Below are 72,089 nucleotides of genomic sequence, written 5' to 3'. Positions count from 1 at the left end.
GTGCAGGTCTGGGACCTCTTATCTCTTTAGATTGTGTTTACAAGATGCAGAGTCTGCACTGAAGAGCTCATTGGCAATCTCTATTTTCACCTGTACCCCTGCCAAGGTGGTGCTCAACCTTACCTGCCCAGTTGCCATTCGGTAGGTGCTGGGCACTCTGCTTCTCTTACTATTCTATTATGAAAAATCTCTGGGTTGTACCAGGTAGCGAACTTCCTGCTATTGAATTTCTATCTCAATGTACAGCTGCAACTTGTTGTTTTGGTTCCGTCCTGGAGAATCAGGGGATATTCTGCCATATTGCCTCTCTGGATTAGGGTATAAAGCTATTGATTAGCAGTGGCTTGGGCATGGGCTTGTAGGGTTTCTCCTATAATCCCATCTCCTTTGATCTGCCCTCACTGACCAGAGTAATGAAATCCAAAAACAGAGGGGGACCCTGGGTAGAAAATTTAAAGATAATCCTGGGACCTTAAGAGCTATTGTTTATGGGTCTCTGACCCAGAGTGCTGCTTTTACTGTGATTATCTTGTTCCCATTCTCTGCTTCTTTCTCTCCCGCTGTCAATTAGTTTCTCATCATTTTTATCATCTCTGCTTCCTCATGCCCCATAGGTTTGTGGGGATTTATCACCTTCAGATCTTTTAAAAAAGAAAAAAATGATTTCATGGTATCTTTGTTCAAATACTTTAAAAAGAGATATTTATCCAGTTCCCTTTTCTTTGAGGTTAGTACAGAAATTAAAACAATTGAAAGTGTGTAACCAGTTTCCATATTAACTGCCTGCTGTGTGCAAAGGACAGTTATGTGACAAAACAACTTCCATGCCTTTTGCCTGGGCTGTGGACGGGGTTGTCATGGTGACATCTTGTCTACACTTTCCATAACTCTTTTTGAAACTTTCTAGTGTAGACATCTTGAATTGTCACTTAAATCTATTATTACATTCTAGGACTTAATAACTCCCTTAAGACAAGATTATCTATCCTTATTTAAACAAAAGTCTGTGACTTTTGTTATGGAAATTTAGAGGAATGGAATCCATGCCTCAGGATATGCCTAACTAGGGGGTTGCCAAGGACTCTTTTTGCTAATTCCACCTCTGAATTATAAGATTATAAATATGATTTTCTTTGAGGCTCTTAAGAGATTCCTCTAAATGTTTTTTTTTCCTGGTTTCTCCTCAACAAACCTGTATAATTTTTAAAAATGTAGTTATGTTTATTTTTAATTACTGCATTTTGACTCATTGTACACAAATGGAGTACAACTTTTCATTTCTCTGGTTGTACACAATGTAGAGTCACACCATTCATGTAATCATACATGTACATAAGGTGATATTTGTCTCATTCCACTCTTTCCTTCCCCCACCCCCACCTCTCCCCTCTTTTTCCTCTACACAATCCAAAGTTCCTCCATTATTCTCTTACCTCCCTCTCCCACCCCTGTTATGTATCATTATCCACTTAGCAGATAAATCAATGGGCCTTTGACTTTTTGGGATTGGCTTATTTCATTTAGCATGATATTCTCCAACTCCATTTATTTATGTGCAATTTCCATAATTTTATTCTTCTTTATGGTTGACTACTATTCCATTGTGTATATATACCAGAGTTTCTTTATCCATTCATCTATTGAAGGGCATCTAGGTTGGTTCCACAATGTAGCTATTGTGATTGAGTTGCTATAAACATTGACATGGGGCCCAGGAATCCCTTTTGTTTATTTCTTATGTGGGAAGGAGGCTGAATCCATCCAGCTGGCACCCAGTCTGGGTCTCTGACCTAGGCAGCTGGTAATGGACTGATGACCATATGCTGGACTGTACTGCCACCCATGGCTAGCAATCCTGGAGGAAGAGAACCTGTAAGAAATGTCCCTGAGGTGAAAGCAGCAATATTTCTATCTGCTACTTTTGGGGAAGTCTTCAGCCTTTCCCTTTGGATTATGATTTTAGCTGTGGTTTGTATATGTTCTTTATAGTTTGTGGATGTTCACTTCTGTTCCTAACTTTCCGAGTGTTCCTTTCATGAAAGAAGTAAAACTTAGGTAAATGTTTACCCTAGCTTACAGAAATGATCCCGTTGTTCCCTTGGTTGTATTAATATAGTTTATTATATGCTTTTTTTTTTGCAAACTGAAGTGTCTTTACATTCTTGGAGTAAAACTTACACAGTCATGATTGATAGTTATTTTAATGCGCTGATAGATGTGGATTGTTAGAATTTTTAAATATTGCTTTACACATATACAACAGGGGTATTGGTTTATAGTTTTATGTCTCTGATATTTTTGCCTAATGTTGGTATGAGGCTATGCTGACTTCACAGAATGAGAGAGGCAATGTTTCCTGTTTACTGATCCAGATGCAATGAAACCTACGTTTTAACAAAATACATTTAAGAGTAAGATCAGCTTTATTTGTAATCACTGTTACTTTAATTATAACCATAATAACTGCCCCTAAACTATGAAATAAATCTCATAATGGAGATTATTCTCAGTAGAAGATACCACCACCGATATGGGTAACATTGCAGATGAACTTCAAATATGTTACACCAAATGAATGAACCAAAGAATACATATTCTAGGAGTCCAGTAAAGGATTTTCTTGAAAAGGAAAATTAAGGAAAAATTAAATGATATTTACCAGGGGCAGAAGGTGGAAGATACAATTGATTGTAATGATTAAAAAAATTATTATGGGTGATTGTGGCAGCAGTTAAATGAATATACATTTGAAGAAAAATTTAAAGTTCTGTCCTAAAAAGAATGCACATTAGTCTTTCAATTATATATTAAAGATTGAAAATGAGAAATAACAGATCATACAAAGGCATGTGTGCATACTTAAAATATCCAGCTTAGTCCCACAGGTAGTTTAATTGCTTCTTTCCTTAAAAAGTGAGACGCTTCCCTTGTGTGAGGACATCCCAAGAGAGCTCTGTGTATGCATCATTCCCTGCTGATATACACATGCATTCGTCTCTGAAGTCCAACATAAATAATTTCAGATGTTTATTTTAGAGGGAGAAGATGGCATGCAGTGTCCCTGTGGTCATCATTAATTCATCTGAATGTCATTATCTGTCAGTGCAGGTGGGTTTTCTTCCAACCTAAAGTCTTGTTGTGAGTGCACAACCATGGTCAAGAAAAATACCCCCACATTAAAAGTAAATTGATTTATTTTGAAATAATAACCACTAAGCTACTTGTGTTTAAGTTTTATTACTCACAAGCATACTACTGTGGATGATATAGGAGACATGACTTTATAATGTTTCCTTTACAAATAAGGAGGAGGTGAGACCTTTAAAGATACTGTTATGATTTGGGTGTGAGACGTCCCCCAAAAGCTCGTGCAAGAAGGCTTAGAGGTGAAATGATTGCATTAGAAGACCCTTAACCTAATCGGTGAATTAACCCCCTGAGGGGTTAATTAAATGATAACTGAAGGTGGGTAGGGTGGGGTTGGAGGAGGTGGGTCATTGGGGGTGCACCTTTGGGGTATGTTATTTTGTGTCTGGTAAGTGGAGTCTCTCTCTCTCTGCTTCCAGATCAACATGTGAGTCCCTTCCCTTCACCACACTCCTCTGCCATGAGGTTCTGCATCACCTAGAGCCCCAAGGAATGGAGCCAGCCTTCTCTGGACTCAGACTTCTGAAACCATAAGCACCCAGAATAAACTTCCTCTTCTACAACTATTCTGGTCAGGTCCTTTAGTCTCAGCAGTAAAAAAGCTGACTAAAACAGTTCCAGTAAGAAAGCATAGTAGATTCAGGACCCAAATTCATACTAGTCTTTCTTCTGTGTGTCCCTGTGTTAGAGATCTCAGAATATTTTGACCAATACCTTCCAGAGAGGTACTTCTGCAATGTGTTGTTCCATGGAAGAATTTCTGGTTTCAAACTCTCTGATCGGGACTGACGATCATGTGTTTTCCAAAAGCAAAGTAAGCTTCTATATTCGATATTCACTTTTGGTGAAAAGTGTCATCCATGGAAAAGTAGTGAAACAGCTGAAACTTCCACGAGTTGTGTAAAAACGGAAGTCGGGGTTGTGACCGTTTTTCTAATATTCATGTTAAAAATATGAAAGAAACTCAGGAGGCAAGGAATGTACCTCAACATCATAAAGACTATGTCTGATGATCTCAAAGTGAATATCCGAGTGAATGGGCAAAACCAGAAAGCATTACTTCATAACCAGGAGCAAGACAAGAATGTCGACTCTCACCACTCCTATTCAATACAGTACTCAAACATTTAGCTAGAACAGTTAGGCAAGAGAAGGATATAAAAGGAATAAAGTGGGAAAGGAGGAAGTCAAATTATCACTGTTGCTGGTGATATGCTTCTATACTTAAAATATTAAAACAAATAAACAACAAACAAAAACATCCACCAGAACTACTAGAAGTGAAAAACAAATTGAGTAATATAGCAGAACACAAAAATCAGCATACAAAAATCAATAACTTTTCTATATATTCATTATATTTCTGCCAAAATAGACATCAGGGAAAAAATTAAAGTCACAGTAGCTGGAAAAAAAAAAAAAAAAAAAAAAAAAAAAAAACAAAAACTAGGACTAAAACTAACCAAGGATATGAAAGTCCTCTGCAATGAAAATCACAAAATACTGAAAACAGAAATACTCGTTGATGGAAAGACCTCCCATGTTCTTGGATAGGCAGAATTCATTTCATCAAAATGTGCACATTACCAAAAGCAATCTACACATTCAATGCAGTTCCCATCAAAATACCGATGGAATTTTTCACAGAGCTAGAAAAATAACAAAGACCTGGAATAGCCTAAGTAATTCAGAGCTGAAAGGGCTTTGTCAGAGGCACCACAAAACCTGATCTTAGTCATGCTCCAGCGTTATACTGACCAAAACACCACAGTGCTGACATAACACACACACACACTCACATATCAGTGGAAGAGTATAGAAGACAGAGAGAGAGAGATAGTTATCTGATCCTTGACAAGCGTGCCAAAAACATACGTTGGAGAAATGAAAGCTTTTTTAATGAATGACGCTGGGAAAACCTGATATCCACATGTGAAAGAAAGAAACTAGGTCCCTGCCTCTCACCCTGCACAAAAGTCAACTCCAAGTGGTTCAAAGACTGGGAATTAAACCAGAAATGTCAAGCACTAGAAGTAAACAGGGTCAATACTCCAACACACAGTCTTTTTGCTTTCCTCAATAAGACTCATAATAAAAAAAATAAAACCAAGGATTACTAAATTGGATGGTATCAAATTCAAAAGTTTCTGCAAAGCAAAGGGACCAAGAGCATAAAGAGAGAGCCTACAGAAGGAGGGAAAACCTTTGCTAAATATTTTTTGACAAAGAATTAATATTCAGACTATATAAAGGACACAACAAATTTAATACCAAAACCCCCAAAATCCACTCGATAAATGGGCATAAAAACTAAACAGACATTTCTCAAAAGAAGGAATGTGAATAGTTAACAAAGACACTAAAAAAATTCAACATTCTTAACCATCAGGGAAATGTAAATCCAATTGCTCTGAGACTTCACCTCACCCCAGGTAGAATGGCAATCATCAAGAAAATAAATAATAAAAAATGGGGGCAAGAATGTGAGAGAAAGGAGAGCTTATGTATTGTGGAGAGTCTGCAAATTAGTACAACTACTGTGGAAATCAGTATGGAGATATTAAATACACTAGGAATGGAACTACCATGTGACCAAGCTATTCCACTCCTTGGTATTGGTCCAAAAGAACTGAAATTGGGATGCTGTAGGGATATATGAATTCCAATGTCTATAGCACCATAATTTACACTAGCAAAATTATAGAACCAGTCTAGGTGCCCATTGAGAGATGAATGGATAAAGAAAATGTGGTGTATACACACACACACACACACACACACACACACAATGGAGCTCTACTCAATCGTAAAGAAGAATAAAATGATGTTATTTGCTGGTAAGTGGATGGAACTGGAGAGCATTATGCTAAGTGAAATAAGTCAGACTCAGAAAGTCAAGGATTAGGTGGAAGCTAGAAGGAAAAAAGAAATTTAAAAAATAGGAAAGAGAAAATAGAAGGGAGATCAGGAGGATATAATAGGATTCCAGGTGAGGGAAGAAAGATGCCACAAGGGAACCAATTGGCAAAATTATGCTAAATGCATGTATAACTATATCACAATGAGGCTCCACTTTTAAAGCACCAATCAAAAATGATATATACATAAATAAACAGAAGGAAGACCAGAAAAATAGAGGAAGAGAAATGGGGAGGCTAAGAGCAGAGAGGAAAAGGAAGTACTAGAAAATATAAGGGAGTAAATGATTTTATGGGCACATATGAATGTCACCACAAACCCCATTACTATGTGTAAACATAATACACTAGTAAAAACAAAAGAGAGAAAGAACATACATTCAAAAGCTCCATATGGAAAGAAGAGGAGAAAATTATTAAAATATGAAATAGATGAAAATTTGCCAAATTGAAGTTCTCATATTGAAGAATGATAGCAATTTGGGGGAGAGTACATTTTTAAAGCTCTGTGTGGAGAAAATAGAAAAACAAGGAAAAGCACAATCTTTCTACAATGTAAGTACAATATACCTGATACCTTTCCTTCAGAAAGAAAAATAAATCAACAGTGGATTCATATCTTAAAAGAATGAAAGAAAATAAATACCAATCCAGATTTTTATACCCAGATAAACTGCCAGTCAGATATGATTGCAAAATCACCACATCATTGTCAGATATGTATAAAACTTGACAGGTGGCTTACTATCCAGAGGTGTGGCTGGAGAGCGAAAGTGTTTTGGTGGGGTCAGTGTTCCAGGGACAAGTGCAACAGGGTATAAAAATGTGCCTAAAAGATGAGAAATTGGGTGCTTTTGATTTTACTTTTCTCTGTCATGTACTACTGATTGCAGACAACAGAGAAATTAAACGTCCCACCCGTGAGTGGAACATGCTCTTACAGCAAAATCTGAGCCTTAGGTCTCTGAGAAGTGAATTCATCTTCCTGGCCAGCACATGGACAATGACTGCTAAGAGGCCATGGGTAGAGCACCAACTGCATCTTCCTACTAATCTGACTTGCATATTGGAGCTGACTTATCAGTATTAAAGCAGATTCTAATCTCTACCTCTCTGGTATCACTGTCTTGTCAGTTGACTGTAAACACAGGGAAAAAAAACACTCAAGAATTTGTTTTTCATTCCATTAAATTCGGTAGCCTGTGGATTAATCACAATAAGTAACATAATGAAAAGAAGGAAAATGAAATGAATAAAAATTATAGACAACAAAATAAACCATTTAGAATGCTTTACAACCATCAATAATACATTAAATGTTAATGGATTCAACATGGTGCACATTAAGGAATGACAACTTACTGAAATTAAGGGAGAATAAACAGTTATAGGAAATGCATCTATATGCAACTCAACATAAAAATATTCTATCCCTGCATGCAGGTTAATTGCCTCTTCACCAGATAAGTGTGATGAAGAGAAATGATTGCCCTCAAAAGGGAGAAGACCATGTTTGTAAAAGTTGCTCCTGGTTGTATTCATTAGGCTCTGAAATCATGTCATCGTCCCACATGACATTATTTTAAAGAGAGAAAATTAATGAGAGCCCCTTTGGCCACCATTTAACCAAGTGAATGCTAACACTTCGAGTACACACACTGGCCTTTCCCTAGACAGTATTTTCGGTGATTCTGCAACAGAAGGCAGGAAAAACATGCCAAAATAAAAATTATGTTGTCTCATGCTGAAAGGATTAGACTTTTACTAAAGTGTACTCAAGTATGTATGGACACATCTACTTGCTCTTAATAGACACAGCTCTCTGAAGTTATGGCAGAGAAAATTTTATCATTTCATTCTACAAATGAGGAAACTGTGCTCGGCAACAGGTAAATAACTTTCAAGGGCATCGAAAAGTCTACAGTACATGCAAGAGCTAAGCCCAGCCTTCCTAGATCCATTATAATGATCCTTCATCTCTTTGTGCCTCAGAGAACTTACAATATTTTTGACAAATATGTAAAAGAGAATATTTCCAATATCATTTACATGCCCTTCTGAGGATAAATTTCTGATTTCAGTCCCACCGTTCAGGATTTCTTTTCCCTTCTTTTCCAAGAGCAAGGTAAGCTTCTATAATCAATAAGCACTTTCAATACAATATATAATTAACACAGAAGCAAAGGATCAGTTATATCTTCAGAGAATTTTGAGATCAGAACTGCTTGTTTTAATATCTTTTTGAAACACTGACACAGTAGCAGCTGGGGATGTATCTCAATGGTAAAGTACTTGCCTACCATGTGCAAGACCATGGGTTGAGCCTCAGTAACACAATCCCCAGGATCACACACACACACACACACACACACACACACACACACACACAGCTATCTTGGGCTGGGGTCTAGAGAATTTGCCTATTATGCAGTGCAGATATATATCACATATATATGGATCTGCCATTCGAATGCACATCACTTTAACAAGCAGAGAGGGTTCAGTGATATTCATGAAATGACATGTCATGTTGATTTCCCTAAGAAGAGAGCAAAGGCCTAGATTAGCTGATGCTCTGATTGAGCAGGAGATGAACAACCCTGTTCTGCCCATCAGGTTGTCACTGAAGGGACAGCTCACCTGAACCAGGTGCAATAATACTTCCATTGACTCTGGATGAATCATGAGTCTATTTAGATCACTTCTCCATTTTCACTATCAGTTCCCCACAGACTTGCTTTTGCATTACTACTGCTCTAGAAAACCTGGCATTGCAGTGATTAAAGACACAGACTTTAGAAGAAGTTAGACATGGAATTGAATCTTGAATTAATCTCTAGTCGGTATAGAATTTGAGGAAGGTATATGATCCTGTAAACCTCCCTTTTCTTAACAGTGAGGTTAGATATCTGACCATGTGTATGTGTAAATACTATCTCTCCCCGTATTCTCTGATATGTGTCTGTGTGTCTGTCTATCATCCATGAGACAAATTTGGTTCACCATCATTAAGTTTAAGCTGTTAATAACTTCAGATCTGATTTAGGAAAAAAATCCATTTCAGACACATGATGTTGACAAAGTCATACTTCCATGCTCTTCTGTTGGTTGACTACTGATCTCTGAAGACATCTCAGCCTCTGCAATGTCTAAAACTGAAGATCCTGCAAACCTTCATTTCTTTGAAGGCTGGATGTATGAGTATGTGTATGTGAAAATACTGTTTTTCCCCCAATCTCTGATATGTGTCTGTTGTCTGTGTATCTTTATATCTATCAATCATCATGAGACATAATTGGCTCATAATCATTAAGTTTAAGCTATTAGCAGCTTCAAGAGATTTGATTTAGGAAAAAGTTCATGTCTCATATTTGATCTTAACAAATTAATACTTTTCTCTGTTCCTCTGGTTTTTCTTATACACAATCACTAAGTTGGTTTCTAATCTCTGAAGACATCACAGCCTCAACCATGTCTACCTCTGGAGATGATTTACCTGCTATACATTGCATTCATGCCCAGTATACCAGCTTAATGATGGTCCCCCAAATATCCACATTTTTATTCTTGAAACCTATGGTTATGCTCTTACATGGTAAAAAGGACTCTGCATGGTGATTAAAGTGAGGGTTTGAGAAGGTGAGATTTTCCTGGGTCATCCACAGGGGCCAATGACAATATGTTACTAATCATAGAACCAAAAAAAAAATACATATATAAAGTAGAAATAAAAATTGTAGCTCACATGATTAATGGGGGGATATGTTGGATACCACAAATAATTTAATGTTCAGACATGTCAATTGACATACGGAGGGAAAAGCAGAAATATGAGAAATGAGATAAGGGAATAGATGAATAGAACCACAGACTATCATGTACTTCCCACATCAGAAATTTCCACCCTCAATTTCTGCTCTCTAGCTGAGGATTCACAGAAAAGACAGTAAGAATGATTGTGACACAAAAAGGCATTCTTTCAACACCAGCTGAAATGCACTTTGCAAGGAAGTAATTTTTAAAAAGAGGACTTGAAGGTCCCAGTGTGCTCAAGCAGAATGGATGATACAGACTCATCTGGGAAAGGACAGAGCATGCTGGAAGTTTCTTATCATGGAGATAATGATTATATGTAAATTAAATAAAAATAAAATCACTTCAAATTCATTAACATTTAGGTTCAGAACCATTCTGATTGGATTTAAACAACCTTGGCCTGTCTGCTAATGCTTGTGTAATTGTGAGTTAATTCTTCAACCTTTTGGCTACCAAGTTATTTCATATAAATATTGGCATAATAGCTAATCAATCTAATGGTACCGATGAGAAGTTTAAAAGAATACACACATATAAATCCTGACATAGGAGATAGAAGCATAGATGTTAGACTCAAAGGTTCTTAGTTTTGAGATAGGCTTAGGTCATACTTCTGACCTTGGTCAAATCATGGGCCCCTTCCAGTGACTCAGGTTGCTCAAAAACAAATTAACAGATTGGGAAGCCAACCTGTGTAGGCACTTACTCTTCAAAAGCAAATTATTGTCTAGATAAATCATCCACTAAATTGTGTGGTCATGCCAACACGTTAGATCTAGAGAATACTGAAAATCATGATTGTTATAGTAAAGCAATGTTATCCTTTTCCATTTCTGTTCAACTGAGTTTTGCTCTTCAAAATCAAAAGTTTCCTCTTTGCTGCATGGCACCTGGCGGTTCTAGAGTAAGTGCCCTCCATGGGGAATAACACGGAGGTGAGTGAGTTCATCCTGCTGGGACTGTCCAGTGCCCCAGAGCTGCAGCTTCCCCTCTTCATCATGTTCACTCTCATCTACCTCGTCACCCTGGCTGGGAACCTGGGGATGATGACATTGATCCTGCTGGACTCCCGTCTCCACACTCCCATGTACATTTTCCTCAGCAACCTGTCTCTGGTGGACTTTTGTTCCTCCTCAGCTGTCACTCCCAAGGTCATGGCTGGGTTGCTTATGGAAGACAAGGTCATCTCCTACCACGCCTGTGCTGCTCAGATGTTCTTTTTTGCAGCCTTTGCCACCGTAGAAAATTACCTCCTGACCTTGATGGCCTACGATCGCTACATGGCAGTGTGCAAACCCCTGCATTACTCCACCATCATGACAAACACCGTGTGTGCTCGTCTGGCCCTAGGCTGCTATGCCATCGGTCTGATGAATGCTTCTGTGCAAATAGGAGACACGTTCTGCCTCTCTTTCTGTGTGTCCAATGTGGTCCATCACTACTTCTGTGATATTCCAGCTGTCATGACTCTGACTTGCTCTGACAAGCACATTGCTGAACTGATTCTTGTTCTTGTGTCAACCTTTAATGTCATTTTTGCATTTCTTGTTATCTCAATTTCCTACCTGTTCATATTTGTCACCATTTTGAAGATGCACTCAGGTGAGGATTACCGGAAGGCTCTGTCCACCTGTGCTTCTCACCTCATTGCAGTTTCCATCTTTTATGGGACTTTCACCATCATGTACTTACAGCCCAGTTCCAGTCACTCCATGGACACTGACAAGTTTGCCTCTCTGTTCTACACTGTGGTCATCCCCATGCTGAACCCTGTGGTCTACAGCCTGAGGAACATGGAGGTCCAGAGTGCATGCAAGAAGGTGGCTGAGAAGGCAAAATGTTCTCCAGGCTTAGTCCTTTAATGATGTACATCCCATAGAATAGTATTCCATTCCTCTTAGAGCAACTGCATGCAGTAATCCAAATGTTAAATGCCTTGTGGTCTACAGAAAGTCAAATCACCTAATATTATTTCTTTAGTAAAGAACAGTTCTTAGTATCCACAAATTTGAAGATATGATGATTATTTTAATGAAGTGTAGTACAGTATATGTTTTTGTTTCCACAAATAATCACTTCATCTTAATAAAATTTCATTCACTACCAGTTTATTTGGTATGATAAGGTTGTCCACATGGAAATTTCTAAATGATGAATATTTATGTTGGAATTACAAGGCAGAGGAGATTAAATAATTTTACCTTATCCTTTATGGCTTCCCAGGAAATCCACAAAGGTAGAAATATTAAATATAACTATCTCTGTTTGTGGATAACATGAATTTTAGTATGTAAATCATAAGCAATTGACTAAACATTATTGGAACTAATAAATGAAGTAAGCAAGTTTCAAGGTAGGAGAGAAGTATATGACAATTCATTGTATTTGTTTATATTAACATATAATATTATATTCAGATCATTATACTAATGACCTGAAAAGTAAAATTAAGAGACTTTCACTTCCAAAATAATAAAAATATGATGACAACACGGTGGGAGAAATTACAAAATAACTGCTGTGATGTTTTCATGTATTCTTGAGTTTTAAATTTTTTTAATAAAATTTGAAAGCAAAATAAAAATTTCTGTTTTTCTCACTCTTATTTGACCTAACACATAAATGGTTTGCTCAAAGGAATAACAGTAACAATACCTTTCATGATATGCAGTATTTTAACCATAAAATCAAATGACAAAATGCATCATTTCATGCTATTAAAAGGACTCTGAACACACAAATGCAAATATTTTATTATTTTTATCTTAATTGCTCATATTCATGAGATAATTTGATACATGTATATATATAGTGTATTTGATAAAGTCATGGTATTTACCAATTCTTTTCCTTAAATTAAAAAAAATTGATTAATATACAATGATTGTACATATGTAGATTACAATGTGATGTTTCAATTCATGTCTGCAGTGTCTAGATCAAATCAAGATAATTAACATTTTCATCTCCTTATCATTATTTTTATGTTTTGATCCTTTGAGACCTTCTAGTGCTTGGTGAGCCATTTAATAGGTTGTTGTGAACTGTAGTCACAACACTGTTCTGTAGAATAGTAGAACTTGTGACTTCTACTTAACATGTTTTGGCAATGTTTATACTCTTAAAATTATAAAACGCCATTAAAAGGCATTAAATGAAATCTAAATTCAGAAAGACATTTTTTGTTCATGACTCAAAGTCTTAAAGTTGGAAATTCTTCTCAATGGATCTTCAGGGTCAATGCCTCTCTTTCTGTCCTCAGCTGGCTTTGCAGAAATTGGAATTGATAAACTTATAATAAAATTCATAAGAGAATATTGGACTCTACCCATTAGGATTTGAGTTGGAAGAGTGAAGGGAAGCTTGACTCTCTTCCCCTTTGTGTCTGCAGCTCACGTGACCAGCTGAAGCAGGCCAGGAGTCTGAGTGGGCAGGATGATACCCTCTGGGACTAAGACCAGGAAGGCTGTACTTGTGGGCAGCAGTGAGTGGAGGACTGGCCACACCCTATCCCACAACTGGAATTTTTGGGAGACTCCTGAGGTCCAGAGTCACATCAGAGATTGGTTACTGTCAAACCCTAGGGGTGGGTCAATCCAGTCTCCCCAAAGAAGGAACCACCCAACAGAGCCCCTGAGAGCTGATTAGACCAAAGTCTTACCTCCAGAACTCTTCTCACAGAACTCAGAAGCTGTACCCTGGGAGTGCACTGAACAGGTCTGATTGGACAAAACTCCAATGGACACTATATCCTAGCCCATCTCACATACTGGTGAGAAGGGAAGCTGTGTCTTATATCAAACAGCTTCAGTTTTGGGCCACTCCAACTGACAAGTCAGAGAGCAACACAAAAATGGAATGGGGTTAAGAACCCCCACTCCTTGCTCTCTCTACCAGTACTTAGCTCAAGAAGAATTGGAAAGAAAAACTGTTGGACATTGTGCCACCCAAATGGGTTGACTATTGTGACCACCTCAGTGGAGAATTCTTTATTAAGATTTTTTCTCTTCTCTGTGTGTGTGTGAGTGTGTATATATGTGTGAGTTCTTGCTGTGCTTATTGGTTCAGAGACGTAAATACATACATTTATTTGTTTCATTTTCTCTCATTTTTGGCATTTTAAAAATGTTGTTTGTGATGGACTGACAGATCTGGCTCCATGAGAATGTTATAGACCAGACTCTAAGGGAAATGACTAAACAGACTCCATTTTGCTCTGAGACTCCATGTTATGTAGGAAATAAGCTTCTCCCATGGGAACACTCTGCCTCTGTGTCCATCATCAGTTACTTGGTGTGACATGTTTAATAATATACAATGGCAACTCCTATGTAGTACAGAATTGCTCTCTTTTGATTCCTATTGCTCCTAAACAATGTACCATGTGAATGGTGATTGTGTGGATGGTTAGTAGCCATTCTTTAGTTTGTACCTAGGTAAGGGTCATTTTGACCCATGTCCCCCTCTGTTGATGATCTCATGATATTAATGTGTAATTTCAAATCATAGCAACAGACACTTATGATTAATGTAATTTTTGGTATAAGAACCCATACAACCCTGTGGTCGGGGCTTTTCTCCCAATAGCCATTTTTTGGGGCATTGTGTGAGACAGTCAGCCAGCCGGCTTAATAAAGACTCTCAAATTTGGACTTCTCAGTGGTGATTGGTCTGTTCTTCAGTTGTGCCCCATAGCATTGTTATTGTTTCCTTGCCTTGTCTTTGAAGGGTTCAAGATTTTTGGATTTGGTTTTGTATGATTTTCATTTATTTATTTCTCTTGTTTTTTTTCTCTCTCTTCTCTTCTGCTAAAGACCAAATTCTATTTTTCTCTCTCCCTTTCTCTCAATACTTGATTCTTCTATTTTTCCCCTTCTTCTATATAAACATCACCTGCTACATCTCTTCTGTGTTCTCTCTGTTCACTTTTTGAAATTGGAAATGCCTTTCTAACTTCCTAACACATTTTCTTTTTTCCTAATTAATAGTACTTTTACCATCTTTCAGAACTAATTGGTTAATATAACTCTTCCCTCTCCATTAATGCTAATGCAATCATTACTGCTCTGGATGAATATAACTGACACCTGCTGTTTTCTTTAAAGCCAGATCTAGTTCATGGTTGTTGCTTTTATTGTTGGTAATGGCTAAACCCACCATTCCTGTTTTTTGGTGGTAATTAATGTTGAAGATGTCATGCTAGGGGTTCGGTATTTACCATAGTCGTGTATCATTTGCAATGGTTGTTTCTATTGTTTATTTCTCTCCATTATGAGGTGCTGGAAACCTACAGGGACACTAAAAGTTCACAGATTAGAGACTCTGCTGCTGCACCGCACAACTCAACCAAAAGACAGCACACTTTGCTTCGCACACAAATTAATGACAGGCGATCTTCAGCTACGCTTTAGTAAAATGAATACGAGAGACAAAATCCCAAACGAATTATTAGGCTATGTAATTCCAACTCCATTCAAGTTGGGATGATCATTAATACAGTAGAGAAATTATTAGATACCGGCTGTTGAATCCCTGATCTAGTTCCCAGTTTTTAAAAAAAATTTGGTAAGGCCGTTAAATGCTGGCCCCACCATTTCTATATGGGTGGCAAATAGCAGTATAGAGTTCATAGTAGACACCAGACATTTAACATAAAGTTGTACAGTTTTTGTCAGCATTAGTGCCTCTTCAGGCTGCCCTACCTCTAAGAGGGACAGGAAAGAATTTGGGACACTTATGGATCCCAGAGTAGAGATTCTGCAGCTGAGAAATACTCACAGCTCAATGAAGCAACAGTGAATCTCACTCCCCACACATTTCTTACTCCAGATAAAAGAAGGGAGGAGACAAAACCCCAAACCAACAAAGACCCAGGGAGGAACAACCAGAGAGGGATCTCAGGTTCCACCCCTTGACATCTACTCATATATCAAAAACAGAGAAGCTCTAGAACAAATAAAATAATTACATGCAGAAGGACAAGCATAAAAAAAGAGAGGCGACCCCACCTCCATTGATGCACAAGTTCAAGACCATGAAAACACGAGGAAACAGGCAACAAATCTACCCCCAATATCCATAATCCCCCAACAAAGGATCCAACGGATGGAGAGGTGGACAGAATCCTAGAGAAAGGTTATAAAAACTGATTACTGGGCTGGGGTTGTGGCTCAGTGGTGGCATGCTCGCCTAGCATGCGTGAGACCCTGGGATCGATCTTAGCAACACATTAAATAAATAAATAAAGGTATTGTGTCCAGCTACAATTAAAAAAACTTAAAGAAAAAAAAACTGATTACTAAAATGTTCAATGAACTAAAAGAAAATCTAAGAAAGGAATTAAAAGAGCAATTACAGGAGGTAAAAGACCACTTTCAAAAAGAACTAGAAATAGTGAAAAGAAACCAAGCAGAACTCTGAGATGAAAGACAGCATCAATCAAATCAAAATCTCTCTCTTGAAGGCAGCACTGTCAGATTAGAATGCATAGAAAACAGACCTTCAGCCCTTGAAGATAGAACTTCAGGCCTTGAAGAAAGGTTATAAGATCTTGAGTACACAGAAGGCAAAAAGAAAAATATATAGAACTTAATCTGAATATACAAGAACTCTGGGACCACATTAAAAGACCAAACCTGAGAAAATGGAGATATAAATTAAAGGCAAAGGAACAATTTCAAAGGACCACAGGCTGAAGGTCCATGCATATGGACCATGAAAACAAACAGGATTAGCTACTTTCATGTGACAAAGAAGAGTTGAAGCAAAAATTTAATCAGAAGAGACAAAAAAAGGCCACTACATGTTAGTAAAGGGAGCAATTAAACGAGAACATATAAGGATAGTAAGCATTTATGCTCCAAATGTCAACACACCCAAAAATGTAAAGAAACATATTCCATGATATTAAATCCCCCATAGACCCTGAAACAATATTGTGGGATTTTAATACCCCATTATCACCAAGAGACAGGTCATCAAAACATAAAATTAATAAAGATATCTCCAACTTAAACAATAATATAAGTCAAATTGACCTAATGGACATCTACAGAATACTCAATCCCCCTGAATTTACATTTTTCTCAGCTGTACATGGAACTTTCTCCAAATTAGATCATATTCTAGGTCACAAAGCAAATCTTAGCAAATATTTAAAAAAAGCAATATAATTGCTATGTACATGCATGGTATGGTGTGAATCTACATCAGGTAAAACCATAGAAACAAAAAGTTGCACCCCATTTGTGTACAATGAATCAAAATGCAGTCTGTAAAAATAGAAAAAATTCTGATAAAACACATGGGATTGCATCTTTTTTTTACTCTTAAAATAATTACTTTTTAAAATTTTTAAAAATTTTTACAGGCTACATTTTGATTCATTGTACACAAATGGTGTACATCATTTCATTTCTATGGTTGTAATCATACATGTACATAGGGTAATGATGTCTGTCTCATTCCACTATCTTTCATACTCCCCTCCCTCTAATTTTCCTCTACATAATCTAAAGTTCCTCCATCCTTCTCTCACCCTCCATCCCCCCATCCCAATTATATATCATCTTCTACTTATCAGGGAAAACATTTGGTTTTTGGTTTTATTGGGATTGGCTTATTTCACTGAGAATGATATTCTCCAATTCCATCATTTATTTGCAAATGCCATAATATTATTCTTCTTTATGACTGAATAATATTCCATTGTGTATATGTACCTTTGTCCATTCTGCTGTTGAAGAGTATCTAGGTTGGTTCCACAATCTAGCTATTGTGAATTGAGCTGCTATAAACATTGATGTGGCTGTGTTACTATGGTATGCTAATTTTAAGTCCTTTGAGTATAAACCAAGGAGTGGGGTAACTGGGTCAAAAGATGGGTCCATTCCACGTTTTCTGAGGATTTTACACACTGTTTTCCAGAGTGGCTGCACCAATTTTCAACTCCACCAGCAATGTTAAAGTGTGCCTTTTCCCCCACATCCATGCCAACATCTATTATTGTTTGTGTTCTTGATAATAACCATTCTAATTAGAGTAAGATGAAAACTTACAGTTGTTTTAACTTGCATTTCTCTAATTACTAGAGATGTTGAACACTTTTTCATATACTTATTAATCACCTGTATATCTTCTTCTGTAAAGTGTCTGTCTAGCTTCTTAGCCTATTTATTGATTGGGTTCTTTGTATTTAAGACCTCTACAATGAAAACTACAGAACACGAAAGAAAGAAATTGAAAAAAAAAACTTTTGAAGATGGAAAGATCTCCCATGTTCTTGGATAGGCATTATTAATATTGTAAAAATGGCCATTCTACCAAAGGCACTATACAGATTCAATGCAATTCCAATTAAAATCCCAAAGACATTCCTCGCAGAAATAGAGAAAGCAATCATGAACTTCATCTGGAAGAACAAGAGACCTCTAATAGCCAAAACAATCCTGAGCAGAAAGAGTGAAGCAGGAGGTATCACAATACCAGACCTTAAACTATACTGCAGAGCAACAGTAACAAAAATGGCATGGTATTGACACGAAAATAGACAGGAAGACCAATGTTACAGAACAGAAGACACAGAGACGAAACCACATAAATACAGTCACCTTATACTAGACAAAGGAGCCAAAAACATACAATGGAGAAAAGATAGCCTGTTCAACAAGTGGTACTGGGTAAACTGGAAATTCATATGCAATAAAATCAAATTAAAGCTCTATCTCTCACCCTAACTCAACTCAAAATGGATAAAAGACATAGGAATTAGACCAGAGACCCTGTACCTAATAGAAGACAAAGTAGGCCTGAATCTTGATCATGTTGGCTTAGGATCAGACTTCCTCAACAAGACTCCCAAAGCACAAGAAATCAAAGCAAGAATCAATAAATGGGATGGACTCAAAGTAAAAAGCTTTTTCTCAGCAAAGGATTCAATCAATAATGTTAAAAGAGAGCCTACAGATGGGAGAAAATCTTTTCCGCACGCACTTCAGATAGAGCACTTATCTCCAAAATTTATAAAGAACTTACAAAACTTTACACCAAAAATACAAAGAAGCCAATCTATCAGATCTTAATGAAATGAAACTGGAAATCAACAGCAAGCAGAATAATAGAAACCACAAAAAGACAATGTGAATGTGTTAAATATCACTGAAGAGTACACTTAAAATGGTGTAAATGGTATTTATTGTGTTTATTTTACCATAATCAAAATAAACTAATGAATTACACACGTACATATACACTCAGACACACATACAAATTCAACTTGCATTAATTCCAGTCCCACTTCATCGGGGAAGTTGTGAGGTCCAGGTGTCCAAAATCAGTTTTACTGAACTGGAATCAAAGTAGAGGCATGTGCTCCTTCCAGAAGCTTCTGGGGCAAATTGGTCCCTGTCACCTTCATCTTGATGTGGCTGCCTGTACTCCTTCGCTTCTGTCTGTGGAACTCAGAACTGTTTCCACTGTCACTTGCTCTCTCTGCTTTGCCTTTCTTCAATGTTCCTTTTCCTCTCTCTTTTTAAAATGATATGAAATTCACAAAACAGGATTTACTCCCTCTGAATGTACAATGTGATGACACTTATCACGTTCACACTGCGGTGTAGCTATCTCTATCTACTGAATTCCAAAATCTTCCATTACCGATACAATGTACTCAAAGTTACACATTTAAACATATGAGGATGTAACCCCCCTGGCCTCTGTCCAAGGTGATCACTAAACAGCTTTTGTATGGATTTACCTATTGTGAGCATTTTATATAAAAAAATCAAATAGGTGACATATTTGTCACTTCATTTTTTATGACTAAATAATATTCCATTCATGGATATACCACTTTTCTTTATCCTTTCCTCAGATAACAGGTTTCTGGATTTGTTTCCACTTTTCAGCAATGTGAATAATTCTGCTATGATCATCATGTACAAATATTTGTTTGAGAAGCTATTTCCAAATATTTGAGGACATAATTAGGAGCTTAATGTTTAAGTCATATGGCAATTTAAGTTTTTGAGGAATTTCCAAACTGTTTTCCAACTTTCCAAGCTACACCATAGTACATTACTATCAACAATACATGAGAATTGTAATTTCTCCACATTTTTAAAAAAATTATTTTTATTTTATTTTTATTTGTTCTAAATAGTTCTGACAGCAATCAACAAATATATGAAAAAAAATTCAAGATTTCTAGTAATTAGACAAATACAAATCAAAACTACTCTAAGATTTCATTTCCACCTTTTTAACAAACACATATGACTCATTTTTTAAACATAAGAGTCATGCTAGTAATTGTAAGTACTAGTTCACTGAGGTTTTAATTTAAATCTCATAGTGACTAATGATGTTTGCTTATTGGGTCTTTGTATATATCCTCTTTCTTTTGCTGTTCTCTGTGTCTTTGTTTATGTAGTGCTTTGGGTTTTTTTTTTTTTTTTTTTGTGTGTGTGTGTGTGTGTGTGTGTTGCTGTTTTGGGCTGGGACCTCTGGCCTGCTAGCCAGGTACTCAGGTTCTCTCCCACTGAGCTCCATTCCCAGCCTGGCCATTTGTATAGATGCATTAAAGACATGTTCATTCAGGTCTTTTGCCCAGTTGGTTTGCAGGTCTTTATTTTTGTTGTTACTTTGTGGAGGTCCTTTATATATTCTGGACATTAAAACCTTCGAGACATGGTCTGTAAATTGTTTCCCTGACTTTGTAGGCTGTCTTTGCCATGCTTGACACCAGCTGATGAACAAAAGCTTTACATTTTGATGAAGACCAAGTCGTCAGTTGTTTTTTCTTTTGGTTCTTATTCCTTTTAAAAATGTCCTATCAGTGCCTTGTAGTTATACATAACAGTGGGACTCGTTTTCACAGATTCACAAATGCCTATGACACGGCTTGGCTTGCTCCACTTCACTCTCAGTACTTCCCCTCTCCCTCCCTCCCCATCCCCTTCCTCTACTCTACGGGTCTTCCTTCTGTTTATTTCTTTACAATTGTTAGTTATATTTGTGTATAAAATCAGAGTGCATTGTGATATATCCTTACAGGGACAAGTTTGGTCAACTTCAGTCCCTTCTCCTCCCCTCCCCCTTGCCTCATATTCTCCATGACATTACGATATTAGGGACACAATTACCTGTTTTAACCACTTGACGTACTATAAGCATTTCTCCATCCTAGGTGGTGAAATGCTTGCCTCCAGCCAGTAAAAAGTGGATTTCTACACATTCAGGGACCTCTTAAACTTTTCCGTTTAAAACAGACAGTCCCCATCCTTCAAAAGTAAAGCCGTGATAAAATAAGGGAGAACTTTCCGTGGAACTTCAGCTACATTGCTGTGACGATCCTTCTCTGACTCAGCATGACTACATCTCCAATAGCAGAGGCCATTGTAATACACTGTTGGGGTTGGTTCTTATGGTTTCAGTTTATATCCTAGAAACCATTACTAAACCCAAAGTCATGAATTTCACCCATGTTTTCTTCTAACAGTTTTATGTTTTTTTTGGTTTCGATCCCTTATATATTTTGAGTTGATCTGGTATTTCCACTTGTCCTAATGCTATTTGTTGATGAGAATGTTTTGTCCATTGAGTAAACTTGTCACCCCTGTCAAAATTCAATTGACCACAGACACATGATATTTTCCTGGACTCTTACTTCCATTTTGTGTGTTCATTTAAGCGAGTGCCACTTTGCAATGACTATGGTGGTTGAGCCATTCATTTTGAGTTTGGAATAGGCATGTGCTCCTACTTTTGTTTTTCTGTAAGATTATTTTGGCTGTTGAGCATCCTTTGAAATTCAATATGACATTTTTATTGGCTTTTACATTTTTGGAAACACTAGCATCTTGGTAGGGATTTCATTAAATCTATGGATTACTTTGGAAAGAACTGTCATTTAAAATACTCTTAAAACTCATGAAAATTTAAAGTCTAGGGATTTTAGATTTCAGCAATTTTGTTGTATGTGCAAGATATACATGTATAACTCTTTGGTAAAATCCATTTCTGAATATTTGATTGACTTAGATGCTGCTATAAATGGAATTATTTTCTAAATTTCTTTTTAAGGTTTTTTATTGCTGGTATGCAGAAGTGCAACAAAATTTGGTTGATGATCTTAAATCCTGTGACTTTACTGATTAAGTTTACTAGGTAATATTTTTGAACACATACTTTAAGATTTTTATTATAGAATTTCATGTCATCAGAGTCTAGACATAGCTTTGCTTCTTTTCCATTAGGTATTTTTGTTTCCATTGCCTATTGGACTGACTTGAACTTCTGGTACAATTTTGAATAGAAGTGATGAAAGCAGCAATACCTGTATCTGATGTTTTGGTGAATCTTCACCCTTTCACTTTGGATTATGATCTTAGCTGTGGTTTGTATATGCAATTCCTCGCTTCCTGAGTGTTCTTTTCATGAAAGAAGAAAAACTTAGGCAAATGCTTATTCTGGATTGCAGAAATGATCTTTTTGTTCTCTTCATTATAATAATGTTTTATTACATGGCTTGCTTTTTATTATACTGAAGCACCTTTATATTATTGGGGTCAATCCAACAATCGTGATTTACAGTTATGTTAACTTATGGATTTGTCCTATGAGTGCTTTTTCACATCACTTCACTATATTAAACAGGGGTGTTGGTCTATAGTTTTACTTCATTAATGTTTTTGTCTGACTTTGCTGTGAGGTTATGCTGACTTCTCAGAATGAGTGAGGCAGTGTTTCTTACATATTTACTCAATGAAATGAAACTTATGTTCAAAGAAAAAAAAAAATCTTTAGGGAAAGGAAGAGTAAAAAACACTTTTATTTGTAACCACCAAAACTGAGAACAGCATTAATGTTTCTCAACTAGGGAATATAAAACTCAATATGCATAATGCAGATTACTGGTGTGGTTGCATGAATATATGTTTGAAGAAACTTTTAAAGCTCTACCCTAAAAAATATGCATATTGGTCTTTCAGTTATATATTAGAGATTGAAATTGAGCAATGATAGTACAATTATATGTACAGTTAAACTCTGCAGCTTCGTCCCACAGGTAGTTTAATTGTTTCTTTCCTTAAAAAGTGAGATGAAGCGCTCAGACTCCCTCGTGGGAGGGCATCCCAGGAGAGGTCTGTGTATGCCTCCTTTCCTGTTGATGTACGTGCATTCGTCTCTGAAGTCTGACAGAATTCCAGGTGTTTATTTTAGGGGGAGAAGATGGCATGCGGTGTCCCTGTGGTCATTATTAATTCCTCTGAATATTATTATCCATTAGTGCTGGCAGGTTTTCTTACAACTTGCTAAAAGCCTGCTGTGAGTGCACAATTGTAGTCAAGAAAAATACCCCAAGGTTGAAATTATATTCATTGACTTTGGAATCATAACCACTAAGCTAGTTGTGTTCAAATTTTATTATTTGCAAACATACTACTGTGGATGATGTAGGAGACATAACATTATAATGTTTCTTTTACAAATTAGTAGATGAGTCCTCCACAGAACCAGTAAGAAAGCATTGTAGTTTCGGGACCCAAATGCTTAGTAGTCTTTTCTCCATGTGTCCCTGCCTTGGGGCCCTCAGAATCTCTTGACCAACACCCATAAGAGAGCTGCTCCAACAATATGGTTTTCCATGGAAGAATTTCTGGTTTCAAACTCTCAATTCAGGGCTGACTACCGTTTGTTTGTGAGGAGCAAGGTAAGCTTCTGTAATCAGTATAAAAGTTTGGTGAAAATTGCTGTATATGAGAGATAGTGGGGCAGCGGGACCTTCCACAAATTACTTGAGCGCAGAAGTTGGGGTTGTGACCGTTTTTGTAAAATGCTGAGGTGAAGCTGAGGTATAAATATCAAAAGGTCATCAGGATAGAGTTTAGTGATATTTATAAAAGGTCAACTTGCTGCTTTCTAAAAATATTTTTAAAAGCATAGCTCAAACTCTGAATGAATAGATGGTATGTGAATTTGTTCACAACCTGGTGGTTTCTCCTTAGAGATTAAAAAGCATAAACAGAGAGTGCAGTGACCCTTTTTAAAATTGGACGGGACATAATGACTTGATAAGATCTGAACTTCATCTTAACATTTTGCCTATAATCCCATTCTCATGATTACTGGCCTGTCTACAAATATTGATGGTGATGTAGCCAAAGTTACAGGCTTTTGATCAAGATTTAACTCAGTGTAAATATTGATCTTTGAACCTTTCTCAATCTACATTTGGAATTTTAGAATATCACTTAACTTTCTAAGTTACCATTTGTCTTAATAGTAAGAAAAAATAAGAATGCCTAGCTATTCAGAGACACAAACACACACAATCACACAGACACTTATGTGTAAAGCTCCTGTCTTATGTTGTAGAACACTCTGTGTTAAAAATGTCATGTACATAACGGTTAGCGAAATAAAGACCTCATGGGCTGGACTTGTAAAGTTGCAGAGAGTAGGATGAGAATAATAGGAAATCATTGTGAGGGGAGAATGTGTGTTTTCAAATGTCTCAAATTAAAATTAAATGATTTAAAATACGGGGTCAATATACTTCAACAAATAAAATATTTTAAAGTTGGAGCTTTCCACCCAAACAAATCTGCAGGCTAAAATAACCCCCCAAATACAAATATCTGACCATTGATATCTGTGATTCAACTATAGGTTTATAGTAATGAGAAAAAACCCTCTTTCAACTCAAGAGAAAATATGAACTTCAAAGAAATTGAACAGAAGAAAGGCTTACTTGGAATGCCTAGAGCCATTGATTCTACGGGCAGTTCATGAACAGAATGTGAACAGAAGGCACATAAAATCTCGGTGGTCGTAGTAGACTAGTGAGAAAAAGCAACTTGAGGAGTGAGGATTTCAGACGGTAAACTCACCCACATCTGATGCCCCCCATGTTGGCACCCATCTTTCTCAAACCACAGAGAGGCCCTCACTGCATCCTAGTAATGATGGCATAGATAGCACTTTTTGGATTGTGCTGAACACTCAGTTTTAACTCATTTTTTCATGTATATCTCAATTTTCACAATAATGCCTTGAGGGAGGGTCACTACCACCTTCATTTTGCAGATAAAGGAAATCTAGTTCAGAGAAGTTAGCTTAGAGCAGTGATTCGTAGCTTGTAGATGTAGGGTTGACTTGCACCTCTGCCCAGAGTCCAGCCCTGCAGTGGTGCTGTGCCCTCACCCACGAGAACTGCCTCCGCAGCCCCTGCTATCTCACGATACTCACTATGCATATATCTCAGGAGATTGCTGCAAAATCCAAACCCTGAACTTGGACCAATGGAGACAATGAGTAATTGTAAATTGCAACTCACTTAAAGTTTAGTTTAGGCCTTCGGTCATGGTGACCATTATGTACGGGACCAAAGCTTTCCAATTCACACTTTTATGAACACACATACAATATTCAACCTCTGGTCTATCACAATCTCAGTGGAATTAACAACTCTCCAACTTCATAATCTTGTTGAGCAATCAGGGAATATAGGTATAGTATCCAGAATCCAGACAAGTTCCTGGAACATGAGCTACAGTGAAGAAGTCTGTGAAGACATGAAAACATGAACTGATTGATTTATTAATTCCAGCATTGTCATGTATAATTTACTAAATTTTCAAAATTTCAGCTCACACAGATATCAAATTTTAAATCATGAACATGGTCCAGGTAGACTCCTCATTCAACATGCCGGAGCTGTACAGATAATTAATACACTAAATTATATTGTGAGGCTCATGTTTTATTTATGAGAAATTTGAAGTGTGGCTACAGTGATAACATAATGCACATGGTAGATAGACATTCAGGTTTCACTGGAGTCTCTGCTATGTTGAGAGCCCCATTGTTATTCCTCTTTGCTACAGCGCATCTCCTGATTCCCAAGCATTGATGGAGAACAGGACAGAAGTGGTGGACTTCATCCTCCTAGGACTAACCAGTGCCCCAGAACTACAAGTGGCCCTCTTTATCATGATCACCCTGATCTACCTCATCAATGTGGTTGGGAACGTGGGGATGATCCTATTGATCCTCCTGGACTCCCGACTCCACACGCCCATGTACTTTTTCCTTGGTAACCTGTCTCTGGCAGACATCTGCTATTCTTCAGCTGTCACCCCCACAGTCATGGCTGGGCTCATTGTAGGAAATTGCGCAATTTCCTACAATGCCTGTGCTACTCAAGCATTCTTGTTTGGAGGATTTGCTAGTGTGGAAAATTTATTCTTGGCCGCAATGGCTTATGACCGCTATGCTGCAGTGTGTAAGCCCCTGCACTACACCACCACCATGACGACCAGTGTGTGTGTGTGTCTGGCTGCAGGCTGCTACGTCGGGGGTTTCCTGAATGCCTCCGTCCACGTAGGGGAGACGTTCACTCTCTCCTTCTGTAAGTCCAACGTGGTCCACCACTTCTGTGATATTCCAGCAGTCATGACTCTGTCATGCTCTGATAAGCATGTCAATGAGCTGGTTCTTGTTTACGTAGCCAGCTGCAACGTTCTTTTTGCCCTCCTAGTTATCTTGGTATCCTACCTATTCATATTTGTCACCATCCTAAAGATGCGCTCAGCTGCAGGATACCAGAAGGCTCTGTCCACCTGTGCCTCCCACCTCACTGCTGTCTCCATTTTCTATGGGACAATTATCTATATGTACTTACAGCCCAGCTCCAGCCACTCCATGGACACTGACAAGATCGCCTCCGTCTTTTACACTATGGTCATCCCCATGCTGAACCCCTTGGTCTACAGCCTCAGGAACAAGGAAGTGCAGAGCGCATTTAAAAAAATCATTGGAAGCACCATTTATTGAAGAGAATGTTCTTTTCTGTAATACGTTGTTTGCACTTTGTCAAAAATTGGCTTTGTGTATGCATAAGACAATTTCAGTTTTCTCTATTCTGTTCCATTGGTCTATATGTTACGCCAGGAGCATGCTGCTTTGGTACCTATGATCGAAAGTAGAGTTGTAGCTTACATATTTTGAAGTCAGTTACTGTGATGCCTGTAGCTTTTTAAATACCATCACCACAGCTGAGAATTATTTTGACTCTTCTCTGTCTTTTGTGGTTCCTTCATATTGCTAGTCTTGAAGTCTAATTATTTATGCATATTAACTATGTGTAATGGTTAAGTTGGATCATCAACTTGATTGGATTAAGAGATGCTGATGATTAAGAGCTTCTGGGTGTGTCAATGAGGGAGTGTCTAGGAATGATGGGAATGTGGGATAATGGACTGAAGTGGAGACCTTCCCAAAATATGGGCAGCATTGCCCAAAAGGATGGTAGTTAGGATGGAATATAAATTGGAAGAAGAAGGAACTAGATTCAGTTGCAAGCTCGACTCTTCTCGTATGGGTTCTTGATTGCTGCTTTGATCATCTGAGGATATTGGACTCTCACTTCTACACTCCTCCAAAGTGGACTCTCCCAGTGATTCTCCTGGTAGTGTCCAGAAACCTTGTTCTCAGACTAGAGTAGCAGTGTTGATCCCTCTTGTTCTGGGGATTCTGCCTATTGGACTGCACAGCTGTGGTTCTTCCAGCCAATCTGCAAACTGCCACTGTGGACTATCCAGCTTCTGCTCATGTAAGCCAATCTAATAAATCCTGTTTTTATAATCATTCTTTCTGTTGATTCTGTTCCCCTAGGGAACCCTGACTAATGCATTATGCAAAGTGATGGTTTCACTATGACATTTCCATAGATGCATATGTCATGCTTTGGTCTTACTCTACTGCTCTTTCACATCTTCTTGACCCATCAGTCCTCTTTCCTTTCCCTATAACCCCTCTACTGCTTTCAGATCCTCTTTTTCTCCCCTTAGCTTCCACAGTAAGAGAAAACATGTGATACTTGTCTTCTGTGTCTGACTTATTTTGTTATCATGATGATCTCTAATTCTATACATTTTTCTGCAAAAGACATGCTTTCATTCATTAGTGAATAACACTCGTGTGTGTGTGTGTGTGTGTGTGTGTGTGTGTACACATCATAATTTCTTATCTATTCCTCTTTAATGAGGCCTATCCTGATTCCATATCTTGGCGGTCGTGAAATTGCCACAGGAAACATGGATATGCATGTACCTCTTTTGTAGGGTTACTTCCCTTAGGTATATACCCAGGAGTTGTGTAGCTGTGTCATATGAAAGATCTATTTTTAATTTTCTGAGAAAGAGCTCTACAGTTTTCAATAGTTATGGTACTAATTCACTTACTCACGAAAAAAAATGTGAGGGTTTCTTTTTCTCTACGTTCTTGCTAACATTTGTTTATGTTATTATTATCATTATTTTATTTTTCATCTGTTCTATCTAGATACACATGACTATAGATTTTATTTTGACATATTATACATAGATGGAGTATAATTCATTCTAATTAGGATGCTATTATTGTGGCTATACATGATGTGGAGTTTCCCTGGTGGTGTATTCATATATGAACACGGGAAAGTTATGTCTGATCATTCTACCATCTTTCCTATAAACATTCTGACTAGGATGACATGGAATCACAAGGCAGTTTGAATTTGCATTTCATTCATGCCTAAAAACATTTGACCTGAATCTCTGGGATTAAAGACATGTGACACCACACCTGGAAAGAACAATAGATTGTTGTTTCATTTATTTTCAACTTTTAAGTAGAATTAGAACTCATGCAGTACAGGGTTTCTTCCATGCCCAGCATGGGTGAGGGAAAGGGTTTCTATCAGAGGGATGAGCTGGCTGTAGATTAATCACTAAGAAACATATTTAATGAAATAACCACAGGAGTCAATCGTGTTTTTAAATCAAAGGGGATGTGATGGATTGAGCCATGCTAAGATCTGTCTTCTAACCATGACGGAGGAGCCCACCTCCTTTTATTTATAGTTAACAGGTAAAGGGGGACCAGGAGGGGCTTGTGTGAGGAGCAGGATGGGGTGGAGTTAAGGAAGCCATTTGCTGTAGCGGGTCAACCCAGTAGAACCAGCAAATTCCCAGTGATGATCCACTGCACGGACATCACATACTTGAGGCGATCTGGAACAATTGCTCAATGGCTGCCAGGTCCTGCAAGCCAGATTTCCACGTCTGACAGCTCTCCAAGCCTGGTTTTAATTGCTGGTCGTAAATGGCTCCCCACCCATGCAGAATGATCTAGGATCCATAATCTTTCCCTTTTGTGACTGTTATTTTTTGTGTCAAATCCACTGGGAAAAGGTATATCCAGACAACTGGTAAAAATTCCACAACTGGGTGTACATCCTAAGGAAGTGAAATCAGTATGTCAAAGGAAACTTCTGCACTATCATGTCCCTCTCAGCACTATTCACAATAGCCAAGAAATGAGAACAAAGTGCCTATCAACAGAAGAAAAGATAAAGAAAATGTGGTCTACACACACACACACACACACAATGGAATATTATTATGCCATAGGAAAACATGTTTCTACAATTTGCTGCAGTAAGGATGGAACTGTAGATATCTCATTAAGTAAAATAATCAAGGCACAGAAAGAGAAATGTCCCTGGATACACTGAAATTCCAAATACATGTGAAATCCAAAACGGGTGCTCTCACAGAGTTGTGGCTAACAGATGCGAGTCAGGAGGAGGGAAAGATACAGAAAGGTCATCAGTGAGCACTAAGTTGCCATTAGATGAGAGAAAGAAATTCTGCTGTTCATAGCAGGGTGACTACACAGAGCAATGATGTGCTTCACATTCCAAGAGTCTAGAAGAATGGACTTTGGATGTTTATACCATAATGAAATGATAGAATGTGAGGAAGTGGGTTTATCCTGATTTAAACATCCCACAGTGTATATAGGTATCAAAGCATCATGTTATTCTATTAATATGTAACATCTTTATGTATCATTTAAAAGTACATGTAATTTTTAAAAAAGATTATCATACTGTACACTGTAAATTTGTGCAATGAAAATAATAATTTATGATAAAGAAATAAAAAAGAAGTTTTTCCAGTTTGAGAAAAATCACGACACAGTCTTTTGTTATACCACATTGCCTCAGAAGTACCAATCTCAGACTTGGCACATTCAAGTATTATCTTACAAGTACTGAGCTGTGGAACACACTTACTGGGTAGAGAACGTAAATCAGACATGAGTGCATGTTCTCTTGGATCAGTTTGTGTTATACAGAGCTTTCTACTGATTAAAAATTATAGTTCTCTATATTAGCACATGGCATGTAAGTTATTGTTGTTGCTGACAGATATCATCACGGTTTATTTTATATGAACATTCACAATCATTTCAATTGATTGTTTAATTTATATGTATGCAGTAATTTTCCAAAAGTGATCAGGTATTTTTAATCTTATAATTTAAGGTTTCCTAAATAGTTACTTACTTGCCATGTTACTTGCTAGTAAACGAGACCATTTCTAAACACAAACTATGAGTAGGTTCTAAACGATCTAATTGATGATGAGATTTACAAAAACAAATCATTGTGTCCAAATATGGGAAGTGCAAGAGGGAGTAGAAGTACAATATTTCAGCCAGGGACAAAGATCAAGGTGCCTCTTGGCATTTTCTAGAAGTATATCTAAATGGCTTCTATTATTGATGATACAGTTTAAACATAAATGGATCAAAGATTCAAAGTATTGGTACAATCGAAATGAAAACTTCATTATTTTAAGTATTTGTTTAACGAATAGTTGTTGATGATGGACTGTGAAGCAGACGTGCACTCAGGTTCTGAGAATGCTGCCAACAGAACAGACACACCACTGCACTCGTGCGGTTTTATTTGAGTTGGGAGAAATAAACAAGAGAGCAAATCAACATACAGTCTGTGAGGGTTGATGAGGACACTGAAGATTGAAGTAGGGAGAAGCGACGGCTCACTTGGTGACCAGAGAGGGTCTATTTCATAAAGGTGGTTAGGGAAGGACTCTCAGACAAGGCAATATTTAAAAAGACCCACGTGGAAAAAGACCATTCCACACAGTACCTGCAAAGACCTGGAGGCTGCGACCTGGTTGAGTCATGAAGAAAGAGCAAGGTTGGCAGTGAGAATGGAGTGAGGAGGGGCAAGACCTGAGGAGTGACCGAAGATGTGTAGCTCAACTGCAGGGCAAGTGAGGGAGAATCGTCAACAGAGTCAAAACACATGCAAAATAAAAATGTCTAGCTTTATGGACATTCAGTGTATTTGACATTCATATGAATTTGTTGAAAAGATTTTTATTTTCCTCCAATTTTCTGGTACTCTCGCTCTTTTGTTTTTTAAAAATTAATCTTGAGCAGGTTGGTTATATAAAATAACTCAGTCAAGATGGAAATATTAATTCATTTACTATGCAATATTTTTGATTCTCTAGGTAAAATGCCAATTTCATTCTTAGAATAAAACTCTAAGAATACTGAGTAATATTAGTAATATTAGCCAAAATAATACCTCTAATACCTCAATTAATTACCTAAATTACTCATTTTACACAAATTAACCATATTCCATTATGTCTGGCAGAAGTTTTCTATACATTTACATGTGCTCATATGGGTATACTTATAAGTAAGAACAAGATTGTTCTTGTTTTACATGTGTGCTTCTACGGGTGTGTGGCAGACAGAGTGCATATACATCAAGTGAGTTATTCAAATATCCTTAATAATGTTTTCTGATAAGCCAGAAACAAAATAAATTGGCATTCATCTCACCACTGTTAGATGTTATATTTCTGGATATGATTCCTGATTCCTACACAACAAACTGACTTTTGAAGAGGTAACTGTGTTACTTCAGGAACTTGATTATAGGCGCCTTAATATGTGATTCAACACATGGAGAAGACCTGTTATTGTGTGTCCTACAACTTTTAAAATCAAAATCTTAGGAAGAATTTTCCCTCTAAAACTACCTTTTTGAATGCACTCTTGACCTCCTTATTCCTGAGGCTGTAGACCACAGGGTTCAGCATGGGGATGACCATAGTGTAAAAGACGGAGGCAACCTTGTCTGTGTCCATGGAGTGGCTGGAGCTGGGCTGTAAGTACATGAAGATAATAGTCCCATAGAAAATGGAGACTGCAGTGAAGTGGGAGGCACAGGTGGACAGAGCCTTCTGGTATCCTGCAGCTGAGCGCATCTTTAGGATGGTGACAAATATGAATAGGTAGGATACCAAGATAACTAAGAGGGCAAAAAAGACATTGAAGCTGGCTACATAAACAAGAACCAGCTCATTGACATGTCTATCAGAGCAAGACAGAGACATGACTGCTGGAATATCACAGAAAAAGTGATGAACCACGTTGGACTTACAGAAAGAGAGACTGAACGTCTCCCCAACGTGGATGGAGGCATTCAGGAGACCACAGACATGGCAGCCTATGGCCAGACAGGCACACACACTTGTGGTCATGGTGGTGGAGTAATGGAGGGGTTTGCACACAGCTGCAAAACGGTCATAAGCCATGGATGCCAAGAGGAAATTCTCCACACTGGCAAAGGCTGCAAAAAAGAACATCTGAGCAGCACAAGCACTGTAGGAGATGACCTTGTGTCCAAGATGGAGCCCAGCCATGACCGTGGGAGTGACAGCTGAGGAGTATCCAACGTCTGCCAGAGACAGGTTGCCAAGGAAAACATACATGGGAGTGTGGAGACGAGAATCAGTGAGAATCAAAACAATCATCCCGAGGTTTCCAACAACATTAATGAAATAGATAAGCATGATCATGATAAAAAGGGCCACTCGTAGTCCTGGGGCATTGGTTAGTCCTAGGAGGATGAACTCTGTGGCTTCTGTCCTGTTCTCCATCTGTGTAATTTGGGAATCAGGAGATGATCCTTAGCAAAGAGAAATGAAGGACAATAGTATGAATAGGTGTTATGAAACTGATGTTGCCCTGAAATTGAACCATTTATACATCAGATGAATTATTTCATTAGAGCAATAATAAACGGTCCAAGCTCCACCATGTGTAAATGGAAACGTAACCACAAAATTTATTGCATTAATTATTTATGGAGTTACAAACTTTTGATTTGGAAAACTTAACCCAAGTCAAATCCTATTTGTCAAATTTTATATAATTTAAATTAATATTTGCTAAACTTTACAAATCATACATGGATATTTTGGGAAACATCTATAATAATATATGTATATAATTTTAATATATAATATGGTGTTCTATATATATAATCAGAGATCACACACACAAAATGAAGAAAGTGATGGTATCTAAATCAAAAGATTATAATGAGAACTAAATGTGAAAATACATGGAAAATAACTTCTAAATCCCAAGTGATTATGACCTTATAAGTGTCAGTTATAATAATATTATGCAATGCAATGGGGGACTGTATACATGTTGACTAAGAATTAGGTGGCAATATGCCAAGCTTCAGGGTGGGTGACCTCTGCAGTCTTGTAGTCTCCTTCTTGATTGGTATTTTCCCTCACATAGGGAAACTGAGATTTTCTATGCCTTCCAGGAAATCTTAGTTTTTCCCCTACCCATGATTGGCAGCTCTTGCACTACCAAGTGGCTGATTTTTCTTTTGCTGTTGTTCAATTTCTTCCCTGAAATCCATATTTTGGCTTACCCTGAAAGAACATCCATTTTTTATACCAAGTCTTTCTTTCTGTGGTATATTCACATTATGTGAGATGCGGGTGGAAATTTCATAGATTGTGCTTTACTACAGATCTTGCATCACAATCACTCTATAACTGTACACAATTATTAAGTTGAAATAAAAATCTAAAGAATATGTAAGTTTAAAGATGTTCCTTTGAATCTTTTCTGTATAGGAGCAATGCTTTAATTCTTTTTATTTGAATACAAAGTCTTTAGAAGGTAACCACACAATGCTAACTGGTATTCCACACCATCTTCTTCTTAACCTTCAGCAACCTCACAACATGAACTAAAACCCTTGAAGGCACTGTGCTTTCCAGTCTTAACACATATGATCACCATTTTAGTACATGTTCTGTTTTATAACAAATGAAGGATCTTTATACAGAAGTGTGAGTATGTGTGTGTGTGTGTGTGTGTGTGTGTGTGTGTTATGCATGTGCAGGTTTTTTTTTTTTTTATTTTACCAGGAAGGCAAATTTATATTTGTGCAGTGTTGTGATGTTCTGTTATTATGTAAGACGAGGAAGATTGAAATTTAATCTTGTTTGGACCTAATCACCAGCCTATTGTTTCATTCACATCAATGTCAATGTGTATGGACGTGCTAGAAATAATTGCAGTTATTGAGAAAATATTGAAACAATAGAGAGAGGTTAACTAATTTTTTTTGGTTTCTTCTGTAGCTTAAATAAGTGCCAATTTCAGTTGTCTTTTTTTCTATTTATCTCCAATAATAAACTTAAATACAGTTAAGATGAAATTACCACCTAATTATCCAAAGCTTCTTATGTATTATTATTTTTGACTGAAATTTCTTAGTTTATCAAAATAATATTTCCTGATTATCACAGAACTCTATACAGCTGTAACTTTTGACACATACACCCCAGAAAGAAAAACATTCAAAACATATTTCTGTACTCAGTCATTCAAAGTGGGTGTAACTGTCCTACTATTTTTCTCAAATCTCAATTTTTACTAAGTGTATGTTGAATATAGAAGCTTACCTTCCTCTTGGACAGGCAACAATCTTCAACAGTGACCTTGAAATTTGAAATTCAACATTAGATTAATACATTCATTATGTTAGAGAGGCTCTCTGTCTCAGGGAGTGGTCAAGGACCCAAGCTGCCTAACAGAAAGGAAACAGTGGAAGGTGTGGTGTTAATGTGGATTCCAGTACTGAGTCTATCATGCATCTTTTCTTTGTCTTCAGAGGAGTCTCTCACCTCCCCCTCAATTGTGAAATAAATGCAGTATAATGAACTATTCCACAAAATTCATAGAATTGTGCTTTTAAATAGGAAATAATAAAGTACCAGTAAAACAACTTATTATTTCAAGTCATTTAATATAATTTTTATTTTGAGGTACTCCCTTTGCCAGACTCATAGAAAGTCCCAAAATCAGGAGAAGGCCTGTGTGCAGGAGCAAATGTCAACAGTAAGATAAATAAAGGATGGTCAAAGGGAGTAGACTTGAAATCTAGTCCCTGTGAAGTGAAGTCACCTGGAGTCATGTTGGATTTCAGAAGCTAATATGCAGGGACCAAGAGTCAATTATGAAGACATGGATCTCTCAGAGGATGCCCTGCAAGAGGGCATCTCTAACTCTCCTCTTTCCTAGCAAGCAACAATTAAATTGCCTGTGGGGACCAATTTGGAGATTTTGAATATGCACATGTGCTTTGGATTACACCTTAATGTATCAGTAAGTGATATACATACATTTTAGCATATAGTGTTGATGCTTTTTTAATATATAGTTAGGTAACCACTACTCAATTACCTAAACCAATTTCCAAGCTTTCCCATGACCAGACTCTTCTTTCACCCAGTGTCTTGGAAACCACTCAACAAATTTTCCATCTCATTTGGCTTTTGCAAAAATGTCTCTCACTAGAACATGTGTTTTATGATTCTGACATCTTTTACTTAGCATAAATTAATTTGAGGGTCCATTGGTTTTGTTAAATGTATCTGAATGGAACTTTTAACTTTCACGAACTTATGTTGTATAAAATCAAGAGTACACATTGTTTTTGTCATTTCCTGGTGCGGGACCATTTTCGTTGATTCCAGTGTTTTGGTGATTTTGAATAAAGGTGATCTCAACATTGGCTAAACTTTCTTGTGTGAGCATAGGTTTTTATTTCATTAGAGCAGATAGCTGGAAATTGGATTGCTTGTTCAAGTGGTAAATATATTTAACTGAACCACTTCAAATATCAGCATTCAGATAAATAAATGATGATCAAAGGCAGTAGAATTGAAATCTCGTCACTCTGAAATGAAGCATCTGTAATCATGTTGAATTTCTGAAGCTAATACACAGGGACCAGGAATGCTTACAGAAATGGGAAACTGTTTTCAGAAGTGGTTCTCTCAGTTTTCATTCTCAAGAGCAATTTGTTCCAATTTCATCATATCATTTTTTCACAATTTAGTTTTTATTTTGCTTTCATGTTTGTTGTTTCTCAGAGATGGCTCAAGTTTTCCCAGCAAAATCTTCATTTTGTGTCATTTTATTTTTAAGTGTTTCTTTTCAGTTTTTGTTTGACAGATCATAGCAGAATGTCTATTGGGTATGTAGTGTGATGTTTATCGTTAGACATGGTATCTCAAACTTAGAACACTTAAGTTAGCCATCATTTAAAATATTTATTATTTCTTTGTGATGGCAATATGAAAATCTTTCTTCAAGTTCTTTTGTATTTTTTATTTGTTCTTATTAGTTATACATGACAGTAGAATGCACTACGATACATCATATATAAATGGAATATAATTTCTCTTTCTGGTGGTACATAATGTAGACCTACACTAGTCATGTAATCATAATGTATAACAATGTAATCAATGTATAATAATGTCTGATTCATTCTACTGTCTTTCTTCTCCTATACCCCCACCCCTCCCTTCACTCCCCTCTACCTAATCTAAAGTAACTTTATTCTTCCCTATCACCACCACCCTTTAGGAATTAGCAACTGCACATGAGAGAAACATTTGGCTTTTGGTTTTGGGGGTTGGCTTATTTTGCTTAGCATTATATTTTCCAGCTGCATTCATACCAGCAAATGCCATCACTCTATTCTTCTTTAAGGCTGAATAACACGCCATTGTGTATGTATACCACATGACATGATTCTCTATTTAGAAGATCCAGAAAATTCCACCAGAAAACTTCTAGAACATATAAATGAAGTCAGCAAAGTAGCAGGATATAAAATCAACACCCATAAATAAAACACATTCCTACTTATCAGTGAAAATTTACTAAAAGAGAAATTAGGAAAATGACCCCATTCACAAAACCACACACACAAAAAAAATACTCGGGAATGGATCTAACCAAAGAGGTGAAAGACAGCTACATGAAATCTTCTGGATATTTTTAATGATATAACACATTATTGTTAAGTGTTAGCTATGATCATCCTTGGGGCAATGCATTTTTCAAGTCCTTTCATCAAAATATAAAAAACGCACAGAGAATTACCATATCATCACATTTGAGGTCTGGGAGTGTTTTTATTGTGTTACAAATTTTTTTCCATAAAGAAAATTCATCCATTTTCTCTTTTACAGTGCACTCTGAGCCTCCCATTCTAGGCATGTGTAGTGGGTCCAGTTTGCTCTGTTTGCTTAGATTGCCTGGATTCATATCAGGTAATTTAACTTTATCAGATTTCAGCATCTCACCAGTAATGAAGGTGATAATAACATCATCTCTTTCTTGTAGAATGGTCAAGAAGATTATGCAATACAGACAAGCAGCAGAACAATTTCTAACTTGCATCGGGTGTTCCATGAAGTTCAAAATATTAATATTTCTTGATTTATAACAACTGAGATAGTGTGGGTCACAAAACCAGCATTGCTCAAGCCTTCCGTGTCCCTCCCTGCATGGGCCTGCCCCCCCTGCAGTGTGACTGAGACACCTGCTGGCTGGAGAACATGAACTGCAGGGGCTAGTATGTGTCAATTCTGGGCAGGTTAGAGCACCTGCTTGACCTCCAGGTGTCTCTCTGTCATGGAGACTGAAGAGGCTTCATGTTCAGCCTCCTTCTATTCTTTCACTTCCTGCTGACTCATCAGTCCTCTTTCCCTTCCCTTAGGACCTCTACTGCTTTCAGACCATATTTTGTTCCCCCTAGTTTAAACAGTAAGAGAAAACATGTGATACTTGCTTTCTGTGTCTGACTTACATTGTTAACATGATGATCCCTAATTCTATCCATTTTTCTGCAAATGACATGATCCTATTCATTGGTGAATAACATTCCATTGTGTGTGCGTGTGTGTGTGTGTGTGTGTGTGTGTGCATCATATCTTATCCATTTGTCTTTGATGAGACCTATCCTGATTCCATATCTTGGTTGTTGTGAAATTGCCACAGGAAGCAAGGATATGCACATTCCTCTATTGTAGGGTGATTTCCCTTTAAGTATATACCCAGGAGTTGTGTAGCTGTGTCATATGGGGATCTATTTTTAATTTTCTGAGACACAACTCTACTGTTTTCCTAAGTTTTTGTACTAATTTAGATACTCACTAAAAATGTGTGAGGGTTTCTTTTGGTCCACTCTCTTGTTGACATTTGTTTTTGTTATTATAATTATTATTTTATTAGTTCTATTTAGATATCCATGACTATAAAGTGTATTTTAACATATTATACATGCATTGAGTATAAGCCATCCTGATTAGGATCCTATTATTGTGGCTATACATGGTGTGGAGTTTCACTGGTGGTGTTCTCATATGAACATTGGGAAGTTGTTTCTGATTCATTCTATAGTCTTTCCTATAACAATCCTGACTAGGATGACATGGAATCACAAGGTGAATTGAATTTGCCTTTCATTTATGCCTAAAACTTTTGAGCTTGTTTCCACATAGTTATCGACCATTCGTACTTCTTTCAAGTAGTGTCTGTTTAGATCATTTATTTGTTTTATTAATTTAATTACTCAATCTTTTACTGTTATCTTTTTATAGTGTTGTATTAGAGCATTACTGTTATACATGCATGGAATATGATTTGCTCCATTCCAGTCTCTCCAGTGCTTCCTCTTTTCCTCATTTTCCTTTCTCAATCCCCCTCTTACCCTTCCTCAACTCTACTGGTCTTTCTTCCATACCTTTATAGATTTATAGATAAGTGCATTTTAGGTGTACATGAAGGTGAAACTGTGATCTATCCATGTAGGTACGTAGGATCGCTTGGTCAAGTTCATCACACTGTCCCTTTTCCCGTCCCTCATCCCTCCCAATGTTTCCCCTTCCTCTGCTCCACTGGTCTTCCTTCTCTTTTCATGGGGTTCCCTTCCCCCTTTCCTTTATCTGCACTACTTTCTGCATATGCAAGACAACATTTGACCCCTGACATTTTTCTTTTTTTTCAGACAATCTTAGATGACTTTTCATTGATTTACTCTTACAAAAATGATTCTAAGTAAACCTGTTAGTTACCTTTATGTGTTCCTTATGGAATTAAAAATGTGTAACAACAAATCTGATATTCATATCTCTTGAAATAAATTCAGACAATTGCATTAAAATTATGACATTTGCTACACTCCCCCTTTGGTTGAGGAGAATGGAATACGTTGTGGACTCCAGGACTAGTGGAGTCCTGTACTTGTTCTCTTTAGGGGATGGTCCCTGACACACAGTACTTTGGTTTGGGACAGAATCATACCAGCATGGAATGGGATTTGCTCCAGTTCAGCCCCCAGTAAATTGTCTTTCTGTCTTTTCCTCTCCCCTCAGCAACCACCCCCCCATGCCTTCACTTTCCTGTACTTTATATCTTAGTTGATATATTGTTTTTAAAATTAGTGTTTTATAAATATATATAAAGGTGAAATTCACTGTGGTATATTCACATAGACACATAGGATAGTTTGATAAATTTCATCCCACTGTCCCTCCACCCTCTCCCACAATCCCCTTCCTCTCCTCCTCTGATTTCTCTTCTATTTTCATGAGATTGGCCTGCATATCCTGTAAATCAACACCCTCTCTGAGATGCAGGAGGCACAGATTTTCTCTGATTCTGTAGGGCCTCTCTTGGTGCACTTGACTGTTTCTTTGCTGTGAAGAAGTCTTTAGTTTTATGCCATCCATTATTGATTTTTGATACACTTAGAGTTGATTTCTGTGCAAGGTGAGAGTTAGGGCTAACTTTCATTTTATTACACACGAATTTCCAGATTTCTTCCAGCTTTGATTGAGAGGCTATCTTTTCTCTAGTGTTTGTTTTGGCACCTTTGTCTAGTATGAGGTAACTGTATTTGTGTGAGTTTGTCTCTGTGTCTAATATTCAGTTGTATTGATATTCTTGTCTATTTTGGTGCCAATACCATGCTGTTTTGTTTCTGTAGCTCTGTAGTATAATTTAAAGTCTGGAATTGTAATGCCTCCCGCTTTGTATTTCTCACTAAGGATTGCTTTGGCTATTCAGGGCCTCTTATTTTCTGATGAAATTCATGACTCCTCTTTCTATTTCTATGAAGAGTGTCACTGCACTTTTGATGGGAATTGCTTTGAATCTGCAACGATGGAAAGCACTATGGATATTCATCAAACAACTAGGAATGGATCCACCATCTGACCCAGTTATTCCACTCCTCGGCATATATCCAAAAATTTAAAATTGGTGTAGTACAGTGACAAAGGCACATCAATGTTTATAGCTAAGTTATAAAACCAATGGAGAAGCCCGTCAACAGATAAATGAAGGAAGAAAATGTGGAATATATATATATTAGAATATTATTTAGCCATAAGAAGAAAGACTTTATGACATCTGCCAGCAAATGGAGGATCTGGAGAATATTATGCTAAGTGAAATAAGCCAATCCCACAAAAACAAAGCTCAAATATTTTCATGGATATGTGGAGCTAAACCACAATAAAGTAAGGAGGGGAAGGAGAGAAGTTTGGTAGACTAGACAAAGAGGAACAAAAGGAAGGGAGGAGGAATAGGGATATGAAAGATGGTAGAATAAATCTAACATAGTTTTCCTGGGTACATACAGGGAAATACCTAAGTGAATCCCAGCATCGTGCCCACTCCACAGTTATGGGGTTCTACTTAGAATAAGATATATTCCATGCTCATATAATTTTATCAGAATGAATTCTACTTTCATACATAACTAAGAAGAACTAATAAAATAAAAAAAAAGAACACCGAAAAATAGAAATTGAAGAGACCTTGGAAGATGGAAAAACCTCCCATGTTCTTGGATAGGCAGAATTAATTTTGTCAAAATGAAAAGTGATGTACAGATTCAGTGCAATCTGCATCAAAATAGCAATGTAATTATTCATAGTTAGATAAAAAAACAAGTCCTAAAATTCACACAGAAAAAGCAGAGACCCTGAGTGTCTGGGATTACAGACATGTGACATCTTACCTGGCAGAACAATATATTTTCATTTCACTTATTGTCACTTTTAAGTGGAATATTGATTTAGTTAGCTTTTCTCTGCTGTGACTGAAAGACCTGATTAGAGCAATTTTAGAGAAGAAAAAGTTTATTTGAAGGCTCACGGTTTCAGAGGTATCAGTCTATAGAAGGTTGACTGCATCCCTTGGGGCTCCAAGTGAGGCAGAACATCAGGGCAGAAGAGTGTGGTGAAGGGAAGCAGCTCACATGGTGATCAGAAAGCAGAGCGAGAAAGTCTCCACTTTCAAGATAGAAAATAATACCCCAATGACCCGCCCCCAATGACCCACCATTCCAGCCACAACCCAACACACCTTCAATTACCATTCAATTAATGCCATCAGGGGATTAATTCACAGATTGGGGTAAGGCTCTCATAATCCAATCATTATCCTCTAAACATCCTTGCATTGTCTCCCATATGAGCTTTTGGGGAACACCTCATATCCATCCATCAGAAATTAGAACTAGTGCAGAATGGTCTAGAATCCATCATCTTTACCATTTTTGAAGGTAAACTTTTGTGGCAAATCCAGTAGATAAGGTATATCCAGACAGCTGGTAACACTGCTGCTACTGGGCATCCGACCACAGGAAGTAAAATCAGTGTGTTGAAGAAACATCCGTAGTCCTGTGTACACTGCAGCACTAATCCCAATAGTCAAGAATAGAAACACAGTGCCCATCAACTGAAGAAAAGCCAAAGAAATGTGGCATATATACACAATGGAATATAGTCAACCATAAAAAAATTTTTTCTACACTTTGCAGCAATATGGATGGAATTGTAGATCATTATGTTAAGTAAAATAGGCGAGGCACAGAAAGAGAAATGTCACTGGATACACTTACATTCCAAGTATATGTGAAATCCAAAATGGGTGATCTCCTTGAAGTTGAGTGTAGAGTGGTGGCTACCAGGTGCTGAGGTGAGTGGGGAGGAGGGAGAGAGAAGGCTGATCAGTGGGCACGAAGTTGCCATTAGATGAGAGAAAGAAATTCTGCTGTGCATAGCAGGGCGACAGAACAATCATGTGCTTCACATTCCAAGAAGTTAGAAGATGGACTTTGGGTGTTACACCAAACAAAATGATAGGAGGTGAGGAGGTGGCTTCATCCTGATTTCAAAATATTCCACAGTGTATTTAGGTATCAAAGCATTATGTTACTCTCCTAATGTGTGATTTTTATGTATAATTTAAAAGTAAATGTAAATTATAAGAAGATTATTATACTGTGCACAATAAATTTGTGCAATTAAAAAAAATAATTCGAAAAAAAAGAAAAACAGGACTTTTTTCAGTTTGAGAACAACCACCACGCAGATAGAAGGGAGTATTTGTGTTATTTCACACAGTTTTGCAAGCACCAACATCAGAACCTGAGCACTCCCAAGCATTATCATAGGAATACATGGAAAATATATTTATTTTCCCCCAATTTTCTGGTACTCTGGCTATTTTTTTTTTTTTTTGAAATTTAAACTTGGGTAGGGTGGTTCTATAAAATGACTTCATGAAGACAATTTTAATTGATGTAAGACGTTGTAGTTCCAAATATTTAGATAAAATATGCCAATAAGCTTTCATTTACAAGTATGTCAATTTTATTCTTGGATTAAAACTCTAAGAATACTTACTCAACTAAATGAATGAATAATCTTAGCCAATTAATTATCTAATACTTCAATTATTACTTAAATTTTTTACCCAAATTAGCCACATTCCATTTCTGATTGGCAGTTTTCTTCTCACTTGTATGTGCTCATATGGGTATACTGATAAATATGTTCATGGGCACAAGATTGTTCTTGTTTTACATGTGTGCTTCTACTGGCGTGTGGCAGAGAGAGGGCATATCGATCAAATGAATTATTCAAATATCCTTAATTAGGTTTTTTGATAGGCCAGAAGCAAAATAACTTGGGATTCATCTCACCTTTGTTAGATATTATATTTCTGAATATGTTTCCTTAATTCTACACAACAAACTGACTTTTGAGGAGGTAACTGTTTACTTCAGAAACTTGATTCCATAGTACCTTAGTATGTGATTCAGCACATGCAGAAGACCTGAGAAGCCTGAAATTAAGTTACTGTGTGTCCTACGATTTCAACATCAAAATCTTAGAAAGAATTTTCCCCCTAAAACTACCTTTTTGAATGCATTCTTGACCTCCTTGTTCCTGAGGCTGTAGACCAAGGGGTTCAGCATGGGGATGACCATAGTGTAAAAGACGGAGGCAATCTTGTCTGTGTCCATGGAGTGGCTGGAGCTGGGCTGTAAGTACATGAAGATAATAGTCCCATAGAAAATGGAGACAGCAGTGAGGTGGGAGGCACAGGTGGACAGAGTCTTCTGGTATCCTGCAGCTGAGCGCATCTTTAGGATGGTGACAAATATGAATAGTAGGATACCAAGATAACTAGGAGGGCAAAAAAGACATTGAAGCTGGCTACATAAACAAGAACCAGCTCATTGACATGTCTATCAGAGCAAGACAGAGACATGACTGCTGGAATATCACAGAAGAAGTGATGGACCACGTTGGACTCACAGAAGGAGAGACTGAATGCTTCCCCTAATTGGATGGAGGCATTCAGGAGACCACAGACATGGCAGCCTATGGCCAGACAGGCCACACACACTTGTGGTCATGGTGGTGGAGTAATGGAGGGGTTTGCACACAGCTGCAAAACGGTCATAAGCCATGGATGCAAGAGGAAATTCTCCACGCTGGCAAAGGCTGCAAAAAGAACATCTGAGCAGCACAATCACTGTAGGAGATGACCTTGTGTCCAAGAAGGAGCCCGACCATGACCGTGGAGTGACAGCTGAGGAGTATCCAATGTCTGCCAGAGACAGGTTGCCAAGGAAAACATACATGGGAGTGTGGAGACGAGAATCAGTGAGAATCAAAACAATCATCCCAAGGTTTCCAACAACATTAATGAGAATAGATAAGCGTGATCAGGAGAAAAAGGGCCACTCGTAGTCCTGGGGCATTGGTTAGTCCTAGGAGGATGAACTCTGTGGCTTCTGTCCTGTTCTCCATCCGTGTAATTTGGGGATCAGAAGATACTCTTTTGCAAACAGAAATGAAGGTCAAAGTGTTAAGGGGATTGTGAAATCGATATCGCACTGAAAATGAAACATGTATACATTAGGTAAATTATTTTATTAGTACAATAATATACATTTCAAACCTCACCATGTGTAATTGTGAGATTAACCACAAAATTTAATGCATTGATTATTTACAGTTACAAACTTTTGAACTTGAAAATTCACCCAAGTCAAAATCTATTTTTCAAATTTATATAATTTAAACTAATATTTGCTAAACTTTATGAATCTTACAATATGACATGTTGGGAAACATGTATATAGTTATGTATACATGATTATATATGTAATGTAGATTCACATGTGTCATACTTCACACACACACGATTGTCTACCAATTCTGTTTTTCTTGGTCTAGCAAAAACTTATACCTTTGAGATACTCACTTCAAAGGATTGCTCTATATACTGTATATTGAATTCTGGATTGAATAATTTAGTCACGGTTACAACAGTGTTAATAGCAAGTCAATCTCTGAATCCAAGAAGAGTGTTTCCCAAATAAAATTGTCATAATCATAAGTAAACCAAATTATTTAGTTCCACTCATAGTTACAGTGTCTTCATTAATGCAACTCAGCATGTGGGGTTTCACAGTGTAGTCACTGAGTTATGTGTACATTGAATGTCCTCAGATAAAGGGGCCAGTGTGCACCTGCACAGGCAGCAGACGCAGTACTGAGCAGAAGCATCTGATACTGTGTGGGTTCTAGCAAAGTTTCAATAGAGTCCTGCCATTTACTACCTATGAGTCAATTTTCCTTACAGAATTCTGCTGAAGATCATCTTTTCAATATTTAAAATAAAAATAAAAGGCAATGATATCTAACTCAAAATACCATTGTGAGGATTAATGCGAAAATGCATAAAAGTAACCTCTAAATTCTGGGTGAGTATGACCTTGTAAGTGTCAGTTTTAATAATCATCAAATGCAATGATGGATTGCACATATGTGGGCTTAGGAAAAAAGGGGGGCAGTATGCCAAGCTTCAAGGCAGGTGAGCTTTATAGTCTTGTAGACTCCTTGATTTGCATCTTTTCTCATGCTGGATTGCTGAGATTTTCTATGCTTTCCAGTAGCTCTTCCTCTGTTCTTCCTCCACCCACGATTGGCTGCTCTAGCACTATCACCTCCCTCATTTTTCTGTTGTGGTTCAATTTCTTCCTGAACCCCATACTTTAGCTTACAGTGAACCAATATCCAGTTCTTATACTAATGCTTTATAGTATATTCACATATTGGGATCACAGAGATTGAGGTTTGAAAATTTATGATTTGGTGACTTGACTTTAACTTGCAGATCTTTTTTTGAAGCACATTCCATGTTGTAAATATATATTGAAGCGTCACATGTACTCCATGAATGTACACGCTTATATGTCCAAGAAAAGAAAAGTTTAAAATATGCAAACGAAAAAAATGTTCTTTGAATCTGTTTTCTGGATAGGAGCAATGATTTAATTCTTTGTATTTGAATATGAAATCTTAGGAAGGTAACCACCCAATGCTCATGAGTATTCCCCACCATCTCTTAACTTTCAGCAACCTCACTGCATGAACAGACCCGAAGGCACTGTGTTTCCAGTTTTAACACACACATGACCACTTTTTAGCGTATGTTATGTTCTATGAAAAATGAGGGGATCATTTTACAGAAGAATGTGTGTGTGTGTGTGTGTGTGTGTGTGTATTTCCGCATGTGTAGGTATTTTATCTTACCTGTAAGGCAAATTAATATTTGTGCAGTCTTGTGATGTGAGGCTCTATTATTATACACCTAGAATAAGGAAGATTAGAGATGTAACCCAGGTTGGACCTCATTCCCAGCCTGTTCTTTTATTCACATCAATGTCAATGTGTATAGATGTGCCTGAGATATTGACAGCTATGGAGAATATATTAAAATGCAAGCCAGAAATTATGAATTTTGTATGGTTTCTTCTGTAGCTTAAATGAAGACCATGTTACTTGTCTGCCTTTTACCTACCATAATAAACTTACACACAGTTAAGATGAAATAACCACCTAATTGTCCAGAGCATTGTCTTTACTGTTATTCTTGACTGAAATTTCTACGTTTAGCAAAATATTTCCTGAGTACCATAGACTTCTAGTGAGGTAACTTTTGATATGTACAACCCAGATCCACCTCAGTTTCAAAGAAAAACTTTCTAAACATCTTTCCGTGCCTCAGTAAGTTATAGAGAGTATAGCTGTCCAACTATTTTTCTCAAATCATGAATTTTACTGAGTGTATGTTGGATATTGAAACTTACCTTCCTCCTTGGAAACACAGAACGATCTTCAACCATGAAATCTGAAATTCAGCCACAGATTGATGCATCCATTATGTTAGAGAGACTCTCTGTCTCAGGCAGTGGTCAAGGATCCCAAGCTGCCCAGGCAGGAAGGAAACAGTGGAAGGTTGTGGTATTAACATGGATTCAAGTTCTGAGTCCATCGTGCTTCTTTGCTAGGTCATTGGAGGAGTCTCTCACCTCTTCCTTGGTTGAAAAACAAATGCAGTAATATGACCTCTTCACAAATGCATAGAATTGTGTTTTTTTTTTTTTTTTTTGTGGTGCTAGGGATTTGAACCCAGGGCCTTGTGCTTGCAAGGGAGCACTCTACCAACTGAACTATATCCCCAACCCAGAATTGTGCTTTTAAGAGCAAGTAAGGAAGTGCCTATAAACCTTACTGATCATTTCAAGTCATTCAATGCAATTTTTATTTTGAGGTATTCCCCTTGTTATGTTGTAGGCTCTTAGAAAACCCCAAACTCTGAAGAAGTCCTGTGTTCAAGCACATCTAGGGACATTCAGATAAAGAAATGATGGTCAAAGGAAGTAGAATGGAAATATAGTCCCTGTGAAATGAAGTCACCTGGAGTCATGTTGAATTTCAGAAGCTAATATACAGGGACCAAGAGTCAATTATGAAGACATGGATCTCTCAGAGGATGCCCTCAAGGGAGCATCTGTACAAAGACTCTTTCCTCTCTCCTAGGAAAGCAACAATTGAACTGCCTGTGGGGACCGATTTGGATTTTTGAGTGTGCACATGTGTTTTGTATTGAATGTTAATGTATAGATAACAGTGATATGCATACATTATAGCACACAGTTGTGGTATTTTTTTACATATATAGCTATGTCACCACTACCCAAATCACCTACACCAATTTCCAACCTTTCCCATGAACAGCCTCTTCTTTCACCCCAGTGTCTTGGAAACCACTCAACAAATTTTCCATCTCATTTGACTTTTGCAAGAATGTCTCTCACTAGAACTTGTTGCTTATGATTGTGACATCATTTACTTAGCATAAATGATTTGATGGTCCATCTATTTTGTTAACTGTATCTTAATGGATCTTCTATGGACTTATGTTTCATAAAATCAACTGTACTCATTGTTTTTGTCATTCCTGGTGCAGGACCATTTTTCTTGGTTCCAGTGTTTTGGTGATTATGAATAAAGTTGATCTCAACATTGGCTAACTTTTCTTATGTGAGTGTAGACTTTTCTTTCATTAGAGCGAATACCTAGGAATTGGATTGCTTGGTCAAACAGTAAACATGTTTAATTGAACTCTTTTAACTCTCAACGTTCAACTCAGTAAAGGAAGGTCAAAGGGAGTAGAATTGAAATCTCATCTCTCTGAATTGAAGGTGGCTTGAGTCATGTTGACTCTCAGAAGCTAGTACACAGGGACCAGGGATGTTACAGAGAAAGGCAAACTGTTTTCAGAAGTGGTTCTCTCAGTTTTCATTCTCAAGAACAATTTGTTCCAATTTTATCATATCTTTTTTTATACTTAAATTTAGTTTTTATTTTGGTTTCATGTTTGCAATTTCTCAATGATGGTTCAGATTTTCCCAGTGAAATCTTTATATTGTGACATTTTATTTTTACTATTAGTGTTTCATTTTATTATTCATTTGACAGATCATAGCAGAATGTCTTTGGGGTATGTAGTGTGATGTTTATATTTAGACATGGTATCTCAAACTAGGAATACTTAAGTTATCCATCATAGAAAATATTTATTATATCTTTGTGTTGTCAATATGCAAAACTTCATTCTAGATTTTTTTGTATTTTTAATTTCTTCTTGTTAGTTATACATGACAGTAGAATGCACTATGATACATCATGTGTAAATAGAGCATAAGTTCTCATTCTTCTGGTTGTACATGATGTACACCCACACCAGTCACGTAGTCAAATATGTACATAGGAGACAATGTCTGATTCATTCAACTATCCTTCTGCCCTGATACCCACTCCTGTTCCTTTACTTCCCTTTATCTAACTTAAAATAAGTCTATCCCTCCATAGTGCTGTTCCTATCGTGAATTAGTATCTGTGTATTGAAGAAAACTTTGGCTTTTGGGTTATGGGTGTTGGCTTATTCCCCTTAGCATTATATTTTCCAGCTCCATCCATTTACCAGCAAATGCCATTATTTTATTCTTCTTTAAGGCTGCATAACATTACATTGTGTATATATACACATGACATGATTTCTATTTAGAAGATCCAAAATATTCCACCAGTAAAGTTCTTGAAAAAATAAATGAATTCAGCAAAGTAGCAGGATATAAACCAATACCCATAGTAAAACACATTCCTATGCATCAGTGAAGAATCTACTGAAAGAGAAATTAGGAAAATGACCTGTTGACAATAACCTCAAAAAAAAAAAAACAAAAACAAAAAAACACAAATACTCGGGAATAGATCTAACCAAAGAGGTGAAAGACCTCTACATGAAATCTTTTAGATATCTTTAGTGATATAACACAATATTGCTAATTTTTAGCTATGGTTGTCCTTGGGGCAATGCATTTTTCCTATTTCTTAAAGATATCTCCAGGCTTTTCATCAAAAATAAAAAACACACAGAGAATTACCATATCATCACATTTGAGGTCTGGGAGAGCTTTTATTTTGTTATAAATTTTTTCCCGTAAAGAAAATTCATCCATTTTCTCTTTTACAGTGCACTCTGAGTCTCCCATTTCAGGCATGTGTAGTGGATCCAGTTTGCCCTGTTTGCTTAGATTGCCTGAATTCATATCAAGTATTTTAACTTTATCAAATTTCAGCATCTCACCATTAATGAAAGTGATAACAACATCATCTCTTCCTTGTAGGTTGCTCAAGATTATGCAATCACTTACAGACAGAGGCAGAACAATTTCTAACTTGCATCAGGTGTTCCATGAAGTTCAAAATATTAATATTTCTTGATTTATAACAACCTGAGATAGCGTGGGTCACACAAACCAGCGTTGCTCAAGCCTTCCGTGTCCCTCCCTGCGTGGACCTGTCCCCCTGCACTGGACTGAGACACCTGCTGGCTGGAGAACATGAACTGCAGGGGCTAGTATGTGTCAATTCTGGGGAGGTTGGAACACCTGCATGACCTCCAGGTGTCTCTCTCTGTCATGGAGACTGAAGAGGCTTCATGTTCAGCCTCCTTCTACCCTTTCTCTTTCTGCTCACCCACCAGTCCTCTTTCCCTTCCCTTAGGACCTCTACTGTATTCAGACCATATTTGTTCCCCCTTAGTTTAAACAATAGGAGAAACATGTGATACTTGCTTTCTATGTCTGACTTACATTGTTAACATGATGATCCCTAATTCTATCCATTTTTTCTGCAAACGTCATGATTTCATTCATTGTGAATAACATTCCAGTGTGTGTGTGCATGTGTGTGTGTGTGTGTGTGTGTGTGTGTGTGTGTGTATCATATTTTATCCATTCTTCTTTGATGAGACCTATCCTGATTCAATATCTTGGCTGTTGTGAAATTGCCACAGGAAGCATGGATATGCACATACCTCTATTATAGGGTGATTTCCCTTTAGGTATATACCCAGGAGATGTGTACCTGTATCATATGGGAGATCTATTTTTAATTTTCTGAGAAACAACGCTACAGTTTTCCTAAGTGTTTGTACTGATTTAGGTATTTACCAAAAATATGTGAGGGTTTCTTTTAGTTTACCTCTCTTGCTGACTTTTGTTTTTGTTATTATCATTATTATTTTATTAGTTCTATTTAGATATCCATGACTATAGTGTATTTTGACATATTGTACGTGCATTGAGTATAAGCCATCCTGATTAGAACCCTATTGTTGTGGCGATACACGGTGTGAAGTTTCACTGGTTGTGTTCACATATAAACACAGGGAAGTTATTTCTGTTTCATTCTACAGTCTTTTCTATAACAGTTCTGACTAGGGTGACATGGAAGCACAAGTTGGATTGAATTTGCCTTTCATTTATGCCTAAAACTTTTGAGCATTTATTCACATATTTATCAACCATTTGTACTTCTTTTGAGAAATGTCTGTTTAGATCATTTATTTGTTTTTAATTGAATTACTCCATCTTTTGTTGTTATCTTTTTATAGTGTTGTATTAGAGCGTTACTGTATACATGCATAGACTATGATTTGCTCCATTCCAGTCTCTCCAGTGCTTCCTCTTTTCCTCATTTTCCTTTCTCAATCCCCCTCTTACCCTTCCTCACCTCTACTGGTCTTTCTTCCATACCTTTATAGATTTATAGATGAGCGCATTTTAGGTGTACACGAAGGTGAAACTGTGCTCTATCCATGTAGGTACCTAGGATCACTTGGTCACGTTCATCACACTGTCCCTTTTCCTGTCCCTCATCCTCCCAATGTTTCCCCTTCCTCTGCTCCACTGGTCTTCCTTCTTTTCATGGGGTTCCCTTCCCCCTTTCCTTTATCTGCACTACTTTCTGCATATGCAAGACAACATTTGACCCCTGACATTTTCTTTATTCAGACAATCTTAGTTGAATTTTCATCGCTTTACATTTACAAAAATGATTTTAAGTAAATCTGTTAGTTAGCTTTATGTGTTCCTTATGAAATTATAAATGGGGAACAATGAATGCTGTTCATTTTTCTTGAAACGAATTCAGACAATTTCATTAAAATTAAGACATTTGGCACACTCTCACTTTGGTTCAGAATGGAATATGTTGTGGACTCCAGGACTAGTGGAGTCCTGTACTTGTCCTCATTAGGGGATGGTCGTGACACACAATCCTGTGGTGCATTTAGACCTAATCATGCCAGCATCGAATATGATTTGCTTCCAATTTAGTCCCAATTCCTTTCTCTTTCTCTCTTCTCTCTCCCTTCAGCACCACCCCCCATCCGTTCACTTTCCTGTACTTTATATCTTAGTTGATTTATTGTTTTTAAAATTAGTGTTTTATAATATATATATATATATATATATATATATATCTATATAATATATAAAGGTGTAATTCACTGTGGTATATTCACATAGACACATAGGGTAGTTTGATAAATTTCATTCCACTGTCCTCCACCCTCTCCCACAATCCCCTTCCTCTCTTCCTCTCCTCCTCTGATTTCGCTTCTGTTTTCATGAGATTGGCCTGCATAGCGTGTATACCCTGCATACCTCTTTGAGATGCAGGAGGCACAGATTTTCTCTGATTCCATAGGGCCTCTCTTGGTGCACTTGACTGTTTCTTTTGCTGTGAAGAAGTCTTTAGTTTTATGCCATCCATGTTATTGATTTTTTTTTTGCACGGTGTTACTTTTTTAAAAATTGTTTTATTTATTAGTGTACCACAAATGGGATACAGTTCTCTATTTGTACATGGAGGCAAGGCATACCATTTGTGTAATCATACGTTTACATAGGGTAATGATGTTTGATTCATTATTTTTTTTCCTTCCCCCCCACCCCTCCCACCCCTCTTTTCCCGCTATATAGTCCTTCTTTCCTTCATTCTTACCACACCCTTACCCTAACCCTAAAACCTAACCCTAAACCTAATGCTAACCCCTCCCACCCCCATTATATGTCCTCATCCGCTTATCAGCGAGTCATTCGGTCCTTTAGTTTTTTTGAGGATTGGCTTATCTCACTTAGCATGAATTCTCCAATTTCATCCATTTGCCTGGCAAATGCCCATAATTTTATCATTCCTTCAATTGCAGAGTAATATTCCATTGTATATATATGCCACAGTTTCTTTATCCATTCATCACCTGAAAGGGCATCTAGGTTGGTTCCACAATCTGGCTATGGTGAATTGCGCAGCAATGAACATTGATGTGGCTGTATCTCTGGTAGTATGCTGATTTTAAGTCCTTTGGGTATATTATTAGCACACAGCTTTCCAGATTTCCTCCACCAGTGGGTGGAGAGACTACCTTTTCTCTAGTGTTTGATTTAGGCACCTTTGTCTGGTATGAGGTAAGCTGTATTTGTGTGGTTGTGTCTGTGTGTCTAATATTCCGTTCTATTGGTATTCTTGTCTATTTTGGTCTCAATACCATACTGTTTTTGTTTCTGTAGCTCTGTAGTATAATTTAAGGTCTGGAATTGTAATGCCTCCTGCTTTGTATTTCTCACTAATGGATTGCTTTGGGCTATTCAGGGGTCTCTTATTTTTCCGATGAAATTCATGACTGTTTTTTCTATTTCTAGGAAGAGTGTCATGCAATTTGATGGAATTGCATTGAAATCCACAACCCCTCTGGAAAGATGTATGGATATTCCTTAAAAAACTAGGAATGGATCAACAATTTGATCCAGTTATTCCACTCCTTGGCATATGTTCAAAAATTTAAAATTGGTATAGTAAAGTGACAAAAGTCGCATCAATATTTATAGCCCATTCACAATAGCTAAGCTATAGAAACCAATGGAGAAGTCTTATCAACAGACAAATGCATAAAGAAAATGTGATATATATTATGTATATAGGCAATATAGGTGATATCCTATGATATATTTGTGTGTGTGTATATAATACACACAAATAGAATATTAGTCAGATGTAAAAAAAAACAATACTTTATGTCATTTGGCAGCAAATTGAAGAATCTGAGAGAATAACATGCTATGTGAATAAGCCAATCCCAAAAAACAAAGTTCAAATATTGTTCATGGATAGTGGAAGCTAAACCACAATAAAGTAAGGAGGGGAAGAAAAGAAGTTTGGTAGATTATACAAGGGGAACAAAATGAAGGGGGGAGGAGTAAGAAATGAAAGATAGTAGAATAATATAATATAATTTTCTTAAGTACACATATGGAAAGATCAATGAATCCCGACGATTGTGCACACCCCACAATTATGTGGTCCTAATAGAATAAGATATATTCCATGCTAATATAATTTTATCAGACTGAATTCTGCTTTTCATACTAACTAAGAAGATCGAATAAAAAAAAAGTAGAATTTGAAGAAGACCTGGAAGATGGAAAGGCCTCTCATGTTCTTGGATAGGCAGAATTAATTTTTGTCAAAATGGCCTTACTCAAATATGATATACAGATTCAGTGCAATCTACATACAAAATACCAATATCATTATTCAGATTTAGTAAAAAAAAAAAAAAAAAAAAAAAAAAAAACTGTCCTAAAAATTTGCATGGAGAAAGCAAAGATCCAGAATGTCCAAGCAATCTTGAGCAATAAAAACAAGGCTGAAGGCTTCATAGAACCTGACCTTGAGTCATACTGCAGAGCTCTAATAACAAAACCAGCATGGTACCGCCATGTAAGCAAACATGAAGCCCCAGGGAGCGGAGAGCAGGAGGCAAAGCCTCAGAGATGTGTTCATCTTGTCTCTGATAATGTTGCTGAGAACACGAGGGTGGAGAAAGAGTCTTTTAAACAAATGTTGCTGGGAAGATTGGACAGCCATTTGTGGAAGGAATGAGCTAGATTCCCTTTTACCCCTGCATGAACGTCAGCTCAAAGTGTGTGAAAGGCCTGGCAACAGACCAGGAATTGCAGCTAATACTACAACCGAGGTTCCACCACTGCAACACACAGACTTGGCCATCAGCTTCCTTAAAGAGACACCCACAGCCTAAGAAGTAACAGCAGGCATCAGCAAGTGCAATAGCATCAAAATAGAAAAGCCTAGTGCTTACGTTTCTTTTTGTGTTTCCAATCTCTTGCTTTCTAAGCTGTACTTTTGAAATTTAAAAATCCAACTTGTATATGTTAATTCTGAATAAGTTTTTCTAGTCTAATATTTATGCTATATATATATTACAAATAATATTATATTATTTTCCTGTTTTTCTCATTTGTTACCTTTTAATGTTTCACGGTTTCAAGTTCATTAAAGAATATATATGTGTGTGTATATATATATATTAAAGAAATAATATATTTAGGTGTGTATATATACTATGTACACACATAATATTGGTGGTACTAAGGATTGAAACACTGGTGTGCTCTTCTACTGAGATTACATCTCAACTTTTAAAAAGATTTTAAATATGTTACTTGTGGTACCAGGGATTGAACTCTGAGGCACTTAACCACTGTGCACATCCCCAACCCTATTTTGTATTTTACTTAGAGACAAGGTATCACTGAGTTGCTTAGTTTCCTCACTTTTGCTGAGGCTGGATTTGAACTCGAGATCCTCCTGTCTCAGCCATTGGGATTAAAGGCATGCACCACCACACCTGGATTATTTTTATTTTAAGAACAGGATTTCACTAAGTTGCTGAGCTGGGTCTCAAGTTCACAATCCTCCTGCTTCGTAAGTCCTGAGTCCTCTGGGATTTATGGACATATGATATCAGACCTGGCAAGAACAATATAATTTTGTTCCATTTATTGTTCAAATTTTAAGTGGAATTTTGTTTTAGTCAGCTTTTTCTCTGCTGTGACTGAAAGACCTGGTCAGAGCAATTATAGAGGAGGAAAAGTTGGTTGAAGGGTCATGGTTTCAGAGGTATTAGTCTATAGAAGGCTGACGGCAATCCTTGGGGCTCCAGGTGAGGCAGAACCTTCAGGCAGAAGAGTGTGGTGAAGGGAAGCAGCTCACATGGTGATCAGAAAGCAGAGTGAGAAAGTCTCCACTGAATGGATACAAAATATATACTCCAAAGGCAAGCTACACACTACCCACCTTCAGTTACCATCCAGTTTATCCTATCAGGGGATTAATTCACTGATTGGGTTAAGACTCTAAAACTTCTTACACATGAGTTTTTGGGGAACACCTCATATCCATTCATCACAAATTAGAACTCACGCAGAATGGTCTAGAATCCATCATCTTTACCATTTGTGACTGAACTTTTTGTGGCAAATCAGTAGGATAAGGTATATTCAGACAGCTGGTAACACTGACGCTACTGAGTGACCAACCAAAGGAAGTAAAATCAGTATGTCAATGTACATGTATGATTACATGACATGAATTGTATGAATCTACATAGTGTCAAACATTAGAAATGAAGTGATGTACCCTGTATGTGTACAATGAATCAAAATGCAGTCTGTAAAAAATAATAAAAAAATAGAAACATCTGTAGTCCCGTGTGCATTGCAGCACTATTCCCAATAGCCAGAAATGGAAACAAAGTGTCCATCAACTGACAAAAAGCCAAAGAAATGTGACATATATACACAATGGAATATAGTTAATCATAAAAAATTTTCTATAATTTGTAGCAATATGGATGGAACTGTAGGTCATTTCATTAAGTAAAATAATCAAGGCACAGAAAGAGAAATGACACTGGATACATTCCTACTACAATCATATGTGAAATCCAAAATGAGTGATCTCATAAAAGTTGAGGGTAGAGTGGTGGTTACCAGATGGTGGGGCGAGTGGGGAAGAGGGAGAGATACAGAAAGGTCATCAGTGGGCACTAAGTTGCCGTTAGATGAGAGAAAGAAATTCTGCTGTTCATAGCAGGGTGACTACACAGAACAATGATGTGCTTCACATTCCAAGAATCTAGAAGAATGGGAGTTGAATATTTATGCCATAAAGAAATGATAGAATGTGAGGAGGTGGGTTTATCCTGATTTAAACATTCCACAGTGTATACAGGTATCAAAGCATCGTGTTATTCTATTAATATGTAAAGTCTTTATGTATCATTTAAAAATACATGTAATTTTTAAAAAAGATTATCATACTGTACACTATAAATTTGTGCAATTAAAATAATGAAATTTAATAAAGAACAAAACGTCATTTATTCAGATTGAGAACAACCACCATGCAGACAGAAGGGAGTATTTGTGTTATGTCACACAGCTTTGCAAGCATCACCTTTAGCACCTGAGCACAACCGAACATTATCATAGGAATACATGGAAAATATTTTTATTTTCCTCCAATTTTCTGGTACTCTGGCTATTTTGTTTTTTTAAATTTAAATTTAGGCAGGTTGGTTCTATAAATGACTACGTGAAGACAATTTTTAATTGATGTAAGATGTTGTAGTTCCAAATATTTAGATAAAATATGCCAATAAGTTTTCATTTAAAAGTATGTCAATTTTATTCTTGGATTAAAACTCTAAGAATACTTACTCAACTAAATGAATGAATAATCATAGGCAAATTAATTCTCTAATACTTCAATATTAGTTAATTTTTTTTAACCAAAGTTAGCCACAATCTATTTCTAATTGGTAATTTTCTCCTCACTTGTTGGTGCTCACAAGTGTATACTGATAAATACATTCATGGGCACAAGATCGTTCTTTTACATGTGTACATCTATTGGTGTGTGACAGAGAAAGTGCATATAGATCCAATGAATTATTCAGATATCCTTAATAAGGTTTTATGATAAGCCAGAAAACAAAATAAATTGTGATTCATCTCACCATTGTTAGATATTATATTTCTGAATATGTTCCCTTATTTCTACACAATAAACTGACTTTTGAGGAGGTAACTGTTTACTTCAGGAACTTGATTCCATAGGCATCTTAATATGTGATTCAGCATATGCAGAAGACTGAGAGACCTGAAATTAAGTTACTGTGTGTCCTACGATTTTAACATCAAAATCTTAGAAAGAATTTTTCCTCTAAAACTACCTTTTTGAATGCGCTCTTGACCTCCTTGTTCCTGAGACTGTAGACCAAGGGGTTCAGCATGGGGATGACCATAGTGTAAAAGACGGAGGCAATCTTGTCTGTGTCCATGGAGTGGCTGGAGCTGGGCTGTAAGTACATGAAGATTATAGTCCCATAGAAATGGAGACAGCAGTGAGGTGGGAGGCACAGGTGGACAGAGCCTTCTGGTATCCTGCAGCTGAGCGCATCTTTAGGATGGTGACAAATATGAATAGGTAGGATACCAAGATAACTAGGAGGGCAAAAAGACATTGAAGCTGGCTACATAAACAAGAACCAGCTCATTGACATGTCTATCAGAGCAAGACAGAGACATGACTGCTGGAACATCACAGAAAAAGTGATGGACCACGTTGGACTCACAGAAAGAGAGACTGAACGTCTCCCCTACGTGAATGGAGGCATTCAGGAGACCACAGACATGGCAGCCTATGGCCAGACAGGCACACACACTTGTGGTCATGGTGGTGGAGTAATGGAGGGGTTTGCACACAGCTGCAAAACGGTCATAAGCCATGGATGCCAAGAGGAAATCTCCACGCTGGCAAAGGCTGCAAAAAAGAACATCTGAGGCAGCACAAGCACTGTAGGAGATGACCTTATGTCCAAGAAGGAGCCCGGCCATGACCGTGGAGTGACAGCTGAGGAGTATCCAATGTCTGCCAGAGACAGGTTGCCAAGGAAAACATACATGGGAGTGTGGAGACGAGAATCAGTGAGACTCAAACAATCATCCCGAGGTTTCCAACAACATTAATGAAATAGATAAGCGTGATCATGATAAAGAGGGGAGCTGTATTTCTGGGTCATTAGTGAGTCCTAGGAGGACGAACTCTGTGACTTCTGTCCTGTTCTCCATCCGTGCATCCGTGTAATTTCGGGATCAGGAAATGCTCTTTAGCAAAGAGAAATGAAAGTCAAAGTGTTAAGAGGATTGTGAAATCCATATCACACTGACACTGAAATATTTATACATTAGGTAAATTATTTTATTAGCACAATAATTGCACATTTCAAACTTTACCATGTGTAATTGTGAGCTTAACCACAATTTTTAATGCATTGATCATTTACAGAGTTACAAATTTTGAACTTGAAAATTCAACCCAAGTCAAACTCTATTTTTCAAATTTTATATATTTATACTAATATTTGCTAAACTATGAATCTTACCATATGCCATGTTGGGAAACATGTATATAATTACATATGCATAAATTTGCATTTAATGTAGAATCATAGGTCTCATACTTCACACACATACGTGTGCACGAACACACACACATGATGGTCTACCAATTCCATTTTTCTTGGTCTAGCAAAAACTTACTTTTGGTATGCTCACTTCACATGATTGCTCTAGATACTGTATATTGAATTCTGGGTTGAATAATTTAGTCATGGTTATACAGTGTTAATAGCAAGTCAATCTTTGAATCCAAGCAGAGTGTTTCCCAAGTAAAATTCTCATAATCACATGTAAATCAAATTGTTTAGCTCCGCTCATAGTTACACAGTGTCTTCATTAATTGCAATTCAGCATGTGGGGTTTCACAGTGTAGTCACTGAGTTATGTGTACATTGAATGTCCTCAGATAAAGGGACCAGTGTGCACCTGCACAGGCAGCGGAAGCAGTTCTGAGCAGAAGCATATAATACATGTGTGGATTCTAGAAAAATTTTCAATTCAGCCCTGCCATTTAGTACTTATGAGTTATTTTTCCTAACCCAATTCTGCTGAAGCTTATCTTTACAATGTGTAAAAATGGAAGTAAACAATGGTATATAACTGAAAATACTATTGTGATGATTAAATGTGAATAAAAGTAACCTCTAAATTCTGGGTGATTATGACCTTGTAAGTGTCAGTTTTAATATCATCAAATGCAATGATGGACTGCACATATGTGGGCTTAGGAAAAAAGGGGGGCAGTATGCCAGCTTCAGGACTCGGTGAGCACTACAGTCTTGTAGACTCCTCTTGATTTGCATTTTTCTCACACTGGATTGCTGAGATTTTCTATGCTTTCCAGTAGCTCTTCCTCTCTTCTTCCTCCACCCATGATTGGCTGCTCTAGCACTATCACCTCCCTCGTTTTTCTGTTGTTTTGGTTCAATTTCTTCTTGAAACCCATACTTTAGCTTACACTGAATGAATATCCAGTTCATATACCAATTCTTTATAGTACATTCACATATTTGAATCACAGAGATTGAGGTTTGAAAATTTATGATTTGTGACTTGACTTTAACTTGCAGACCATTTTTTGAAGCACATTCCATGTTGTAAATACGTATTGAAGCATCACATGTACTCCATGAATGTACATGCTCATATGTTCAAGAAAAGAAAAGCTTAAAAATATGCAAATGTAAAAAATGTTCTTTGAATCTGTTTCTGGATAGGAGCAATGATTTAATTCTTTGTATTTGAATATGAAATCTTAGGAAGGTAACCACCCAATGCTCATGAGTATTCCCACCATCTTCTTCTTAACTTTCAGCAACCTCACTGCATGAACAGACCTTGAAGGCACTGTGTTTCCAGTTTTAACACACACATGACCACTTTTTAGCATATGTTATGTTCTATGAAAAATGAGGGGATCATTTTACAGAAGAGTGTGTGTGTGTGTGTGTGTGTGTGTGTGTGTGTGTATTTCCGCATGTGTAGGTATTTTTATCTTACCTGTAAGGCAAATTAATATTTGTGCAGTCTTGTGATGTGAGGCTCTATTATTATACACCTAGAATAAGGAAGATTAGAGATGTAACCCAGGTTGGACCTCATTCCCAGCCTGTTCTTTTATTCACATCAATGTCAATGTGTATAGATGTGCCTGAGATATTGACAGCTATGGAGAATATATTAAAATGCAAGCCAGAAATTATGAATTTTGTATGGTTTCTTCTGTAGCTTAAATGAAGACCATGTTACTTGTCTGCATTTTACCTACCATAATAAACTTACACACAGTTAAGATGAAATAACCACCTAATATAAATTTTTGAACTTGAAAATTCAACCCAAGTCAAACTCTATTTTTCAAATTTTATATAATTTATACTAATATTTGCTAAACTATGAATCTTACCATATGCCATATTGGGAAACATGTATATAATTACATATGCATAAATTTGCATTTAATGTAGAATCATAGGTCTCATACTTCACACACATACGTGTGCACGAACACACACACATGATGGTCTACCAATTCCATTTTTCTTGGTCTAGCAAAAACTTACTTTTGGTATGCTCACTTCACATGATTGCTCTAGATACTGTATATTGAATTCTGGGTTGAATAATTTAGTCATGGTTATACAGTGTTAATAGCAAGTCAATCTTTGAATCCAAGCAGAGTGTTTCCCAAGTAAAATTCTCATAATCACATGTAAATCAAATTGTTTAGCTCCGCATGTGTAGGTATTTTTATCTTACCTGTTGGATTTCAGAGCATTGTCTTTACTGTTATTTTTGACTGAAATTTCTAGGTTTAGCAAAATAATGATATTTCCTGAGTACCATAGACCTCTAGTGAGGTAACTTTTGATATGTACACCCCAGATCCACCTCAGTTTCAAAGAAAAACATTCTAAACATCTTTCTGTGCTCAGTAAGTTATAGAGAGCATAGTTGTCCGACTATGTTTCTCAAATCATGAATTTTACTGAGTGTATGTTGGATATTGAAACTTACCTTCCTCCTTGGAAACACAGAACGATTTTCAACCATGAAATCTGAAATTCAACCATAGATTGATGCATCCATTATGTTAGAGAGGCTCTCTGTCTCAGGGAGTGGTCAAGGGTCCCAAGCTGCCCAGGCAGGAAGGAAACAGTGGAAGGTGTGGTATTAACATGGATTCAAGTCCTGAGTCCATCGTGCATCTTTTCTAGGTCACTGGAGGAATCTCTCACCTCTTCCTTTGTTGAAAAACAAATGCAGTAAAATGACCTCTTCCACAAAATGCATAGAACTGTGCTTTAAAAGAGCAAATAAGGAAGTGCCTATAAACTTACTGATCATTTCAAGTCATTCAATGCAATTTTTATTTTCAGATATTCCCTTGTCATGTTGTAGACTCGTAGAAAACCCCAACTCAGAAGATGTCCTGTGTTCATGCACATCTATGGACATTCAGATAAAGAAATGATGGTCAAAGGGAGTAGAATGGAAATATAGTCCCCATGAAGGGAAGTCACCTGGAGTCATGTTGGATTTCAGAAGCTAATATCCAGGGACCAAGAGTCAATTATGAAGACATGGATCTCTCAGAGGATGCCCTCAAGGGAGCATCTGTACAAGGACTCTTTCCTCTCTCCTAGGAAAGCAACAATTGAACTGCCTGTGGGGACCGATTTGGATTTTTGAGTGTGCACATGTGTTTTGTATTGAATGTTAATGTATAGATAACAGTGATATGCATACATTATAGCACACAGTTGTGGCATTTTGTTACATATATAGCTATGTCACCACTACCCAAATCACCTACACCAATTTCCAACCTTTCCCATGAACAGCCTCTTCTTTCATCCAGTGTCTTGGAAACCACTCAACAAATTTTCCATCTCATTTGACTTTTGCAAGAATGTCTCTCACTAGAACTTGTGGCTTATGATTGTGACATCATTTACTTAGCATAAATTGATTTGAGGGTCCATCTATTTTGTTTTACTGTACCTTAATGGATCTTTTATAGACTTATGTTTCATAAAATCAACTGTACTCATTGTTTTTGTCATTTCCTGGTGCAGGACCATTTTTGTTGATTCCAGTGTTTTGGTGATTATGAATAAAGTTGATCTCAACATTGGCTAACTTTTCTTATGTGAGTGTAGACTTTTCTTTCATTAGAGCGAATACCTAGGAATTGGATTGCTTGGTCAAACAGTAAACATGTTTAATTGAACTCTTTTATCTCTCAACGTTCAACTCAGTAAAGGAAGGTCAAAGGGAGTAGAATTGAAATCTCATCTCTCTGAATTGAAGGTGGCTTGAGTCATGTTGACTCTCAGAAGCTAGTACACAGGGACCAGGGATGTTTACAGAGAAAGGCAAACTGTTTTCAGAAGTGGTTCTCTCAGTTTTCATTCTCAAGAACAATTGTTCCAATTTTATCATATCTTTTTTTATACTTAAATTTAGTTTTTATTTTAGTTTCATGTTTGCAATTTCTCAATGATGGTTCAGATTTTCCCAGTGAAATCTTTATATTGTGACATTTTATTTTTACTATTAGTGTTTCATTTTATTATTCATTTGACAGATCATAGCAGAATGTCTTTGGGGTATGTGGTGTGATGTTTATATTTAGACATGGTATCTCAAACTAGGAATACTTAAGTTATCCATCATAGAAATATTTATTATATCTTTGTGTTGTCAATATGCAAACCTTCATTCTAGATTTTTTTGTATTTTTAATTTCTTCTAATTAGTTATGTAAGACAGTAGAATGCACCATGACACATCATATGTAAATGGAATGTAATTTCTCATTCTTCTGGTTGTACATGATGTACACCCACACCGGTCACATAGTCAAATATGTACATAGGAGACAAATGTCTGATTCATTCAACTATCCTTCTGCCCTGATACCCACTCCTGTTCCTTTACTTCCCTTTATCTAACTTAAAATAAGTCTATCCCTCCATAGTGCTGTTCCTATCGTGATTTAGTATCTGTATATCGGAGAAAACTTTTGACCTTTGGGTTTTGGGTGTTGGCTTATTTCCCTTAGCATTATATTTTTCCAGTTCCATCCATTTACCAGCAAATGCCATCATTTAATTCTTCTTTAAGGCTGAATAATATTTCATGGTGTATATATACCACATGACATGATTTTCTATTTAGAAGATCCAAAATATTCCACCAGAAATCTTTGAAATCAACAAAGTAGTAGGATATAAAATCAACACCCATAAATAAAACACATTCTTATATATCAGTGAAGAATCTACTGAAAGAGAAATTAGGAAAATGACCTCTTGACAATAACCTCAAAAAAAAAAAAAATACTCAGGAATAGATCTAACCAAAGAGGTGAAAGACCTCTACATGAAATCTTCTGAATATTTTTAAGGGTGAAACATAATATTGCTAATTGTTAACTATAATCATCCTTGGGACAATGCATATTTCCTGTTTCTTAAAGATATCTCAAGTCTTTTTATCAAAATATAAAAAACACACAGAGAATTACCATATCATCACATTTGAGGTCTGGGAGTGTTTTTATTTTGTTATAAATTTTTTCCTGTAAAGAAACTTGATCCAATTTCTCTTTTACAGTGCACTCTGAGCCTCCCATTCCAGGCTTGTGTAGTGGGTACAGTTTGCTCTGTTTGCTTAGATTGCCTGGATTCATATCACGTATTTTAACTTTATCAAATTTCAGCATCTCACCATTAATGAAAGTGATAACAACATCATATCTTCCTTGTAGGTTGCTCAAGATTATGCAATCACTTACAGACAAGAGGCAGAACAATTTCTAACTTGCATCAGGTATTCCATGAAGTTCAAAATATTAATATTTCATGGTTTATAACAACTGAGATAGGTGGGTCACAAAACCAGCGTTGCTCAAGCCTTCTGTCTCCCTCCCTGCGTGGACCTGCCCCCTGCAGTGTGACTGAGACACCTGCTGACTGGAGAACATGAACTGCAGGGGGCTAGTATGTGTCAATTCTGGGCAGGTTGGAGCACCTGCATGACCTCCAGGTGTCTCTCTCTGTCATGGAGACTGAAGAGGCTTCATGTTCAGCCTCCTTCTATTCTTTCACTTCCTGCTGACTCATCAGTCCTCTTTCGCTTCCCTTAGGACCTCTACTGTTTTCAGACCATATTTTGTTCCCCCTAGTTTAAACAGTAAGAGAAAACATGTGATACTTGCTTTCTGTGTCTGACTTACATTAACATGATGATCCCTAATTCTATCCATTTTTCTGCAAATGCCATGATCTCATTCATTGGTGAATACCATTCCAGTGTGTGCGTGTGTGTATTTGTATGTGTGCATAATAGTTTCTTATCCATAGGTCTTTGATGAGACCTACCCTGATTCATATCTTGATTGTTGTGAAATTGCCATAGAAAGCATGAATATGCATATACCTCTATTGTAGGATGATTTCCCTTTAGGTATATACCCAGGAGTTGTGTATCTGTGTCGTACGAGAGATCTCTGTTTAATATTATGAAAAATTACAGTTTTCCAAAGTTTTTGTACTGATTTAGACACTCTTCAAAAATGTGTGTTTTTTTTTTCTCTACTTTCTTGCTGGCATTTGTTTTTATTACTATCATTATTATTTTATTAGTTCTATTTAGATACACCTAACTGTAGAGTGTATTTTGACATATGCACACAGAGAGTATAACGCATTCTAAAAAGGATCCTATTAATGTGGCTATACATGGTGTGGAGTTTCACTGGTGGTGTTCTCATATGAACATAGGGAAGTTATGTCTGATTCATTCTACAGTCTTTCCTATAACAATCCTGACTAAAGCCCAACCCCCGCCACCACGAACAGTCACTGGTCCCCCACCGCAGAGAGACACTGACCCTGCCTCAATGCTGACTCAGCGCACCCTGGCTGGGACTCTCCAGCTTCTTTGGAGACTGGTGCAGGCATTTTGAATTATTCCTGAAGCCGTGGTCTTCATCATTGGAAGGGTGGCTCCTTTCCTGAGACACCCACAGGAGACTGGAAGCCTTTTGTCAGGTACCTCTTTTTACTCACTTACATCCTACATCCTTCCCCATCCTCTTGTTCACAACTAGAATCACTGTAAATAGCAATCGAACTCATCCTGTTCATTACAATAATGTTAAAGTCTTTATAGGGGCTATCTGGTTCAGGGCTGAATTTTCTCTGTATTGGGTGCTACTGATACTGATCTCCCCTTCAAAAGAAGAGGTAGTGGAAAACTGCAGGTTCATAATAAGCCTGCAGGGGGGGGAACTTCAGTATCTTTGATCTTTACTGCTAAAGGGGAATATATAGAAACAATATAAAGAAACAGGGGAAGAAGTGTCCCAAACAAACCAAGGTGCTATTGTGATAGAATCCAATGACAGCATGGCAATAGAAATGACAGAAAGAGTTTAGAATCTGCATAATTAAAATGATCCATGAAGCAAAAGATGAGGCAAGAGAGCAACTGCAGGCAATGCATGATCTTTCCAGTAAACAGTTAAAAGAGCAATAAAGAGATATAGATTCTGAAAAAAAAAAACAAACAGAAATACTTGAATCAAAAGACAATAAACCAAATTAAAAACTCAATAGAAAGCATCACCAACAGAATAGATCTGGTGGAAGACAGAATCTGAGACAATGAAGACAAAATATTTAGTCTTGAAAATAAAGTCGAACAAACTGAGAAGATGTTGAGAAGTCATGAATGGAACCTCCAAGAATTATGGGATATCATGAAAAGACCAAATTTAAAAATTATTGGGATTGAGGAAGGCACAGAGATACAAACCAAAGGAATGAACAACCTGTTCAACGAAATAATATCTGAAAATTTCCCAAGCCTGAAAAAGGAAATGAAAAATCAAATACAAGAGGCTTACAGAACACCAGGTGCACAAAATCACAACAAATCCACACTAAGACACATTATAATGAAAATACCTCACATACAAGATAAGATAGGATCTTAAAGGCTGCGAGAGTAAAGTGTCAGATTACATATAAGGGGAAACCAATATGGATATCAGCAAATTTCTCAGTCCAGACTCTAAAAGCACGAAGGGCCTGGAATCATGTATTTCAAGCTCTGAAAGAACATGGATGACAACCAAGAATCCTATACTCAGCAAAACTAATCTTCAGATTTGACGATGAAATAAAATCTTTCCATGAAAAACAAGTTAAAAGAATTTACAAATAGAAAGCCTGCACTACAGAACATTCTCAGCAAAATATTTCGTGAGGAGGAAGTGAAAAACAACAATACAAGTCAGCATAGAGAGGAACTACCCTAAAGGAAAAGCAAATCAAAGGAGAAACCAAATCAAGTTAAAAACAAAAATAAGCCAAAATGACCAGGAATACAAATCATATCACAATAACAACCTTGAATGTTAATGGCCTAAACTCAATAATCAAAAGACATAGACTGGCAGATTGGATTAAAAGAAGATCCAACGATATGCTACCTTCAAAAGACTCATTTCATAGAAAAAGACATCCACAGACTAAAGGTGAAAAGATGGGGAACAACATACCATGCACATGGACCCAGTAAAAAAGCAGAAGTCTCCATCCTCATACCAGATAAAGTGGACTTCAATTCTTAGTTAGTCAGAGAGATAAAGAAGGACATTTCATACTGCTTAAGGGAAGCATAAAACAGCAAGATATACCAATTTTAAATATTTATGCCCCAAATAATGAAGCATCTATGTACATCAAACAAACCCTTCTCAATTTTAAGAATCAAATAGACCAAAACACAATAATAGCGGGGGACTTTAACACATCGCTCTCACCGCTGGATAGATCCTCCAAACAAAAACTGAACAAAGAAACGATAGAACTAAATGACACAATCAATGATATAGACTTAATGAACATTTACACAGTATTTTATCCATCATTGAGTGAATATACTTTCTTCTTAGCAGCTCGTGGATCCTTCTCCAAAATAGACCATATAGTATGCCACAAAGAAGCCATTAAAATACAAAAAAATAAAGATCCTACCCTGTATCCTATCAGACCATAATGGAATGCAATTAGAAATGAATGATAAAATAACAACAACAAAAAAAACTACTCCTACACCTGGAGACTAAAAAATATGCTATTGAATAATGCAATGATAACAGAAGACATCAGGGAAGAAATAAAAAAAAATTATTAGAGATAAATGAGAACAATGACACAACATATCAAAATCTCTGGGACACTCTGAAAGCAGTACTAAGAGGAAAGTTCATTGCATAGAGCTCATATATTAAAAAAAAAAAAGTCAACAACTAAATGACTTACATTACATCTCAAAGCCCTGGAAAAAGAAGAACAGATCAACCCCAAAGTAGTAGAAGACAGGAAATAATTAAAATCAGAGCTGAAATCAATGAAATTTAAACAAGAGAAACAATTCAACAAATTGACAAAACAAAAAGTTGGTTCTTTGAAAAAGTAAACAAAATTGATAAACCCCTAGCCACACTAACGAAGAGGAGAGAGAAAACTCAAATTACTAGAAATCATGATGAAAAAGGAAAGATCACGACAGACACCATTGAAATACATAACATAATTAGAAGCTACTTTGAAAATCTATATACATACAATGGAATGTTACTCAGCCATAAAGAGTAATAAAATTATGGCATTTGCAGGCAAATGTATGAAATTGGAGAATATCATGCTGAGACAAGCCAATCTGAAAAAAAAATAGATCTTGCAGATAAGCGGATGATGACACATAATGGGGGTGGGAGGGGGCAAGAATGGAGGAAGGAGGGACTGTATAGAGGGAAAAGAGGGGTAGGAGGGGTGGGGGGGAAGGAAAAAATAACAGAATGAATCAAACACCATTACCCTATGTAAATGTATGATTACACAAATGGTATGCCTTTACTCCATGTACAGAGAAACAACATGTATCCCATTTGTTTACAATAAAATAAATTAAAAAAAAGAAAATCTATTCTACAAGAAAATAGCAAATATTGAAGACATTGACAAATTTTTAGAGACTTATGATCCTCCCAAACTGAATCAGGAAGACGTACACAATCTAAACAGATCAATTTCAAGCACCAAAATAGAAGAAGCCATCAAAATCCTACCAACCAAGAAAAGTCCAGGACCAGATGGATTCTCAGCTGAATTCTATAAAACCTTTAAAGAACTAATACCAATACTCCTCAAAGTATTCCAGGACAAATACATTCTATGAGGCTAGTATCTCTCTGATACCAAAACTAGAAAAAGACACATCAAGGAAGGAAATCTTTAAGCCAATATCCCTGATGAACATAGATCCAAAAATCCTTAACAAAATGCTGGCAAATTGAATACAAAAATATATTAAAAAGTTAGTGCACCATGATCAAGGGGGGTTTATTCCAGTGATGCGAAGTTGGTTCAACATCTGGAAATCAATGACTGTAATTCACCACATCAATAGACTTAAAGTTAAGGATCACATGATTATTCCAATAGATGCTGAGAAAGTGTTTGATAAAATACAGCACCCCCTCATGCCTAAAACAGTAGAAAAAATAGGAATAGTAGGAACATACCTCAACATTGTAAAGGCTATCTATGCTAATCCCACAGCCAACATCATTCTTAATGGAGAAAAACTGAAAGCATTCCCTCTAAAAACTGGAACAAGACTGGATGCCCTCTTTCACCACTTCTATTTAATATCGACCTTGAAACACTTGCCAGAGCAATTAAACAGATCAAAGAAATTAAAGGGATATAAATAGGAAAAGAAGAACTAAAGCTGTCACTATTTGCTGATGACATGATCCTATATTTAGAAGATCCAAGAAACTCCACTAGAAAACTTCTAGAACTAATAAATGAATTCAGCAAAGTAGTAGGATATAAAATCAATATATGTAAATCTAATGCATTTCTTTTTATAAGTGATGAATTTTCTGAAAGAGAAATTAGGAAAACCACTCCATTCACAATAGCCTCAAAAAAAAAAAAAAAAAGAAAAAGAAAAACTACTTTGGAATTAATCTAACGAAAGAGGTGAAAGACCTCTACAATGAAAACTATTAAACATTAAAGAAAGAAATGGAAAAAAACCTTTGAAGATGGAAATATTTCCCATGTTCTTGTATAGGCAGAATTAATATTGTCAAAATGGCCATTCTACCAAAGGCACTATACAGATTCAACACAATTCCAATTAAAATCCCAATGACATTCCTTATAGAAATAGAGAAAGCAATCATGAACTTCATCTGGAAGAACAAGAGACCTCGAATAGCCAAAACAATCCTGAATAGAAAAAGTGAAATAGGAGGTATCACAATACCAGATGTTAAATTATACTACAGAGCAATAGTAACAAAAAATGGCATGGTATCAGCACCAAAATAGACAGGCAGACCTGTCTTCTATTCTACAGAATAGCGACAAAGAGACAAAACCACACAAATACAGTCACCTCATACTAGACAAAGGAGCCAAAAACATATAATGGAGAAAAGATAGCCTGTTCAACAAATGGTGCTGGAAAAACTGGAAATCCATATGCAGTAAAATGAAATCAAACCTCTATCTCTCATCCTGCACAAAACTCAACTCAAAATGGATCAAAGACATGGGAATTAGACCAAAGACCCTGCACCTAACAGAAGACAAATTAGGCCTGAATCTTTATCATGTTGGCTTAGGATCAGACGTCCTCAACAAGACTCCAAAAGCACAAGAAATCAAAGCAAGAATCAATAAATGGGATGGACTCAAACTAAAAAGCTTTTTTCTTAGCAAAGAATACACTCAAGAATGTGAAGAGAAAGCCTACAGAGTGAGAGAAAATCTTCTCCACATGCACTTCATATAGAGCACTTATCTCCAAAATTTATAAAGAACTTACAAATCTATACCAAAAATACAAAGAACCCAATCAACCAATGGGCCAAGGAACTGGATAGACACTCTACAGAAGACATACAGATGATTAATAAATATATGAAAAAGTGTTCAACATCTCTAGTAATTAGAGAAATGCAAATTAAAACAACTCTAAGATTTCATCTTACTCCAATTAGAATGGCTATTATCAAGAACACAAACAACGATAATAGATGTTGGCATGAATGTGGGGAAAAAGGCACACTTTTACATTGCTGGTGGAGTTGAAAATTGGTATAGCTACTCTGGAAAGCAGTGTGGAGAATCCTTAGAAGTCTTGGAATGGACCCACCTTCTGACCCAGTTATCCCACTCCTCGGCTTATATCCAAAGGACTTAAAATCAGCATACTACAGTAACGCAGCTACATAATGTTTACAGCAGCTCAGTTCACAATAGCTAGATTGTGGAACCAACCTAGATGCCCTTCAACAGATGAATGGATAAAGAAACTGTGGTATATATACACAATGGAATATTATTCAACCATAAAGAAGAATAGTATTATGTCATTTGCAAATAAATGAATGGAAATGGAGAAATAAATGAAATAAGCCAATCCCAAAACACCAAAGGCTAAATGTTTTCCCTCATAAGTGGAGAATGATATATAATGGGGGTGGAGGTGTGGGGAGTGAGGAAAGAATGGGGGGACGTTAGCTTATGCAGAAGGAAATGAGAGGGAAGGGGGTATGAAAGATGGTGGAATGAGAGAGACATCATTACCCTATGTACATGTATAATTACACGAATGGTATGAATCTACACTGTGCACAACCATAGAAATGAAATGATGTGCCCCATTTGTGTACAATGAATCATAATGCAGTCTGTAAAAAAAATCAAAAAATAAATAAATAATTTTAAAAAATCACAATTCTGACTAGGGTGACATGGAAGCACAAGTTGGATTGCATTTGCCTTTCATTTATGGCTAAAACTTTTGAGCATTTTTCCCATAATTATTGACCATATGTACTTCTTTTAGAAGTGTCTGTTTAGATCATTTATTTGTTTTTCTTTAATTTAATTACTCAATCTTTTGTTGTTATCTTTTTATAGTGTTTTATTAGAGCGTTACTGTTATACATGCATGGACTATGATTTGCTCCATTCCAGTCTCTCCAGTGCTTCCTATTTTCCTCAATTTCCTTTCTCAATCCCCCTCTTACCCTTCCTCACCTCTACTGGTCTTTCTTCCGTACCTTTATAGATTTATAGATGAGTGCATTTTAGGTGTATATAAAGGTGAAACTGTGATCTATCCATGTAGGTACCTAGGATCGCTTGGTCACGTTCACCACACTGTCCCTTTTCCCGTCCCTCATCCCTCCCAATGTTTCCCCTTCCTCTGCTCCACCGGTCTTCCTTCTCTTTTCTTGGGGTTCCCTTCCCCCTTTCCTTTATCTGGACTACTTTCTGCATATGCAAGACAACATTTGACCCCTGACATTTTTTCTTTTTTTTCAGACAATCTTAGTTGACTTTTCATTGATTTACATTTACAAAAATGATTCTAAGTAAACCTGTTAGTTACATTTATGTGTTCCTTATGGAATTAAAAATGTGTAACAACAAATTGGATGTTCACATTTCTTGAAATAAATTCAGACAATGTCATTAAAATGATGACATTTGGCACACTCTCACTTCAGTTCAGAATGGAATATGTTGTGGACTCCAGGACTAGTGGAGTCCTGTACTTGTCCTCAATAGGGGATGGTCGTGACACACAATCCTGTGGTTCATTTAGACCTAATCATGCCAGAATCGAATATGATTTGCTCCAATTCAGTCCCAAGGGCTTTCTCTTTCTCTCTTCTCTCTCCCTGTTTGCTTTCCTCTACTTTCCTGTTCTTCCATTTATTTATTGTTTTTAAAATGAGTGTATTATAAGTATACATAAAGGCAAAAATCACTGTGGAATATTCACATAGACACAGAGGATAGTTTGATTAATTTCATTCCCCTGTCCCTCTGCCCTCTCCCACAATTCCCTTCCTCTCCTCATCTGATTTGGATTTTCATGAGATTCGCCCGTCCCTTTTTTTATCATTATTTTGGTGTGGCTTCTACATATGAGAAAACATTTGATCATTGACTTTCAGGATCTGGCACATTTCATGTAACATGGTGTTTTTCAGGTGTATAGTTTATCTGCAAATGTCATAATATCATTCTTCTTTATGGCCAAGCAAAACTTCAGTGTGTATATATACCGTAATTTCTTCATCCATTCCTCTGTTGTTAGGTACCTGGGATGATTCTGTAACTTGGCTAATGAATTTTGTGCTTCTACATACATTGATGTGCTTATATCACTATAGTATGCTGATTTTAGTTCTTTTAGGTATATACCAA

At 36.9% G+C, this 72,089-nt stretch overlaps 3 protein-coding genes and 2 pseudogenes across 3 annotated transcripts; 2 read left to right on the top strand and 3 right to left on the bottom strand.

Moving 5' to 3' along the window:
* Positions 1-10,798: 10,798 nt before the first annotated feature.
* LOC124959068 (olfactory receptor 5B17-like) lies at positions 10,799-11,743 on the top strand. The gene has a single exon (XM_047517710.1). It carries the CDS (start codon positions 10,799-10,801, stop codon positions 11,741-11,743), a length of 945 nt encoding a protein of 314 aa, XP_047373666.1.
* Positions 11,744-25,793: 14,050 nt separating this feature from the next.
* Positions 25,794-26,717, top strand: LOC124959067 (olfactory receptor 5B2-like). The gene has a single exon (XM_047517709.1). It carries the CDS (start codon positions 25,794-25,796, stop codon positions 26,715-26,717), a length of 924 nt encoding a protein of 307 aa, XP_047373665.1.
* Positions 26,718-31,759: 5,042 nt separating this feature from the next.
* Positions 31,760-32,701, bottom strand: LOC124958770 (olfactory receptor 5B2-like). The gene has a single exon (XM_047517201.1). It carries the CDS (start codon positions 32,696-32,698, stop codon positions 31,760-31,762), a length of 939 nt encoding a protein of 312 aa, XP_047373157.1. The 5' UTR covers positions 32,699-32,701.
* A 10,409-nt stretch (positions 32,702-43,110) lies between these two features.
* On the bottom strand, positions 43,111-44,047 carry LOC124959066 (olfactory receptor 5B2-like; annotated as a pseudogene).
* A 12,955-nt stretch (positions 44,048-57,002) lies between these two features.
* LOC124959065 (olfactory receptor 5B2-like) lies at positions 57,003-57,936 on the bottom strand (annotated as a pseudogene).
* Positions 57,937-72,089: the final 14,153 nt, after the last annotated feature.

The sequence above is a fragment of the Sciurus carolinensis genome, chromosome 11, assembly GCF_902686445.1.
Source record: "Sciurus carolinensis chromosome 11, mSciCar1.2, whole genome shotgun sequence".
Classification (NCBI taxonomy): domain Eukaryota; kingdom Metazoa; phylum Chordata; class Mammalia; order Rodentia; family Sciuridae; genus Sciurus; species Sciurus carolinensis.
This window is presented reverse-complemented; position numbering and strand designations above follow the sequence as displayed.

Excerpts from the sequence above, each read along its gene's own strand:
- LOC124959068 (XM_047517710.1), top strand. The coding sequence starts at position 10,799 with ATGGGGAATAACACGGAGGTGAGTGAGTTCATCCTGCTGGGACTGTCC.
- LOC124958770 (XM_047517201.1), bottom strand. The coding sequence starts at position 32,698 with ATGGAGAACAGGACAGAAGCCACAGAGTTCATCCTCCTAGGACTAACC.
- LOC124959067 (XM_047517709.1), top strand. The coding sequence starts at position 25,794 with ATGGAGAACAGGACAGAAGTGGTGGACTTCATCCTCCTAGGACTAACC.